General features: G+C 45.3%; 2 protein-coding genes across 2 annotated transcripts; both read left to right on the forward strand.

The window, feature by feature from the left end:
• The first annotated feature begins 20,149 nt into the window (after positions 1–20,149).
• Positions 20,150–20,977, forward strand: LOC134338955 (C3a anaphylatoxin chemotactic receptor-like). The gene has a single exon (XM_063035177.1). The coding sequence runs from the start codon at positions 20,150–20,152 to the stop codon at positions 20,975–20,977; it is 828 nt and encodes a 275-aa protein (XP_062891247.1).
• A 7,681-nt stretch (positions 20,978–28,658) lies between these two features.
• On the forward strand, positions 28,659–45,045 carry LOC134338957 (C3a anaphylatoxin chemotactic receptor-like). The gene is made up of 4 exons (XM_063035178.1): positions 28,659–28,746; positions 32,190–32,275; positions 42,682–42,754; positions 44,114–45,045. The coding sequence occupies exons 1-4, from the start codon at positions 28,659–28,661 to the stop codon at positions 45,043–45,045; spliced, it is 1,179 nt and encodes a 392-aa protein (XP_062891248.1).
• Positions 45,046–72,089: the final 27,044 nt, after the last annotated feature.

Below are 72,089 nucleotides of genomic sequence, written 5' to 3' on the forward strand. Positions count from 1 at the left end.
TATAAACCTGGACACCAGTAACCCTCTGAACGTTTAATTCATCATTAACCTTGTAGATTTGACCTTTCAAATTGAATAATTTCATAATTTTCCGGATCGAACTCCATCTGCCACTTTACAACCCAGCTCTGCATTATTTATTTCAACGGTTAAATTAGGAAAACCGTCAATTCTCCTTGGATGATGGAGTAGCGGCAGGAGAGAATAGAAACAAGTGGTAATACCGAGGTTAGTTTTAAAATATAAAGTAATACTTTTGCCTCCTGGTCTAATCATTTTGTGGAGAAGAGTTGTGGATTCATTTCTCGAATAAATCCCACGTCTCGATCATTCCTGGTGAACGCTCGAGCATTATTAGGCTGCGTAAATGCATCACCTCTTATGAACACTAATTAATTCCATATGCCACTAGGAATTTCGTTAATTCTTCTTTTCCCCGGTCCTCGGAATCGGCCTCAGTATGGTCATGCCAATTCGGTCTCATGAGACACTACCCGATTGCTGTGCCTTTTCACCATTATTTGCTGTGATACACATTTTGTTTCTCCTTGAGAAATATTTCAATAGCATGGTGTATCACTCGCAGAAGCATACAGGAATTAGGGGTACCGTCCGTGTTGACTAGTTTGTCATTGGAATTGGTGTCTTCCTGCGGGATATGACAGCACCTCGGGACACATCTTCTTTACAGACGAACACGTCCTAAACTTCAAGTTGCAGAAAGGCTTTATGAATGGTCAGGCCATACTACCAAGAAACACACTCTCTCTCTCTCTCTCTCTCTCTCTCTCTCTCTCTCTCTCTCTCTCTCTCTCTCTCTATTTTTCTTTCTCTCGACCACCCCTCACTCTCTGTCAAACACACACAGACCACAGACATCCTCCCCTCCCCCCCACATAGGATACAGATGGACCTTCGGACAATCGTTTGCACGTTATCCAACATCAGGATGTAGTAGATTGTACAGCATAGGTATAAGCCCTTCGGCCCCCAATATCGTGTCAGAACAATTAAATTTGTAATCACGACAAAACTTGTAACACAACTAGTCCTTTATGCCTAAATAATATCCATACCCTTCCAAATTTCTCATATTCATGTGCCAATACAAATAGAAACCATAGAAACTACAGCACAGAAACAGGCCTTTTGACTCTTCTTGGCTGTGCCGAAACATTTTCTGCCTAGTCCCACTGACCTGCACACGGACCATATCCCTCCATACACTTCCCATCTATGTATCTGTCCAATTTATTCTTAAATGTTAAAAAAGAACCCGCATTTATCACCTCGTCTGGCAGCTCATTCCATACTCGCACCACTCTCTGTGTGAAGAAGACCCCCTAATGTTCCCTTTAAACTTTTCCTCCCTCACCCTTAACCCATGTCCTCTGTTTTTTTTCTCCCCTTGCCTCAGTGGAAAAAGCCTGCTTGCATTCACTCTATCTATACCCATCAGAATTTTATATACCTCTATCAAATCTCCCCTCATTCTTCTATGCTCCAGGGAATAAAGTCCTAATCTATTCAACCTTTCTCTGTAACTGAGTTTCTCAGGTCCCGGCAACATCCTTGTAAACCTTCTCTGCACTCTTTCAACCTTATTTATATCCTTCCTGTAATTTGGTGAGCAAAACTGAACACAATACTCCAGATTCGGCCTCACCAATGCCTTATACAACCTCATCATAACATTCCAGTTCTTAAACTCAATACTTTGATTAATAAAGGCCAATGTACCAAAAGCTCTCTTTACGACCCTATCTACCTGTGACGACACTTTTAGGGAATTTTGTATCTGTATTCCCAGATCCCTCTGTTCTACCGCACTCCTCAGTGCCTTACCATTAACCCTGTATGTTCTACGTTGGTTTGTCCTTCCAACGTGCAATACCTCACACTTGTCAGTATTAAGCTCCATCTGCCATTTTTCAGCCCATTTTTCCAGCTGGTCCAAGTCCCTCTGCAGGCTCTGAAAACCTTCCTCACTGTCTACTACACTTCCAATCTTCGTATCATCAGCAAACTTGCTGATCCAATGTACCACATAATCATCCATATCATTGATATAGATGACAATTAACAATGCACCCAGCACTGATTCCTGTGGCACACCACTTGTCGCAGGCCTCCACTCAGAGAAGCAATTCTCTACCACCACTCTCTGGCTTCTTCCATTGAGCCAATGTCTAATCGAATTTGCCACCTCTCTATGTATACCTAGCGACTGAATTTCCCTAACTAACCTCCCATGCGGGACCTTGTCAAAGGCCTTACTGAAATCCATGTAGACAATATCCACTGCCTTCCCTTCATCCACTTTCCTGATAACCTCCTCGAAAAACTCCAGCAGATTGGTCAAACATGACCTACCACGCACAAAGCCATGTTGACTCTCCCTAATAAGCCCCTGTCTATCCGAATGCTTGTAGATTCTGTCTCTTTGTACTCTCTCCAATAACTTACCTACTACTGACGTTAAACTCACCGGCCTATAATTTCCCGGATTACTTTTCGATCCTTTGCTAAACAACGGAACAACATGAGCCACTCTCCAATCTTCCGGCACTTCACCCGTAGACAGCGACATTTTAAATATTTCTGCCAGGGCCCCCGCAATTTCAAAACTAGTCTCCTTCAAGGTCCGAGGGAACACTCTGTCAGGTCCCTGGGATTTATCCACTTTAATTTTCCTCAAGACAGCAAGCACCCCCTCCTTTTCAATCTGTACAGTTTTCATGGTCTCACGACTTGATTCCCTCAATTCCATAGATTTCATGCCAGCTTCCTTAGTAAATACAGACGCAAAAAAAACTATTTAAGATCTCCCCCATTTCCTTTGGTTCCGCATAAAGCCGACCACTCTGATCTTCAAGAGGACCAATTTTATCCCTTACAATCCTTTTGCTCTTAATATACTTGGAAAAGTTCTTTGGATTATCCTTCACTTTGACTGCCAAGGCAACCTCATGTCTTCTTTTAGCCCTCCTGATTTCTTTCTTAAGTATTTTCTTGCACTTCTTATACTCCTCAGCACCTGATTTACTCCCTGTTTCCTATACATTTCATACAACTCCCTCTTCTTCTTTATCAGAGTTGCAATATCCCTTGAGAACCAAGGTTCGTTATTCCTATTCAATTTGCCTTTAATCCTGACAGGAGCATACAAACTCTGCACTCTCAAAATTTCCCCTTTGAAGGCTTCCCACCTACCAATCACATCTTTGCCAGAGAGCAACCTGTCCCAATCCACGCCTTTTGATCCTTTCTCATTTCTTCAAATTTGGCCTTCTTCCAGTTCAGAACCTCAACCCTAGGACCAGATCTATCCTTGTCCATGATCAAATTGAAACTAATGGTGTTATGATCACTGGAACCAAAGTGCTCCCCTACACAGACTTCTGTCACTTGCCCTAATTCGTTTCCTAACAGGAGAGCCAATATTGCATCCCTTCAAGTTGGTCCCTCTATATATTGATTTAGAAAACTTTCCTGAACACATTTTACAAACTCTAAACCATCTAGACCCCTAACAGTATGGGAGTCCCAATCAATGTATGGAAAATAAAAATCCCCTACCACCACAACTTTATGTTTCCTGCAGTTGCCTGCTATCTCTCTGCAGATTTGCTCTTCCAAGTCTCGTTGACTATTGGGTGGTCTGTAATACAATCTCACTAATGTGGCCATACCTTTCCTGTTTCTCAGCTCCACCCATAAAGACTCAGTAGACAAGCCCTCTATTATGTCCTGCCTGAGCACTGCTGTAATATTTTCCCTAACAAGCAATGCTACTCCCCCAACTTTCATTCCTCTGCCTCGATCACATCTGAAACATCGGAACCCTGGAATATTAAGCTGCCAGTCCTGCCCCTCCTGTAGCCAAGTTTCACTAATTGCTATAACATCATAATTCCACGTGTCAATCCACGCCTTCAACTCATCCGCCTTCCCCGCAATACTCCTGGCAGACTGTGTAAAAGACTCAGTGACCCTACTCCAGTTCCTAGCTGCCCGAAGTCATAGCTGGCTAAATCCAAGCTGCAATTTTGTGAGCCACAAATGCAGTACCTCGGGTTTTAATTGACGGCTGGGACTCGCGAGATAGGACCGGACCGAATACAGGCCATTTTACGGATACGGCCGCCTAAATCGAAGAAAGATGTTCTTTCCTTCCTGGGGATAGTCGGCTATTGTCGACAATGGATACACGACTACAGCCTCCATGATGCAGTCCTCCGTGCCGCCACTGCAAATGAAACGCCTACGCAAGTACAGTGGAACTCGGAGAGAGTAAACGCTTTACGAGCCCTGAAGGCTTTTATAACCACAGCCCCAGCTTTTGGGGTCTGCAACTATGAGCGTCCTTTCCAGTTATATGTCTGTGAAAACGGACGGTTCGCTACTGGAGTCCTCACCCAGAAGCATGTGAGCGGATAGACCCCGGTCGCCTACTGCTCTACGGTTCTCCCCGCAATGGATGCCTGCATTTCTTCACACAGTGGCAGAAACAGCTGTTGTGGTTGAAAAGTCGTTGCCACTGGTCCTCGACCACTGCTGTGAAGTCCGAGTGACCCATGCTGTAATGTTGCCTTTAACCTCATCGGCAACACAAACTTTCACCGCCTCTGACGCACAGGATACGAGGTGATTTTGCTGTCACACCCCCATTATGAGTATCGCCGATCACCTGCAGTTAGTCCTGCTACCTTTGTTCCGGAGTCTTCCGAGGAAGACGAGCATGACTGCATCACTGTGGTACAGCACTTCACTTCCCCCAGGGTGGATCTGCGAGTAGACCCTTGCCGAATGCGGGCTTGATCCTTTTTTACTGATGGATCTTTTCACAAACCAAGGGATGACCCTTGCCGTGGTGGATCTACACCAGACAGTGGAGGACTATGTTATACCTCATAGCAAATCAGCCCAGGCTGCAGAACTTTTTCCCCTAACTCGAGCCTGTATACTAGCCAAGGGCCAAACAGCCAATATATATACGGACTCTCGCTATGCCTTTGGAGTTGTCCATGATTTCGGCCAAATATAGAAGAATAAGCGTTTCACTACATCAGCGGGAAAATCCATCAAACAGTCTCAGCTAGTGCTAAATTTGCTGGAGGCAACTTAGCTGCCCAGACAGGTAGCGATTATTAAGTGTGAAGCACATTCCAATGCGACAGACGAAATTTCCCAGGGAAATGCCCGCGCTGACCAGGCAGCCAAAAGGGTGACAGCTGCGAGGAAAACAGTCCTTCAAGCTCTCTGTGCCACGAATAACTCCCCCATCCATGTTTTAGGGCCCGCTGAATTACAGGAAGCACAGCGGAACTCTAGCCCACAGAAAAAGCGAACATGGGAGAAGGCACAATGCCGCTTTAAAAAAGGATTTTGGTTACACCCAGACCAGACCCAGGTGGTGAGACCGAGAAATTGTGTTTGCCCCTGTGTCGCCTAGTGCACGCACAGGCACACATGGGCAAAGGAGGGATGCAACATTCAATCGATCAGCAGTGGTCTGCTCCTGGCAGAACGAAAACTACAGTATACAGAAAATCACTCGCTCCTGCCTGGTTTGTCAGCAAAGTAACCAAGGACCGGTAGCAGTTAAGTATGATCACTTTCCGGTGCCTGAAATGCCCTTTGAAAATTTGGGAATTGATTTTGTACATATGCCCCGGACTCAGGATATAAGTACATGTTGGTAATTGTGGACATGGTTACCCGATGGGTGGACGCTTCTCCCACCCGGAAAGATGACGCTCGAACTGTGGTAAAGATGTTGTGGAAGGAAATGATACCTAGATATGGAATACCCATGGGGTTAAACAGTGACAGATGTGCTCATCTTACGGGCAGGATTGAGAAGGTTTTAGTGCAGGCCATGGGGTTTCAATGGAAGTTGCATATTCCTTTCCAGCCACAGTCTTCGGGGTTGTGGAAAGGGTGAATGGGGAATTGAAGAATGCCCTATCCAAAGTATGTCAGGGCAATAACTTGTCATGGCCAGAAGCTCTCCCCATAGTGTTGCGCGCTCTGCGAAATAGGAAGAATAGAGCTACAAGAGTGACACTTCATGAAGCCCTCAAGGGTCGCCGAATGACCACAGGGCCAGACATCCAGTGCGTGCCGAAAAATTGGCGCTAATGTGGAATGATCAGCAAACCCTAGCCTATGCACAGGCCATATGTAAAACAGCAACTGAACGGCATGAGAGGATCAGGCAGGCACAGGCCCCCGTGGAAGATGCCCCTGTACATGCTTTTCAACCAGGAAACCAGATGGACCTTAAAAATTAAAAAAAAAGACTCTCTCTCTCTCTCTCTCCCAGGTGGAAGGGGACCTACACTGTGTTAATAACAACCCGGACGGCTTTGAAAATCGACGGACAGGAAGACTGGATTCAGGCCGCGGGATGCAAAAAAAAACATCACCCACTGAATGCAGAATAGGACGGGGAATTCGGGTCGACGGTCAACTAACAACAGGAAGAGTCCAGCGGGACTCAGGATGTAGTGGTTGATTGGAGTGGTGTTCATAGGAGGGTTGATTCAGGTTGTGAAAGGGAGAAACACTAACACCTTATTGTTTCTCTGCCACACGTATGCTAAACAGGTAAAGCAGGGAGCATGCTGCGTATGTGCAGAAATTCCCCAGCAGGTAAAACCATGATCCCGATGTCGGTGGTCTCTCTTAACCTAAGTGAAGTAACATCAGTATTTTTGTTTAGTGGGGACAGGAATGGTTGCAGTGTCAATGGTGCTGAGAACGGGCCAGGATGGCCTTGTGTCTTTGAACGATGGTACTATCGGCCTCCTCCCCGGCACCCGTCCAAACTATGATCAGGAGTTAGTGTAACTCGACCGCAGCGGACCGGTCAAAAAACTTCTGTTACTGCACTAACAATTCGAGCTGCCCTTACCAAGTAAGGGATTTCTCCTGCTCAAAAAATAAGACTGCCACTGATAACACTCTACCCCGTCCCCTTAATGGCACTTACAAGGTTTGTGGTAATAGGGTTTATCCCTGGATGCCGGGGGAAATTACACTGTAACTGGTGGGGTGGTTACCCTTCGTCGTTCCAACAAGCCGAAAGATGAAGGATGGAGTGGGTGTTGTTATCTAGCGTATCTGGGGCCCCATTTCAGGTTTATGGATCATCCTCAGAAACGCCCCTTTTTGAAAAGGCAACTAAGGGGTATAACGGAATCCGAGAGATACTGGGTGAATGTCTTTCCCTGGTATGGGGTAACTAGAAATTCCAGGGAAGTCATTAATTTAGCAGCTGCTGTAGAAGAATTGGCCAATAATACAGCGGGAGCACTGAATAATACTCAGCTACAGGTAACTAAAATGGTTGCCATGCGACAGGCAGTTTTGCAAAATCGGATGGCCCTTGATTTTATATTAGCTGCAAAAGGGCGAACCTGTACTATAATAGGGAAAGAGTGTTGTACTTATACTCACGATGCTTCGGAGAATATAACTGACTCAGGTCGGCATATTATGGATAAGGTTAAGGAATTTAGAAAGGCGGGAGACAGCTCGGAAACTTTGATAGTGGAGGATCTTGGTGAGAAGGAATATGGGGATGGTTTTTTGGCTGGGGAAGCTGTATAACGCATGGAATAATTATAGTGGCAATGATATGTGTTTTAGGGTGTTGTGAATGTGGAGCCTTGCGATTGCGCTGTTATCAATTAATGAAAAGCGCCTCGTCTATCCCTGAAGGTGTCCCTGTGGTACACGAAATGATGGAAGACACAGCCAGCAAGGAGCACTGGTGAGGTGAAGAGGTGGACCCAGGGAAGAAAATACCCTTCCCCGATGCATATGAACTTCCTTATGAGGAGGAGGAGGAAATACCACAGCAAGGAGTGTTAATCTCGAAGATTAACAAGGAGGGAGCTATGGAAGAAAAATATCAGGGTTTTACATTGTAATGGGCGTTGAGGGAATAATGAATTGTTTTAAAATGTGAAATCGATGTCTTTTAGCATTTATCAGTAATTAATGCACTCTGTGTGACTGAAATGTGCCTGTAGCAGAGATATAAAAAAACTGTATCTGTAGTTCTTTGTTCTGACAATTTTTCTGAGTCTGCGGTTGAGCCAGCTTTCCTGATATATTTTTGAGAACTAACACTTCGGTAAAATGTGTAGCTGCTGAAGGAGTCTTTTTTTAACTTTTTTTTTTGCTACTTCGCTATTCGGTAGTGTTGCTGGAGTTCCAGTAGAGTGCTAAGAAACTGATTGCGAAGATTTGCCTTGAAGTCGTCATGCAGGATACAGTGGACTAATTATACGTTGTTCTCTGAAACGTTACACATTGTTTTCTGTAAATTTAAATGCTAGACAAAGGTTCAAATAAGGAACTATCTGGTCATAAATTGTCCTGAAGCACGTGACATTTACTTCTGTAAAAATCCACTTAAGTGTCTCTTGTCACATACCATTCATGCATAAGTATGACTGAGTTTTCTTGTTTGTCAGAGTCCCAAGACCCTGATTTTAGGAACTTGGGCTCTGCATGATATCATGTATCAATAAAGATTTTCCGAACCGGCTCCCTTCGGGTCCGTGTACTCTTTTTCCGCGACAGTCACCAATCACTCTCGCAGTCATCATGTCTACTGGCAATGTTGGAACACAAGTGTGGAGGAGATACAAACTCCCAATGTAGAGATGGTGACCAGAGTTTGTTTATAAAACTCCAACAGAGCATTCGTCGCTTGGTGGATTGCCACCGTGAGACGTAGCATTCCCAAAACTGGGATCCCGCGATCAGCTCTAATTGGGAGACTCCTAACATAAAAAAGTAACATGGAATCGCCGAGCCTATCAAAATAAAATGAACAAGTCTAAACAGAAAGCAGCAGGACCGCATCCCAAAGAGCGAAACAATCGAGAAAAAAAAAGCAGGAAGAAATGTCATTCATTGACATGCCTTGTTAAAGTTAACGAATTCGGGGGCTCTAATACTCTGAGAGCTCAACACGCTCCTGGACCCCGCAAAGTCAGCGACATTAGGACCCGAGTAGGCGGTCACTCCCGACGGATGTACTGTATATGTGGGGCTGCTCTCCTCTTACGCAGGTGAAAAGACGTTTTCCATCTCCTGAGATTAATGTGATTATTAGAGTGTATTTCGTATTGGTTTCCTTCAGGTTTTCGGTGTTTCTTTTTTGTGGCCGATTGCCGGGGGGCTGAGCTGTTAATTGTTGCATGTAAGAGGCGGTGTTGGGGAATTTGGTGTCACTGTCCCTGTTCCTTTCAGAAAGTAAGTGGTCGAAAACCTAATGTGTCGGGAGTCTTTGATTGTTATTATAGCCGATTTCTTTTTAAATGCCCGCGAGAGGGAATATTGGGGTCTGCGAGTTATGTTTCTATTTTTTTCATGCCAAATACACTGGGGGAATCGATGTGTTTTCTTTCATCAACATCCTACGGTCTTTCTGTATTTAATCGCTATCCGTAGTAAACAAATATCATCGTTTAATCACACATGCAGTGATAATAAGAGAGATGACAGTGATACGCTTAAATTATACTGAGTCAACACCCACAGCTATGTCAACAATTCACAATTTCACTCAGGGGGCGACCCTGCTGTTTGCCCTGGGGTTAAGAACGGGGAAGAAGGCGGGGCCCCGAACATCTGAAGACCCACCCACCCACCCGACGCAACTTTTTAAAGTACTTGTCTTCTTAATGCAATCTGTCCTTCTTTCCTCAATGACAGGACCCAACTGCACCACTCCGCTCATTGGTATCTCCCGTCACAGCGCTCTCCGACCCGCTCCGCTCCTACTCAGTGGTCGCGCCCGCGCGTATGACCAAAACATGCCGACGAGATAGAAGTCCATTGCCAATATAGACAACCGGCTTCCACTTGTATCCTTTGGTGGATACACATCGACCGGGTGCTTCAGCACAACTAAGGAGCTGAGAGGTCGGGTGGAGTAAATGCCGATTCACCGCTCGGAAAACAGACGACGAACGCGAACACCGCGGAGCCGCGGCGACTTTCCTGAACTGAAAATGCGCGGTGGGTGGAGGCTTCTGGAGAATGTACTCTAGATGTTATTGCTTACAGGGCATGCGCTGCGTTGCGGAGCATCCTGAGGAATATAGTAGATTCGGAACACTTCAACTGCGCATGCTCTATAGGTCATGAGCTCTTTGGGAGTCCTGCATCCTCCTGGGAGTTCTAGTTTCACAATATTATAAGGTCTCAATGATTTCTGCACGTTAGATTAGAAATTGCCAGTACAACTTCAAAAGTTACTTTCATTGATCTATGAGATCCAATAAGGAACGTATATATTCCCCATTCCCAACAGCCCTCCAGAAAGATGGGGGTGAACTGCGCCCTTGAATCGCCAAGTCTGTTCAAAGGGACTGCTGGGGCCGAGGATGCAGGGTTCAGAGCCGTTGATGGTGATGGATTTGATTTAACTTGCCCGTGATCGAATGGCAGAGCAGACTTTATCGGCCGGCTGGCCGCATTCTCATTCCTTAAGGTCTCATGAAGTTGGGATAGCGGATGGATCTTAGGTGGTCCCCCGCCCCCCGCGGGAAAAGTAGCAGGGTTGAGTGGGGGTGTTGCCGGAATTGTCCGGGCGAGAAAACAATCTGAAATGTGCGACATACCATACACTGTCCGCCGGTGTTTGAGATTGGGGTCTAACGTCAGGAGTGGCAGGTGAGGGTCTTCCTGTCACACGAGTCAAGTTTATTAGCCCTGAGCTGTACCGCAAGCCTGGAAGACGAGTCGATCACTCTTATTTTGGTGTCTATCCTTTGACTTGTTTGGCATGGGTGACCCTAACGAGAGCCAAAGCAGAAAGCTCTGACTCCAGCCGTCAAACCTCGCTGGGCTACTGAGGCACGCAAGCCCCCAAACCCAACAACGGTCTTCTTGTGGTCCTCTTGGCCGGAGGTGTGGTAAAGAGAAATGGCTCGGAGAGGGGGAAAGGACATATCCATTGGATCAGTGAATGTGAGGAGTCGACTAAGGTACTAAAAGGCACAAGAGGTGATGGGCACTGCAACAGTGACGCCCAAGATCAGACACAGAGTGAAGCTCGTTCTACATTCTCCCATCCTATATTTCCGGATCAGACACAGAATGAAGGGCTCTCCTAATCGTTCCATAACACACTCCCCGAGTCAGACACAGAGTGCAGCATCCTCCACACTGTCCCATTACACTCTCCCGGGGTCAAGCAGAGCGTGAAGTTCCCTCCACACCGTCCAATCGCGCACTCCATGGATCAGACACAAAGTGAAGCTCCCTTTACGCCGTCCCGTCACCCACTACCAGCGTCAGACACAATGAGTTCCAGTGAGGAAGAAATCACTGATAGTCTCCACGTACTGGTGATGAAACTCTTGTTCACATATGGTTGGGATTTCTGCAGCATTCATGGACTCAGGGTCTCAGACTATATTTATTGTCTGAGTGTATTTACTGATATCTTATATGCATGTGCTAACGTTTATATTGTTTTGTTATGTGTTGCTGTTGGTATTTTTTTTACCTTGGCCCCGGAGTAACGCTGTTGCGTTTGGCTATAATCATGTGTGCTTGATTAACAATTAAATTAAACTATGAAATGTGGATGCAAAGGCTCATGGCTTCGTAGTTAAACATAGGGGAATGTAATTCCAATGCACGGTCACACTGGAGTGAACATCTCAGAGAATCCCCTCGAGGGGCCTCGGCCGAGCGACATTGATGGGGACGGATATGGGCCTTTTTCACGAGAGTATCCTCCCCCTTTGCATCAGGGACCTAGAGCAGAGGCTATCGCACAGTGCGTTCAGAACACAAAATGTTGAACAATGAAACACGGGAACTGGTCCTCCAGCACACCATTTCTGTGATAAACCCGACACCAAACTACATTAATCACTTTAAACTTGGTGCATATCTCTTCATTCCATTCCATTTTAAACACCATAGGACCATTAGACATAGGAGCAGAATGAGGCCATTCACCCATCGAGTATAGTCCACCAATCCATCATGTTTGATTTATCATCGACCTCAGCAACATTCTGTCCATAAACTACAACACCTTTTCTTAATCAAGAGCTCGGCAACCTCCTGGGAATCGGGGTGGAGATACCTATCTACCCACAGAGGTGGAACACGCTCCTTCCCTCCGGTAGCCTGCATGTGACCATTACGCACGCTGTAACACCTGCTTTGATCTCCCGATCAGTGTCACGTGGAGCCCTGAGGGCAGGTGGTATGTGTAGCGGGTGTATATCACAGGTCCTGACTGAGCGACCTGTGATGCCAGGCAGACAATCTCAGAAGGACATTGATAATGGCTGGGTTAAACCATCTTGTAAAGATACTGGCCAGAAGAAGGCACACAAACACGGCGGTGACTTTCCGGAAGAGAAAATGCGCTTTTCGTGGAGGAACACACACAAAGTGCCGGGGGAACGCAGCAGGCCAGGCAGCATCTAGAGGAAGAAGTACAATCAACGTTTCGGACCGAGACCTTTCGTCAGGACTAACTGAAGAAGAGTGAGTAAGAGATTTGAAAGTGGTTGATCATGCTGAATGTAGTCTACAATGCTGTTGCTTACAGGGTGTGTGCTCCGTTGTGAAGGATCTTGGGAAATGTATTAAATGAGGAATAATTCAACCGCGCATGCTCTATAGCAAATGGGGTTAATTTCAGAAATTAAACACGTGGCCTCTTTATATACTTAACTTCTCAACAATAAACGGAAATGTTTTGTTATTCACTGCTCTCTGAGTAAAGTATTATCTCATGATGTCAACATCTCAACTTCCTCATATTGAGCTTCTTGGAACTTCAAATCCAGAGTGTCGCTACCGAGGTGACTAACTCATCTCTTCTGCTCATTCGGAATTGAGACCGCACTTTAGCTAAATCAGCATCCAATTTCCGCATAAGAAACAACTCCTCAATATCCCTCGAACACCCGAGGAATTCCACCGTCCGTCACTGTTTAGGTGCTGTGCAAGGTTACTCCCGTGCGCTCCAGCGAATTTAACTTCTGAGTGCGAGTATCCAAAACTGCTGAGGACCGGGACGCAGCTGGAGATTTCAGGGAAAGGTGAGATGAATTTCCACGGGATTTACATTAATTTGGAAATGTGACGTCTGATCTTCCTACTTTCAGGAGGTTTTTCAGGAGGTAACTCAGTTAGCCAGTGAAGGCAGGACAGTAGGATTGTCAACATGCAGTTCAATGAGGAGAACATCAGAGATTACAGAGTCTGGGCTTGTTTTCCATGCGGTCGAAGGCGTTGGCGGATGGCCTGACAAAAGAAATTCAGATAACAGATACAGAGATAGTGTAGACAGTCAGAATCGCATTCCCATGGTGGGAGCAACATTGAGAGGAAGGCTTATATTTATCATGAGGTCAAGAGGTCATGAGGACATGATTATTTTGGTATAGGAGATTGTAATGCCCTGGTTCATATTTTTACCGTTATTTTGTAAGTATTTGATTTTGGTCTTCAGCCTCCAAGTTCACGAAACCAAATCCTTAACAATCGACTCCAATATCTTCCCAACCACTGTGGTCAGACTAACTGGCCAATAATATCCTTTCTTCTTCCTCTCTCCATTTTTGAAGAGTGGAAAGACGTTTCGGACCTATTGCAAAAACCAGTGATCCTTGAAAGATCATTACGAATGCCTTTACAATCTCTTCAGCCACCCCTTCTCTGATTACTGGGGTGTACACCATCTGATCTATGTGACTCATCCACGTTCAGACCTATCAGTTTGTCAAGCATCTTTTCCCCAGTAATGTTAACTTCACTCACTTCATGATCCAGGATACGCGAATGGTATGTTGCTTCCGTGCTGCCAGGATAAAGGATGTCTCTGAATCGATCCAAGGACATTCCCAAAGACGAGAGGGGACAGCCATAAGTATTACTTCCTATTGGCACGAATAAAATAGGGAGACAAAGTGAGGAGGTCCTGAAGAGACATTTTAGGGAATTCGGTAGAAACTAAGAAACAAGACTTTCAGGGTCGATGACTTCGATGAATTGCTAACTGTGTCATGCGCCAGTCATTGTAAGAATAGGAAGAATTGGCAGATGATGGCGTAACTGATGAACTAGTGCAGGGGGCACGCAGGAACTTAGATTCATCGGTCATTGGGATCTCTTCTGTTGAAGGTATGACTTGTAAAAAAGGGACTGATTACACCTGAACCCGAGATGGTCCAATATCCTTTCGTGGCTGAAAGAGGATTATACAGTAGCTAGGAGCTTAATGTCCACGGATATACAATGTACCGCAAGGACAGGCAGGACGGCAGAGGGGGTGGCGTGGGTGTGATGCTGAAAAAAATGAATTGAAATCATTAGTAAGAGGTGATAATGGAAAGAATGTTATTGAATCGTTGGGGATTCACTATGAGAATTTGGAAACAATTTCGAAAATACTTTGGCTTGCTGAGATTTTTCTTTCGAGTATCATTTTTCCAATTATTTTTAAACCCTCTATGATTGATATGGTTTTTACAGAATAGGATGTATTAGGTATTAAATGCTTTCAGGACGTGTTTGTACAGGGAAGTGTCTTTTCGTTTGAACAACTGTCAACGAAACACAGTTTACCCAAAACTCATTTTTTTCTTCGATACCTACAAAGAAGAGATTCTTTACGGTCTCAAATAAGAGCATTTGCTAAAAGCACTGAGAAGAATCTACCAGATGCTGTAGAGAATGGGAGGTGTTCCTTCAGATACAATAAAAAAAACTTCGGGAGCAAGATTTACAGACTTCAATTTCTGAGTAAACTTGGAATCAGATTTATAAATTGGTTAACACTTCATCGTTATGTGCCCGCCATTCTCTCCTACAATTCACAGTGGTACATAGAGCCCATATGACCAAGGATAAGTTGTCTCGCTTTTATTTAGGTATATCTCCGTTTTGTGATCAATGTCATAAAGGAGAAGCTTCACTCATTTATATGTTTTGGACATGTCCGAGTCTTGAAAAATATTGGAAAGAGGTACTTCAAACCTTCTTGATACTTCTCAAAGTAAACTTTAAATCTAATCCTTTGACACTTTTATTTGGTATTGTTGGAGGAAACGATATCATTTTGGAGTCATCTGACTTGCATATTTGGCTTTTATTTATCCTATGGCCAGAAAGACCCTCTTGCTCAAATGGAAAGCTGCGGCCGCACCTATTTACGTTCAATCGTCTCGTGATGTCATGTCATGTTTAAATTTAGAGAACATTCGATGTTTAATCTCTGAATCCAGCAAAGACTTTCAAACATTGTAGGTAATTTCTTTGAACTATTTTCAAAACATTTGATTTGCTGTTAAATCACAGATGATGACTGAAACTTTTTTCATTTTTTTCTTTACTAATCATCTTCGGCCTTGGTAGTTGCTAAGATTTTTTTATATAATAAAATTACTATATTTCAATCTTGAAAATTAATTAATCTGTATGAATATAGGGTAAGGAGTCTTTATATGCGATATATTTTTCCTGTACTCTGTATTCTTATATGTAAAATTAATAATAAAAATATTGGAAAGGAATCGTTGTGGATAGGATCTTCCTGTTAGGTTGAATGGAAAGTTTAAGAGTTTGAGAGAGCCATGGTTTTCAAGGGATATTGGAAACTTGGTTCTGATAAAGAGAGGGATCTACAATAAATATATGCAGCTTGGAGTTAATGAGGTGATCGAGGAATATAAAGAATGTAAAAAAGAGTCTTAAGAAAGAAATTAGAAATGCTAAAATAAGATAGGAGGCTGCTTTGGCATAAAGGCAAGTAAATCCAAAGCGTTTCTACAGTTATACTAATAGCAAATGGATAGTGAGGGATAAAATTGGTCCTTCAGAGAACCAGAGTGGACGGCTATATGCTGAGCCAAAAGAATGGGGGAGATTTTGAACAATTTCTTTTCTTCGATATTCACTAAGGAGAAGGATTTTGAATTGTGTAAGGTAAATGAAACAAGACGGGTAGTTATGGAAAGTACGACGATTAAAGAAGTGGAAGTACTAGCGCTTTTAAGGAATCTAAAAGAGATAAGTCTCCGGGTCCGGACAAGATATTCACTAGGACCTTGAGGGAAGTTAGTGTGTAAATAGCAGGGGCTCTGACAGAAATATTTCAAATATCATTACAAACGAGGATCGATGTTGCCAGAGGATTGGCGTACTGCTCATGTTGTTCCATTGTTTAAAAAGGGTTTCATCTCCTAAGTTACAGATAAAGGTTTAACAAGTTAGGTCTTTATTCTTTGGAGCGTAGATTGTTGCGAAGGGACTTGATAGAGGTATTTAAAATTATGAGGTGGATAGATAGAGTTGACGTGGATAGGCTTTTTCCATTTGAGAGTGGGGGAGATTCAAACAAGAGGACATGAGTTGAGTGTTAAAGGGAAAAAGCTTAGGGGTAACATGAGGGGAACTTCTTTACTCAGAGAGTGGTAGCTGTGTGGAACGAGCTTCCAGCAGAAGTGGTTGAGGCAGGTTCGATGTTGTCGTGTAAAGTAAATTTGGACAGCTATATGGACAGGAAAGGAATCGGGGGTTATGGCTGAGTGCAGGTCGGTGGAGCAAGGTGAGAGTAAGAGTTCGGCACGGACTAGAAGGGCCTAGATGGCCTGTTTCCGTGCTGTAATTGCTATATGGTTATATGGATAGAGCTAAAAAAAAAAACTGCAAGTCTTAGTCGCTGAAGAACTGAGGAAAAAGTTTAAGGTAAAAGAACATTAAGGGGAAATGATCATATTATGATTGAATTTACCCTGAAAAAATTGCTCTGAACACATATGTATCAGGGGCGAATGCAGAATATAGGTAATTAGAGTGACCGCAGAATATAGGTAATTAGAGGCATCAGAGAGGCGTTGGCCAGAATTGATTGGAAAAGAACACTTTGGACGTTGGTAGAACCGCAATGGCTGGAATTTCCGGAAGCAGCTCGGAAGGCACAGCATATAAACATCCCAACAGAAGGAAGTATTCTAAAGGCACAATAAACAATCGTGGGCAAGAAAAGAAGTTAACGCCAATAGAGAGCCAAACAGTAACCAAAAATAAAGTGAGATTTACTAGGAATTCAGAGGATTAGGTAGCTTTGAAAAACCAACAGAAGGAAACTAAAAAGTAATTGAAGATGGAATACGAAGGTAAGCTGACCAATAAAATTAAAGAGGATACCAAATGTTTCCTAAGATAAGTAAAGTGTAAAAGAGAGGCAAGAATGGATATTGGGCCGCTGTAAATAAGTGCTGTTGAGTTAGTAATGGGGACACGGAATTGATAGATGATTTGAATAAGTATTTTGGATCTCTGCTCACTGTGGAAGACACGAGCATGATGGGCGTGAATTCACTATTCCTGGAGAGAAAGTTCTGGGATAAATCGAAGGTCTGGGATAGATCAGTCACCTGGAACAGATGGAGTAAATACAAAAAGAAACTCTGCACTGTCCCATCGCACAATGTCCGGCAGAAATAAACCCCATGGTCTCTAATAAAGGGAAAGTTTTGTTCTTCACTCCTCTCTGAGTAAAGTATTATCTCATGATGTGAACACCTGAAATTCTTCATATTGACCTTCTTGTAACTTCAAACCCAGGGAGTTTGGACGGCTGTAAAAAGATGCTGGAGAGGTACTAAAGGCGGACACGCAAATGGCGGACCACCTGAATAGATATTTTCCGTCAGTGTACACTGTGGAAGACACCAGCATGAAGTGTTTGAATTCACTATTCCTTGAGAGAAAGTTCTGGGGAATCAAAAGGTCTGAAGGTAGATAAATCACCTGACCTTATGGGGTCAAATTCAGAAATTTACCACGTGGCTGCTTTATCTACTTTACTTCTCAAAAATAGAAGGAAATATTTTTTCCCTCTGTGCTTTCTGAGTAAAGTGTTATCTCATGATTTCAACAAATCAACTTCCTTATATTGAGCTTCTTGGATCTCCAAACCCAGAGAGTCTCTACCGAGGTAGACGAACTCATCTCTTCGCTCATTCGGAACCAAGGCCCCATCTTTACTAAATCAGCATCCCAATTCAGCACAAGACACAACTCCTCGATCTACCTCGAGCACTCGGGGAATCCCACCGTCCGTCTCTGTGGAAGTCCTGTTCAAGCAACACACATAAAAGTTGCTGGTGAACGCAGCAGGCCAAGCAGCATCTATAGGAAGAGGCGCAGTCGACGTTTCAGGCCGAGACCCTTCGTCAGGACTAACTGAAGGAAGAGTGAGTAAAAGATTTGAAAGCTGGAGGGGGAAGGGGAGATGCAAAATGATAGGAGAAGACAGGAGGGGGAGGGATGGAGCCGAGAGCTGGACAGGTGATAGGCAAAAGTGGATACGAGAGGATCATGGGACAGGAGGTCCGGGAAGAAAGACGGGGGGGGGGGTGACCCAGAGGATGGGCAAGAGGTATATTCAGAGGGACAGAGGGAGAAAAAGGAGAGTGAGAGAAAGAATGTGTGCATAAAAATGAGTAACAGATGGTGTACGAGGGGGAGCTGGGGCCTTAGCGGAAGTTAGAGAAGTCCTGTTCAAGATTACTTTCGTGTGCTCAGGAGAACTTAACGTCTGAGTACAAGTATCCAAAACTGCTGAGAACCCTGACGGAGCCGAAGCTTCAAAGGAAAGGTGAGATGCATTTCCACGGGTTTCATATTAATTTGGAAATGTGGTGGCTGATCAGGAATCATCAGCGTGGCGGCGTTGTGGAAGGAACCCTGCCTTACTACTTTCGGGAGGTCTTTCAGGAGAGTATATTCTGTTAGGCAATGAAGGCAGGGCAGTGGGATTGTCATTATGCAGTTCAGTGAGGAGAACTTCAGAGGTTAGAAAGCCTGGGCTTGATTTCCATGAGGCCGAAAGCAGCTTACGGATGGCTTAACAAAGAAAATTAATATACTAGCTACAGGGATGGTGCAGACAGTTAGAATCGCTTTTCCCTTGTAGGAGCAACTTTCCGGGTAAGGTTTATATTTATCTTGAGCGGAGACTTAACCGAATATAAAGGCTAGACTATTTTAAAGTTTATTTTAAATTTTAGTTATATTTAGAGATAAAGTACCGTAATCAGCCCTTCCGACCCGACGAGACCGTGCCGCCCAATTACTGTCATGTGATCAATTAATCTACTGGCGTCTGGAGTTTCTGGGGTTGAAAGGTTTGTCATATGAGGAACTCACTTCTGCTCACTGAAATTCAGAAGAATTGGTGGGCGGGTGGTATGTCTTCATAGAAACCTGTCCAATGTTAAAAGGCCTCGAAAGAGTGGATGTGGAATAGATGATTCCTATGGTGACGCAGGGTAAGACTAGACGACACAGCCTCAGAATGCAGGGCCGTCCTTTTAACAGGGAGCTTATGAGCACTTTGGAAGCCATTCTACAGTACTCTGCAAATTGTCTGAGGCACATACTGTACTTAGAGACACACGTGGAGCAGCCCTTTCTGCAATCCAGCCCGCGCCGCCCAGCAACCAACCTATTTAATCGTAGCCTTATCACAGGATATGTTACAATGATCAAATAACCTCATAACGAGTACGTCTGTGGAACGTGGAGAAAAGGGAGTACCCGGAGCAAATTGACACGGTCTCGGGAAGTAGTATTAGTGGTTGTAGCAGCCTGATCACTCTAATCCAGTACAATATTTTCCTGGCTGCAGAGGCTGATACAGGATCCAAATAACGGCTGTGTTCGGGTGGATACCCTTCATAAGGAACGCCTCCGTGTCACATTGTTTCACGTGGGGAGGATAAAACACGGCGGCCACCACACAGTGTTTGACAGTTCTGGGCGGTCGGGGTCCAGTGGCAAGTAATGAAAGAAGATTTTAGTCTCTGCGCTGCAGCAGACTTACTCCGCCTTCACTGCCATATTACGTGTCCTGTTTCTGTTCCGTGTGTCTACCTTCCTTCTTCGTTCTCTCCTTCTCTCTTCAATACCTCTTCGCTCAATTATTCAACCCTCTAACTCCCACAATCTTTCCACCACCAGACCAGACATATCGCTCTCTGAAGGAGTGTCCAATTCGACGTTCACTGGGAATCTCTCCTTCGACAATCTCGCGGCCAGTAGATTCAGAATGGAGTGGAGAGCACCTTCCGTCATGACAATGGCCATCCTCATCGTTACCGTCCTACTGGGAGTCCCGGGCAACGGCGCAGTCATCTGGGTGACGGGCTTCAAGATGAAAAGTAACGTCCCGAATGTGTGCTTCCTGAACCTGGCTGTGGCTGACCTGATACATTGCTTGTGTCTCCCCTTACACATCGTCGTCATCTACCAGCTCTACTCTGGGTACTTTCCCAATTTCTTTTGGGTGTTTGTAATACCCATTATGTTCCCAAACGCTTTTGCCAGCATATATCTGTTATGCCTGATCAGCATCTACCGCTGCCTGGCTATTACTCGGCCCATCTGGTTCCGGCAACATCTAAACCTCGCATGGGTTCGTGCGACCTGCTTCATGGTCTGGGTCATAGCCATCGTCATCTTTATGCCTGTATTCCTCTCCCGGTTTTTTTCCAAGTTTGTGCTAATCTGGCTCGTCTTCATCTTCGGCCTCCCCCTTGTAATTATGATCATTTGCTACGCCCTCGTTGGCTGGAAGCTGCAAGGGGACAGGTTCGCTCATTCCAGGAAGCCCATACGCCTGATCGTGACCGCGGTCGCCGCCTTTATGATCTGCTGGCTACCCAGCACTCTCTACGCCCTCATATCAAACGACTCCATGTTGCGTCATTTTGACTGGTACATACTCACGGAGGCCCTGGCCTCATTCAGCAGCGCCCTCAACCCTCTTATCTACGTCTTCGTCGGCAGCGACTTCCGTCAGGTCTTCAGGCGCTCCATGTTTCCCTCGCTCCAGCTGACCTTCAGCGAGTATGAGCTAAAGGGTGAGACCCATAACCGCAATCCCACCTCAAATACGAATGTATGATAGAATACCTCGTCGGCCCTCAGCAGACCAATATCTCCTGACCATAGACACAACAGACGGTCGGCTGCAAATGTGGTCAGCACTGGAGGCTTTTCTGCACGCTTATTCCAGTCTCTTAGAACATAGAGTGTAGAACAGTACAGCTCAGGGTAAGCCATTCGGCCGACTAATGCCAGATCAGTTAAATCAGTAAATTAATGGCCAATTAATCTAATCACCTCTGAATACGCAATGTCGATATCCTTCCGTTTAGCTAATTTCGCCGATATAAACATCCCCTCAAAGTCTCTAAACTATCTGTCTTTACCACCATCTCAGGCCGCGCATACCAAGCACGCCCCACTCTCTGTGTAAACTACTTGCCCCTCGCATCTCCCTTGTAATTACGCCCTCTCCTCTTAAATGCATGCTCTTTGGTGTTAGACTATTCAACCTTGGGTAAAATATACTGTTCGTCTGTGCCTTTCATAACCTAACAAAACTCCATCAGGTATCCCCTCTCTTTTCGGTGTCCCAGTCTCCATTCCGATACAGCAATCCATGGCCTCCTCCACTGTAGAGATGAGGCCACACTCAGGTTGGAGGAACAATAACTTATATTCCATTTGGGTACCTCCAACTTGATGACATGTACATAGGTTTCTCAAAATTCAAGTCATACCCTTCCTCCTACATCGTTCCCCACCCCGTTTTCCTCTCTCACATTGCCTGCAAATCCTCTCCCTCTGTTGCTCCTTCCACCTTATCTTTCTTTCATGAGCTTCTATCCTCTCCCCTTCTGGAGCCCTGTATCTCTTTCACCAATCAACTTCCCAGCTCTTTACTTTATCCCTCGCCCCCCCCCCCCCCGTTTGACGTATTACCTTGCGTTTCACTCTCCCCTCTCCCCACTTTTTCATTCTTCTTCTCAATTTTTTCTCCCCGGTCCTGCCGAAGGAACTCAACCCGAATGGTCGAATGAACATTTCTCCATAAATCTTCAGAAATTTCTGTGTGTTCGCAGAATTTCACCATCTGCAGTTTTTCTATTTGTAATGTGGTACATCCATTCCACATCAACTCTGTCTAGGCCTTTCAATATTCCAAAGGTTTTAATGACATCACATTCATCCTTCTGAATTCCAGAGAGTACAGACCCGGAGCTATCAAAGGTTCTTTCTATGATGACCTTTTCCTCACCGGAATTATCTTTCTGAACCTCTCCTGAACCCGCTACAATGCCAGCACTTCTTTTCTTAGATGAGGAGCACAAACTGTTCAGAATACTCAAGCGAGGCCTCACCGGTGCTTTATAAAGCCTCAGCATCACATCCCTGTTCCTGTATTCCAGACTTCTTGAAATGAACACTACCATTACATTTGCCTTCTTCACCACCGATTCTACGTAGCAGACCATAAGGACATAAGAGAAAGGAGCAGAAGTCGGCTATTCGGCCCATCAAATCATCTCAGCCATTTTAACATGAGCTGATCCATTTTATCCTATTTAGTCCCACTCCCCCGCCTTCTCACCATAACCTTCGATGCCCTGGCTACTCAGATACCTATCAATCTCTGCCTTAAGTACACCTAATAACTTGACGTCCACTGCTGCCCGTGGCAACAAATTCCATAGATTCACCACCCTCTGGTTAAAAAAAATTCTTCTCATTTCTGTTCTGAATGGGCGCCCTTCAATCCTTTCGTCATGCCCTCTCGTACTAGACTCCCCCATCATGGGAAACAACTTTGCCACATCCACTCTGTCCATGCCTTTCAACTTTTGAAATGTTTCTATGAGGTCTCCCCTCATTCTTCTAAACTCGAAGGAATACTGTCCAAGAACGCACAAACCTTCCTCATATGTTAAACTTCTCATTTCCTGAATCATTCTAGGGAATCTTCTCTGTACCCTCTCCAAAATCAGCACATCCTTTATTAAATAAGGAGACCAAAACTGCCCAAGGTACTCCAAGTGAAGTCTCACCAGCGCTTTATATAGCCTCAACATTACATCCCTGCCTCTATACTCTACTCCTCTCGAAATGAATGCCAACATTGCATTCGCCTTCTTCACCACCGACTCAACCTGGAGGTTAACCATAAGGCTATCCTGTATGAGGACTCCCAAGTCCCGTTGCATCTCAGAACTTATAATTATTTCCCCATTTAAATAATAGTCTGCCCGTTTATTTTTTTTTCTGCCAAAGTGCATCACCACACACTTTCCAACGTTGTATTTCATTTGTCGCTTCTTTGCCCATTCTTCCAATTTATCCAAGTCTCTCTGTTTCCTCAGCACTATCGGCCCCTCCACCTACCTTCGTATCGTCAGCAAACTTAGCCACAAATCCATCTATTCCATAATCCAAATCGTTGATGTAAAATTAAAAAGAAGCGGCCCCAACACGGACCCCTGTGGAACACTACTGCTAACCAGCAGCCAACCAGAACAGGATCCCTTTATTCCCACTCTCTGTTTCCTGCCAATCAGCCAACGCTCTATCCACGTATGTAACTTTCCCGTAATTCCATGGGCTCTGATCTTGTTACGTAGCCTCATGTGTGGCACCATGTCAAAGGCTTTGTGAAAATCCAAATATACAACATCCACTGCATCTCCTTTGCCTAGCCTACCTGTAATTTCTTGAAAAAAATGTCATATGTTTGTCAGGCCGGATTTTCCTTTAAAGAATCCATGCTGAGTTCTGCTTATCTTGTCATATGTCTCCAGGTACTCTGTAACTTCATCCTTGACAACTCGTTTCTGCATACCACGACACGGTTTTATCCCACCCATCCCTGTTCAATCTCTTCCTACCTATGTTCGTGACACTTCTCACGCTCTTAAGCTTTTCGATGATTTTAAGTTCCCTGGCACCCACCGCTTTATTTTTACCATGGATGCCCAGTCCCTATATACTTCTATCCACCATCGGGAAGGTCGCAAAGCTCTCCGCTTCTTTTTGGATTCCACACCTAATCAGTTCCCCTCTACCACCACTCTGCTCCTTTTAGCGGAATTAGTCCTTAATCTTAATAATACTTCCTCCAAACTAAAGGTGCAGCTGTGGGCAACCGTATGGGTCCTGGCTATACCTGTCTTTTTGATGGTTTTGTGGAACAATCTAAGTTCCAAACCTATTCTGGTATCTGTCCCCGACTTTTCCTTCGCTACATCGACGACTGCATTGGCGCTGCTTCCTGCACGCATGCTGACCTCGTTGACTTCATTAACTTTGCCTCCAACCTTCACCCTGCCCTCAAGTTTACCTGATCCATATCCGACACCTCCCTCCTCTTTCCAGATCATTCTGTCTCTATCTATGGAGACAGCTTATCTACCGATATCTACTATAGGCCGACTGACTCTCACAGCTATCTGGACTATTCCTCTTCTCACCCTGTCTCTTGCAAAAAGGCCATGCCCTTTTCGCAATTCCTCCGTCTCCGCCGCATGCGCTCTCAGGATGAGGCTTCTCATTCCAGGACGAGGGAGATGTCCTCCTTTTTAAAGAAAGGGGCTTCCCTTCCTCCACCATCAACTCTGCTCTCAAACGCATCTCCCCTATTTAAAGCACATCTGCTCTCACTCCATCCTCCCGTCACCCCACCAGGAATAGGGTTACCCTGGACCTCACCTAGCACCCCACCAGCCTCTAGGTCCAACATATTATTCACCATAACTTCCGCCACATCCAACGGGATCCCACCACTAAGCAGAACTTTTCCTCCTCCCCCTCTCTGCTTTCCGCACGGATTGCTCCCTACGCGATTCCCTTGTCCATTCGTCCCTCCATCCCTCCCCACTGATCTCCGTCCTGGCACTTATCCGTGAAAGTGGAACATGTGCTACACAGGCCCTTACACTTCCTCCCTTACCACCATCAGGGCCCCAGACAGTCCTTCCAGGTGAGGCGACACTTCACCTGTGAGTCGGCTGGGGTGATACACTGCGTCCGGTGCTCCCGATGTAGCCTTCTATATATTGGCGAGACCCGATGCAGACTGGGAGATCGTTTTGCTGAACACCTACGCTCTGTCCGCCAGAGAAAGCAGGATCTCCCAGTGTCCACACATTTTAATTCCACATCGCATTCCCATTCTGTTATGTGTATCCACGGCCTCCTCTACTGTAAAGATGAAGCCACACTCCGGTTGGAGGAACAACACCTTATATTCATTCTGGGTAGCCTCCAATCTGATGGCATGAACATCGACTTCTCTAACTTCCGCTCATGCCCCACCTGCCCCTCGTACCCCATCCGCTATTTATTTATATACACACATTCTTTCTCTCTCTCTCTCCTTTTTCTTCTTCTGTCCCTCTGACTGTACCCCTTGCCCATCCTCTGTGTCTTTCCACCCTCCCCCTTTTCCTTCTGGCTGGGCCTCCTGTCCTATGATCCTCTCATATCACTTTTGCCAATCACCTGTCCAGCTCTTTGCTCCATCCCTCTCCCTCCTGTCTTCTATCATTTTGGATCTCCCCTTCCCCCTCCCACCTTCAAATCTATGACTAGCTCTTCCTTTAGTCCTGACGAAGTGTCTCGGTCAGAAACGTCGACTGTACCTCTTCCTAGAGATGCTACCTGGCCCGCTGCGTTCACCAGCAACTTTGATGTGTGTTGCTTGGGTACTTTCTCTGTCGTAATTGTGACTGCGCACACTTCACTTCCCTGCCACCCTTGAGTGTCCGGTATACTGCTGATGTCTTCCTCAGTGAAGAATGATGCAAAATACTCGTTCAGTTCCTCCGCCATCTCCTGATCTCCCATTGCAATGTCTCCAGCATCATTTTCAATCGGTCCTATATCTACCCTCACCTGTATTTTACTCTTTATATACTTGAAAAAGCTTTTAGTATCCTCTTTGGTATTATCTGCTAGCTTCCTTTCATACTTAATCTTTTCCCTCTTAATGACCTTCTTAGTTTCCTTTTGCAAGATTTAAAAAACTGCCCAATCCTCTGTCTTCCCACTAATTGTTACTTCATTGTATGCCCTCTCCATTGCTGTAACTTTGGCTTTGATTTCTCTAGTCAACCACGGTTGCACCTTCCCTCTCTTGACAGTGACCCAGTTTTCTGACCCCTATAGCCTAGGAATGACTAACTCCCTGTGGCTCCTGTCTATCACCTCTTCACTTTCCCTGATAAGTAGTTGGTCATCAAGCTGCAGCTCCAGATCCCTAACACGGTCTCTGAGGAGCTGCATCTCGGTGCACCTGGCGCATATGTGATCATCAGGGAGGCTGGAGGTCTCCCAAGATTCCCACATCTGACACTCCGAATAAAGCATTATCCCTGCAGGCATGCTATCTAATTCTGCAGGAATGAAACAGGAAAAATAAGTTGCTCACCGACTTACCTCGCCAAACAGACGAACTTTTTAAACCGTTAGCCCGTACCGGTAGCTGTGAGAGCCCCGCTATTCCTGTTTGTCCGCGCCGATTCGCGAAAGGGCGAGGTGGGGTGGGGGGGCGGGGAAGGAAAAAGTGAGATGAGCTTCGCTCTCGTCTTTTCGCGTTTACCGCCGAAGCCCTTGGAAACGAAAGCCCTACACTCTGCTACCTCTCACTCCGTTGTCCGCTCCCACAACTGCCCGGTGTATAGGGTGGTCTCCTTTTTGAACTCTCCGCGCTGTCCTGTTAAGTCACCCGCCTGCGCAGTCTCGTCCTTCTTGCGCACGAAGAAGTTTATTAATAAACTGCCTTCCTTCATAATTCAGCTCCCACGCCGCTCTGTCGTCCCGATGCCTGTAATTAACCTTTAACTGTTCCCTTTGCATCTCTGATTTTCGAATTTTCTGCCCATTTAGAAAATAGTCTGCACATTCTTTCTGCTACCCAAGTGCATGGTCATACATTGTCCAACATATTATTTCATTTGCCACTTTCATGCTCATTCCGCAAGTCTGTCTAAGTCCTTCGGCATCCTATCTGTTTCAACGCTGACTGCCGCTCCACCATTCTTCGTATCAACTTCAAACTTGGCAAAAAAAAGCCATCTATTCCGTCATCTAAATTACTGATACACAGCATTAAAAGAAGCGTCCCCGCACTGAACCCTGCAGAACACCGCTAGTTACTGGCAACCAGCCATAAGAGGATCCTTTCATTCCCACTCACAGCCTCCTACCAATCCACCAATGCACTAACCACGCCAGTGACTCTCCGGTAATGGTCAGCAACCTCAGTTGTGGCATCGTGTCAAAGGCCTTCAGAAAGTCGAAACATACAGCATCCTCTGCATCCACTTTTTAAATCTTATGTATCCTCAAAAATCTCCAACAGGTAGGATTTTCCCTTGGGAAAACCATGCTGACTTTGTCCTATCTGGTCCTGTGTCGCCAAATAACTTCCTTTACTCCATTGAAGTACTGCTACATCACCCTCCATTTTCTCCTTATCAAATTTCAATTTGAATTCAGCCATATTGTGATTACTGCCTCCGGTTTATTGCCTTACCCTGTCCAGTATAGCTGATCCCCAAGAAGGCTCAATGACAAACTGTTCTAAATAGCCATCTCCGAAGCATTCAACAAACTCACTCTCTTGAGATCCATTTCCAACCTGATTTTCCCAATCAACTTGCATGTTCAAATCACCCATGACAATCATAAAATTGCCCGTTTGACATGCCTTTTTTATCTCCTGTTGTAATCTGTGGTCTCACATCCCAGCTACCCTTGGGGCGCCTATGTATATCTGCCATCAGAGTCATTTTACCCTTGCAGTTGCTTAAATCAGCCCACAAGGATCCAAAATCTTCCGATCCTATGTCACATCTTTCTACTGATTTGATGCCATTCTTTACCAGCAGAGCCGCTCCACCCCATCCGCCTTCCTTCCTGTCCCTCTAATACAATGTGCAGCCTTGGATATTTAGCTCCCAACTGCAACCTTCCTTCAGCCACTGCTCATAATCAGCACAATATCTTACCTGATCATTTGTAACCGTGCAACAGGATCATCTGCCTTATTTCTTATATTCCGTGGTTTGAGATATAGCATATTGCGGACTGTATTTGCTCCGATTTTTTGATTCTGCATCTCTAACGCACCGATAATAACCCCGCTGGCTGCAATTATGTCCAATCATCTGCCTACCCTTCCTGACTGCACGCTATTTTTGTTTGGTTTTTATTTTTTGCCATCGTCCTATCCTGAGTTTTTAAAATCACCATGAATACAATACTTAAGGTATATCAATGCCATCTGCCCAGGATAGAAGTTATCTTTGCGAAACTTTCTGGAGGAAATCACTTCAGCAATGTGGACTAAACTGAGGTGTACCGACAGATGGAGATGAAAGAAGAGTCCAAAGTGTTTCTCACCATAATTACGAACAAACGGTGTTATCGCTGGAATGGGCTTATTTGGCAGTAACATCTGCGCCTGCTCTACGGCAGAAAACAATGGGCCAGGTACTGCAAGGCTCCCAGGCAGTTAGAGACATCATGGTTACCAGTAGATATGACAATGAACATCTCCAAAGTCAATGAAACCGTTGAAACGATTAAAAGATTTGGGGCTCTGAGCACGACACGTATTCTGTACACTTCTGCCAGCTACCTGTCATTTAGATCATTAATTTAAAATTCAAGCGTATATGAAGTCACTATGGAAGAGAAATATCAATGCTTTACATTGTAATGGGCATTGAGGGGCCTTGAAAGTAAGTAGGGAAACGGTGAAACGGATGAAAACTGTGAAGAAAGCTCGGCAGAAGGAAGGATATCCCCTGGTACCCCCGGAGTCACCAGCAGACACGGTAATTCGGGAAACTGGTAACGACCGATACGCTGTAACTTTTGCAACGATCTGTACGGCTGGTCGCAGGGAGACTGACCGTACGGAGGGAGTTTTAAAATTGATTTGCAACAGACCTGTTGGGACGAGGTAGTGAATGGAAATGGGATCCCGAAATGGGATTTTGAGAATATAATGGGATGTTTTGGGAAATAGATGGAGCTGGCAATGTGACACCAGCCCCTTAAACATAAGAGAAAGAAAGAAAAAGAGGAGGAGCCCCCTGTCACGAAGAGTCTCGATGAAAAGCAAGGCCCGGCAGCACCAACCGCTCGGCCACCCTACCCACCCAGCCCCCCCAACGATGCCGGCCCCCGTACCATTATACCCCCCGATACCCCAAATGGTATCTCTCGAAAGGAGACATTTTGGTCCTAATATTCAACCAAATGGACTGATAAACGAGGTAATAGAGATGGTAGCAGCCTGGGTCAGCAGAGTAACCGCACTCGGGAACAATCGGCACATCAGCTCCTGCTGAAAAAGCTGATGAACCCGCACAAGGGGCAGGCGGAGGGGAAGGCAGGGAGGTATAACTGGAGGCAGGGGTACAAACCAGACACATGTCTCAACCAATGGCCACTCACTCCTCCACCTCTCCGACAGTTCGGCCTCCAACAATAATGATAGGAGAAACAGCAATATCAAAGCCACGGACGCCTGCAGAGGTCTGAGCTTTTGTAGCTGAGCTCCCTAATCGAATAAAAAGACCAACAGCGTTCTTCAGTTGGTTGGAACAAATGTGCGAAATTTATAAGCCTCTCCCGGTAGATTTGCGGACTCCTTTTCAAACGTGCCTATGAATTTTCCTGGGCAGCTTTGAAAGATACATTCCCGGTTTCGCCCGGGAAGAATGCGGATTAGCGTAAAGAAGATGAGCAGACACCACAGGGTAAGGAATCTCTGTGTTCTTGGCTGTCCAATAGAGGGAAGGACGCCATAATGAGGGCAGCACAACGGCATAGGGACTTTGGAGAAGTGAGTAGATGCTTTCAGAAGAAGGTTGAAGGAGCCCCTGATTTTATAGCTCGGTTTAAGAATCCCTGAGAGGAGTTTGCCGGAGTTCCCATTTGAGGAGAATGGGCCGTTGGCCAACCAGACTCTGCAAAATTTAATGTTGCCCCAACAAGGCAGATTTTTAAAATGTGAGATTTGAACTGGCAGTCACTGCGAGAGACCTCTGTGTCAAGCTAAAAATGAATGCCGTATTACCATGTGTTCGGCAGTATCGAATAGCAGCTCGGGCAGAAGAAGGCATAGCCCCGGTCATAGACTGCCTGCTCCAACAGGGGGTTCTCAAGTCTACCGTCAGCCCCTGTACACACCAATACTGCCTATACCTAAAGTTGGACGGCATACTGAGCGGCGCGCTCTCTGCATGATGTAAGGGCTGTAAACAGCATTGCAATTCCCATAGCACCGGTGGTACCTGGCGTCAGTATGATTGTTTCATCCATTCCCTCTGATGCTACTATCTACACTGTGGTCGACCTGTGCTCCGCGTTTTTTTCTATTCCTCTCCATCCGGATAGCCAGTATTTGTTTGCCTTCACATACATAGGGCATCAGTATACCTGGACCCGATGCCCCAGGGGTATACCGAAATTCCGGCCGTGTACGCTGCTGCCGTTGAGCATGACTGAGACAAGTGCCATCTGGGAGAAAGTTCCATATTAATACAATACGCCGACGATCTGTTGGTGGCGTCAGCTACACTGGCAGACTGTGTAAAAGACTCAGTGACCCTGCTCCAGTTCCTAGCTGCCCGAAGTCAATGGTGGCTAAATCCAAGCTGCAATTTTGTCAGCCGCATGTGAAGTACCTCGGATTTTAATTGAAGGCTGGGACTCGAGAGATAGGACCGGACCGAATACAGGTCCTTTTACGGATACGGCCGCCTAAAACGAAGAAAGATGTTCTTTCCTTCCTGGGGATGGTCGGCTATTGTCGACAATGAATACACGACTACGGCCTGCATAATGCAGTTGCAAATGAAGCCCCTACGTAGGTAGAGTGGAACTCGGAGAGAGTAAACGCATTACGAGCCCTGAAGCCTGCTATAACCACAGCCCCAGCTTTAGGGGTCTCCAACTATGTGCGTCCTTTCCAGTTATACGTCTGTGAAAACGGAAGGTTCGCTACTGGAGTCCTCACCCAGAGGCATGGGAGCGGATAGAGCCCGGTCGCCTACTGCTGTACGGCGCTCCCCGCAATGGATGCCTGCAAGTCTTCGCAAAGTGGCAGAAACAGCTGTTGTGGTCGAATAGTCGTTGCCACTGGTCCTCGACCACCCCTGTGAAGTCCGGCTGCCCCATGCTGTAATGTTGCTTTTAAACTCATCCGCAACACAACAATTCACCGCCTCTGGACGCACAGGATACGAGGTGATTTAGCTGTTACACCCCAATTATACGTATCGCCGATCACCTGCAGTTAGTCCTGCTTCCTTTGTTCCAGAGCCTTCCGAAGAAGACGAGCATGACTGCATTACTGTACTACAACACTCCACTTCCGCCAGGGTGGATCTGCGAGTAGACCCTTGCAGAATGCGGACGTGATCCTTTTTACGGATGGGTGTTCTCACAAACCAAGGGATGACCCTTGCCGTGGTGGATCTACACCAGACAGTGGACACTATGCGTTACCTCATGGCATTTCAGCCCAGGCTGCAGAACTTTTTGCCCTAACCGAGCCTGTATACTAGCCAAGGGCCAGACAGCCAATATATATACGGACTCTCGCTATGCCTTTGGAGTTGTCCATGATTTCGGCCAAATATAGAAGTATAAGGGTTTCATTACATCAGCGGGAAAGTCCATCAAACCCTGCCAGCTAGTGTTAAATTTGCTGAGGGAACTTAGTTGCCCAGACAGGTAGCGATTATTAATTGTGAAGCGCATTCCAATGCGACAGACGAAATTTCCCAGGGAAATGCCCGCGCTGACCAGGCAGCCAAAAGGGTGACAGCTGCGAGGAGACCAGTCCTTCAAGCTCTCTGTGCCACGAATACCCCCCCCCTCCTCCCTGTTTTAGGGCCCGCTGAATTACAGGAAGCACAGCAGAACTCTAGCCCATAGGAAAAGCGAACGTGGGAGAAGGCACAATGCCGCTTTAAAAAGGGATTTTGCTTTCACCCAGAGTAGACCCAGCTGGTTTGCCCGAGAAACTGTGTTTGCCCCTGTGTCGCCTAGTGCACGCAGATGCACACATGGGCACAGGAGGGATGCAACATTCAATCGATCGTCAATGGTATGCACCTGGCAGACCGGAAACTACAGTATACAGAAAATCACTCGCTCCTGCCTGATTTGTCAGCAAATTAACCAGGGACCGGGAGCAGTTAAGTATGACAACCTTCCGATGCCTAAAATGTCCTTTGAAAAATTGGAAATTGATTTTGTTCATATGCCCCCTGCCTCAGGATATAAGTACATGTTGGTCATTGTGGATATGGTCACCCGATGGGTGGAGGCTTCTTCCACCCGGAAAAATGACGCACGAACTGTGGTAAAGATATTGTGCAAGGAAATAATACCTAGATATGGAATACCCATGGGGTTAAACAGTGACAGAGGTGCTCACTTTCCGGGCAGGATTGAAAAGGATTTAGTGCAGGCCATGGGGTTTGAATCGAAGTTGCATATTGCAGGAATGGTTGCAGTCTCAATGGTGCTGAGAACGGGCCAGGATGGCCTTGTGGCCTCGAAGGATGGTACTATCGGCCTTCTTCCCGCAACCCGTCCAACCTAAGGTCAGGAGTTAGTGTAACTCCACCGCAGCGGACCGGTAAAAAAAAATCTTCTGTTACTGCAATAACAATTCGAGCTACCCTTACCAAGTAGGCGATTTCTCCTGCTCAAAAAATAAGACTGCCTCTGCTGACACTCTACCCCGTCCCCTTAATGGCACTTACCCGAAATGATGGAAGACACAGCCAGCAAGGAGCACTGGTGAGGTGAAGCGGTGTACCCAGGTAAGAAAAGACCCTTCTCCGATGCATATGAACTCCCTTATGAGGAAGAGAAGGAAATACCACAGTAAGGAGTGTAAATCTCGAAGATTAACAAGGAGGGAACTATGGAAGAAATATTTCAAGGCATAACGTTGTAATGGGCATTGAGGGAATAATGAATTGTTTTTAAATGTGAAATCGATGTCTATAATCATTTACCTGTAACTAATGTACTCTGTGTGACTGAACTGTGCCTTGTAGCAGAGATATAAAAATCTCTATCTGTAGTTCTTTGTTTTGAGAGTTTTTAACCGTCTGCGTTTGAGTCAGCTTGCCTTATATATATTTGAGAAGAAACACTTATGTAAAATGTGTAGCTACTCAAGGAGTTGTTTTTTTTTGCTTCTTCGATATTCGGTAGCGTTGCTAGAGTTCCAGTAAAGTACTAAGAAACTGATTGCGAAGATTTGCATTGATGTCGTCATGCAGGATGCAGTGGACTAATTATACATTGTTCTCTAAAACGTTAGACATTGTTTTCTGTATATTTAAATGCTAGGCAAAGGTTTAAATAAGGAACTATCAGGTCATAAATTGTCCTGAAGCACGTGACATTTACTTCTGTAAAAATCCACTTAAGTGTCTCTTGTCACGTACCATTCATGCATAAGTATGGCTGAGTTTTCTTGTTTGACAGAGTCCCAAGACCCTGATTTTAGGAACTTGGGCCCTCCATGATATCATGTATCAATAAAGATTTTCCGAACCGGCTCCCTTTGGGTCCGTGTACTCTTTTTCAGCAACAGTCACGATTCACTCTCGCAGTCATCATGTCTACTGGCAATGTTGGAACACAAGTGTGGAGGAGATACAGACTCCCAATGTAGAGATGGTGACCAGAGTTTGTTTATAAAATTCCAACAGAACATTCGTCGCTTGGTGGATTGCCACCGTGAGACGTAGCATTCCCAAAACTGGGATCCCGCGTTCAGCTCTAATTCGGAGACTGCTAGCATAAAAAAGTAACATAGAATCGCCGAGCATATCAAAATAAAATGAGCAAGGCTAAACAGAAAGCACCGGGACCGCATCCTAAAGAGCGAGTCACTCGAGAGAAAAAAAAAAGCAGGAAGAAATGACATTCATTGACATGTCTCGTTAAAGTTAACGAATTCGGATGCTCCAATACTCTCAGATCTCAACACGCTCCTGGACCCCGCAAAGTCAGCGGCATTACGACCCGAGTAGGCGGTCACTCCCGACGGATGTACTGTATACGTGCGGCTGCTCTCCTCTTACGCAGATGAAAAGACGTTTTCCATCTTCTGAAATTAATGTGATTATTGGAGTGTATTTTGTATTGGTTTCCTTCAGGTTTTCGGTGTTTCTTTCTTGTGGCCGATGGCCGGGGGGCTGAGCTGTTAATTGTTGCATGTAAGAGGCGGTGTTGGGGAAATTGGTGTCACTGTCTCTGTTCCTTTCAGAAAGTAAGTGGTCGAAAACCTAATGTGTAGGGAGTCTTTGATTGTTATAGTGGCCGATTTTTTTTTAATGCCCGCGAGGGGGAATATTGGGGTCTGCGAGCTATGTTTCCATTTTTCCCGTGCCGAATAGACTGGTGTAGTCGATGTGTTTTCTTTCCTCAACATCTACGGTCGTTCTGTATTTAATCGCTATCCGTAATAAATAAATATCATCGTTTAATCACACATGCAGCGATAATAAGAGAGATAACAGTGATATGCTTAAATTATACTGAGTCAACACCCACCGCTATGTCAACAATTCACAATTTCACCCAGGGGGTGACCCTGCTGTTTGTCTTGGGGTTAAGAACTGGGGAAGAAGGCGGGGCCACGAACATCTGAAGCCCCACCCACCCACCCGACGCAACTTTTAAAGTAGTTGGCTTCTTAATGCAGTTTGTCCCTCTCTCCTCAGTGACAGGACCCAACTGCACCACTCCGCTCATTGGTATCTCCCGTCACAGCGCTCTCCTACCCGCTCCGCTCCTAGTCAGTGGTCGCGCCCGCGCGATTGACCAAAACATGCCGACGAGATAGAAGTCCATTGCCAATATAGACAACTGGCTTCCACTTGTATCCTTTGGTGGATACACATCGACCGGGTGCTTCAGCACAACGGACGAGCTTAGCGGTCGGGTGGAGTAAATGCCGAATCACCGCTCGGAAAACAGACGACAGACACGAACACTGCGGGGCCGCGGCGACTTTCCTGAACTGAAAATGCGCGGTGGGTGGAGGCTTCTGGAGAATGTACTCTAGATGTTATTGCTTACAGGGCATGCGCTGCGTTGCGGAGCATCCTGAGGAATATAGCAGATTCGGAATACTTCAACTGCGCATGCTCTATAGCTCATGAGCTCTTTAGGAATCCTGCATCCTCCTGGAAGTTCTAGTTTCACAATATTATAAGGTCTCAATGATTTCTGCACGTTAGACTGGAAATGGCCAGTACAACTTGAAAAGTTACTTTCATTTATCTATGAGATCCAATAAGGCCGGTATATATTCCCCATTCCCAACAGCCCACCAGAAAGATGGGGGTGAACTGCGCCCTTGAATCGCCACAGTCTGTTGAAAGGGACTGCTGGGGCCGAGGATGCAGGGTTCAGAGCCGTTGACGGTGATGGATTTGATTTAACTTGCCCGTGATCGAATGGCAGAGCAGACTTGATCGGCCGGCTGGCCTCATTCTCTTGCCTTAAGTTCTTATGAAGTTGGGTTAGCGGATGGCTCTTAGGTGGTTGGTATTGTTCGCTGCCGCCCCGCCCCCCGCGGGAAATGCAGCAGGGTTGAGTGGGGGTGTTACCGGAATTGTCCGGGCGAGCAAACGATCTGAATTGTGCGGACATACACTGTCCGCCAGTGTTGGAGATTGGTGTCTAACGTCAGGAGTGGCAGTTGTGGGTCTTCTTGTCAGACGAGTCAAGGTTGTTAGCCCTGGATCAGTGAATGTGAGGAGTCGACTAAGGTACTAAAAGTCACAAAGGGACGGCCCGGTGATGGGCACTGCAACAACGACTCCCAAGATCAGACACAGAGTGAAGCCCGTTCTACATTCTCCCATCCTATACTTCCGGAGTCAGACACAGAATGAAGGGCTCTCCTAATCGTTCCATAACACACTCCCCGAGTCAGACACAGAGTGCAGCATCCTCCACACTGTCCCATTACACTCTCCCGGGGTCAAGCAGAGCGTGAAGTTCCCTCCACACCGTCCAATCGCACACTCCATGGATCAGACACAAAGTGAAGCTCCCTTTACGCCGTCCCGTCACCCACTACCAGCGTCAGACACAATGAGTTCCAGTGAGGAAGAAATCACTGATAGTCTCCACGTACTGGTGATGAAACTCTTGTTCACATATGGTTGGGATTTCTGCAGCATTCATGGACTCAGGGTCTCAGACTATATTTATTGTCTGAGTGTATTTACTGATATCTTATATGCACGTGCTAACGTTTATGTTGTTTTGTTATGTGTTGCTGTTGGTATTTTTTTTTACCTTGGCCCCGAATAAAGCTGTTGCGTTTGGCTATAATCATGTGTGCTTGATTAACAATTAAATTAAACTATGAAATGTGGATGCAAAGGCTCATGGCGTCGTAGTTAAACATTGGGGACGTAATTCCAAAGCATGGTCACACTGGGGACAACATTTCAGAGATTCCCTTCGAGGGTCTTCGGCCGAGCGACAGTGGTGGAGACAGATATGGACCTTTTTCAACGAGAGTATCTTCCCCCTTTGCATCAGGGACCTAGAGCGGAGGCTATCGCTCAGTGCGTTCAGAACACAACATGTTGAACAATGAAACACGGGAACTGGTCCTACAGCACACCATTTCTGTGATAAACCATACCCCAAACTATATTAATCGCTTCAAACTTGGTGCATATCTCTTCATTCCATTCAATTATAAACACCATAGGACAATTAGATATAGAAGCAGAATAAGACCATTCAGCCCATCGAGTCTGATTTATTATCCACCTCAGCGACATTCTCTGGTCTTCTATCCATACACTAGGGCACGTTTTCTCAATCGAGAGCTCGGCAACCTCCAGGGTAGAGGGGTGGAGATAAATATCTACCAAAAGAGGTGGAAGACGCTCATTCCCTCCGGTAGCCTGCAGGTCACCATTAGGCACGCTGCAACACCTGCTTTGATCTCCCGATCAGTGTCACATGGAGCCGTGAGGGCAGGTGGTATGTGTAGTTGCTGTATATCACAGATCCTGACTATGCGACCTGTGATGCCAGGCAGACAATCTCAGAAGGACATTGATAATGGCTGGGTTAAACTATCTTGTAAAGATACTGGCCAGAAGAAGGCACACGAACACGGCGGCGACTTTCCGGAAGAGAAAATGCGCTTTTGGTGGAAGTACACACACAAAATGCCGGTGAAACGCAGCAGGCCAGGCAGCATCCAGAGGAAGAAGTACAATCAACGTTTCGGGCCCAGACCTTTCGTCAGGACTAACTGAAAGAAGAGTGAGTAAGAAATTTGAAAGAGGTTGATCCTGCTGAATGTAGTCTACAATGCTCTTGTTTACAGGGTGTGCGCTCCGTTGTGAAGTATCTAGGGAAATGTATTAAATGAGGAATAATTCAACCGCGCATGCTCTATAGCAAATGGGGTTAATTTCAGAAATTAACCACGTGGCCTCCTTATAACTTAACTTCTCAAAAATAAAAGGAAATGTTTTGTTATTCACTGCTCTCTGAGTAAACTATTATCTCATGATGTCAACACCTCAACTTCCTCATATTGAGCTTCCTGTAACGACATACCCAGAGTGTCTCTACTGATGTGGAGTAACACATCTCTGCTGCTCATTCGGAATTTAGACCGCACCTTTGCTAAATCAGCATCCAAATACCGCACAAGAAACAACTCCTCAAAATACCTCGAGCACCCAATGAATTCGACCGTCCATCACCCTTCAGGTCCTGTGCAATGTTACTCCCATGCGCACAAGGGTATTTAACGACTGAGTGCAAGTATCCAAACCGGCGGAGGACCGGGACGGAGCCGGAGATTTCAGGCAAAGGTGCGATGAATTTCCACGGGATGCAGATAACAGATAGAGAGATAGTGTAGACAGTCAGAATCGCTTTCCCATTGTGGGAGCAACATTGACAGGAAGGTTTATATTTATCATGAGGTCATGAGGACATGATTATTTTGGTATCAGAGAGTGTAATGCCCTGGTTCATATTTTTACCGTTATTTTGTAAGTATTTCATTTTAGTCTTCAGCCTCCAAGTTCACGAAACCAAATCCTTAACTATCGACTCCAATATCTTCCTAACCACTGCGGTCAGAGTAACTGGCCTACAATATCCTTTCTTCTTCCTCTCTCCATTTTTGAAGAGTGGAATGACGTTTGCAATTTTACAGTCTTCGGACCTATTCCAAAAACCAGTGATCCTTGAAAGATCATTACGAATGCCTTTACAATCCCTTCAGCCACCTCTTTCTGAACACTGGGGTGTACACCATCTGGTCTGTGTGACTCATCCACGTTCAGACCTATCAGTTTGCCAAGGATCTTTTCCCCAGAAACGTTAACTTCACACACTTCATGATCCACGATACACGAATGGTATTATACAGTAACTAGGAGCTTAATGACCAAGGATATACATTGTACCGCAAGGGCAGGCAGGACTGCAGAAGGTGTGGCGTGGGTGTGATTGTGAAAAAAATGAATTGAAATCATAAGTAAGAGGTGTCAATGGAAAGAAGGTTATTGAATCTTTGTGGATTCACTATGAGAATTCAGATACAATTCCGAAAATACTTTGGCTTGCTGAGATTTTTCTATCGAGTATCATTTTTCTAATTATTTTTAAACCCTCTATGATTGATATGGCTTTTAAAGAATAAGAAGTATTAGGTATTAAATGCTTTCAGGACTTGTTTGTAGAGGGAAGTATCTTTTCGTTTGAACAACTCTCAACGAAATACAGTTTTCCTAAAACTCATTTTTTTCTTCGATACCTACAAATAAGAGATTTTTTACGGTCTCAAATAAGAACATTTCTTAAAAGCCATGAGAAGAACCTACTAGATGTATTTTTTAATTAGAAACCTTTTTATAATGGATCTATATCTACCGTCTAAAATATGCTGTTGAGAATGAGAAGTGTTCCTTCAGATACCATAAAAAAAACTTTGGGAACAATATTTACAGACTTCAATTTCTGAGTAAACTTGGAATCAAATTTATAAATTGGTTAACACTTCATCGTTATGTGCCCGCCACTCTCTCCTACAATTTGAAGTGGTACATAGGGCCCATATGACCAAGGATAAATTGTCTCGCTTTTATTTAGGTATATCTCCGTTTTGTGATCAATATAATAATGGAGAAGCTTCACTCATTTCTATGTTTTGGACATGTCCGAGTCTTGAATAATATTGGAAAGAAGTACTTCAAACCTTCTTGATACTTTTCAAAGTAAACTTTAAACCTAATCCTTTGACACTTTTATTTGGTATTGTTGGAGGAAACGATATCATTTTCGAGTCATCTGACTTGCATATTTGGCTTTTATTTATCCTATGGCCAGAAGGACAATCTTGCTCAAATGGAAAGCTGCGGCCCCACCCATTCACGCTCAATCGTCTCGTGATGTCATGTCATGTATAAATTCAGAGAACATTCGATGTTTAATCTCTGAATCCAGCAAAGACTTTCAAACATTGTAGGTAACGTGTTTGAATTATTTTCAAAACATTTGATTTGCTGTTAAAGCACAGATGATGACTGAAACTTTTCTTCTTTTTTTTCTTTACTAATCATCTTCGGTCTCGGTAGTGAGTAAGATTTTTTTATATAATAAAATTACTATATTTCAATCTTACGAATTAATTAATCAGTAATGATATAGCGTAAGGAGTCTTTATATGCGATATATTTTTTTCTGTACTCTCTGTTTTTATATGCAAAATTAATAATAAAAATATTAGAAAGGAATCGTTGTGGATAGGATCTTCCTGTTAGGTTGCAAGGAAGGTTTAAAAGTTTGAGAGAGCCATGGTTTTCAAGGGATATTGGAAACTTGGTTCGGAAAAAGAGAGGGATCTACAATAAATATATGCATCTTGGAGTTAATGAGGTGCTCGAGGAATATAAAGAATGTAATAAAGAATCTTAAGAAAGAAATTAGAAGTGCTAAAATAAGATAGGAGGTTATTTAGGTAAGTAGGTGAAAATGAATCGAAAGGGTTTCTACAGTTATACTAATAGCAAATGGATAGTGAGGGATAAAATTGGTCACTCAGAGAATCAGAGAAGACGGCTATAGGCGGAGCCAAAAGAAATGGGGGATATTTTGAACAATTTCTTTTCTTCGGTATTCACTAAGGAGAAGGATTTTGAATTGTGTAAGTTAAGGAAACAAGACGGGTATTTATGGAAAGTACGACGATTAAAGAAAAGGAAGTACTGGCGCTGTTGAGGAATCTAAAAGTGGATAAGTCTCTTGGACCGGACAAGATATTCACTAAGACCTTGAGGGAAGTTAGTGTGGAAATCGCAGGGGCTCTGACAGAAATATTTCAAGTATCATTAGAAACGGGGATGGATGTTGCCAGAGGATTGGCATATTGCTCATGTTTAATGCTGAAAAATGTGAGGTGCTACATTTTGTTGGGACTAATCAAAATAGGACATACATGGTAAATGGTAGGGCATTGAAGAATGCAGTAGAACAGAGGTATCTAGGAATAATGGTGCATAGTTCCCTGAAGGTGGAATCTCATGTGGATAGGGTGGTGAAGAAAGCTTTTGGTATACTAGCCTTTAATAATCAGAGTATTGAGTACAGTAGTTCGGATGTAATGTTGAAATAGTATAAGGTATTGGTGCGGCCAGATTTGGAGTATTGTGTACAGTTCTGGTCACCGAATTATCGGAAAGATGTCAATAAAATTGGGAGAGTACAGAGGAGATTATTAAAACGTTACCTGCGTTTCATCTCCTAAGTTACAGATAAAGGTTTAACAAGTTAGGTCTTTATTCTTTGGAGCGTAGAATGTTGCGAAGGGACTTGATAGAGGTATTTAAAATTATGAGGGGGATAGATAGAATTGACGTGGATAGGCTTTTTCCATTTGAGAGTGGGGGGATTCAAATAAGAGGACATGAGTTGAGAGCTGAAGGGAAAAAGTTTAGGGCGTAACATGAGGGGGAACTTCTTTACTCAGAGAGTGGTAGCTGTGTGGAACGAGCATCCAGCAGAAGTGGTTGAGGCAGGGTCGATGTTGTCGTGTAAAGTAAATTTTGAAAGCTATATGGACAGGAAAGGAATCGGGGGTTATGGCTGAGAGCAGGTCGGTGGAGCAAGGTGAGAGTAAGAGTTCGCCACAGACCAGAAGGGCCTAGATGGCCTGTTTCCGTGCTGTAATTGCTATATGGTTATATGGATAGAGCCAAAAAAAAAAGTGCAAGAGTAAGAAGTCCCTGTCTTAGTCGCTGAAGAACTGAGGGAAAAGTTTGAGGTAAAAGAACACTAAGGGAAAAGTGATCATTTTATGATTGAATTTATCCTGAAGAAATTGCTCTGAACACATATGTATCAGGTACGACTGCAGAATATAGGTAATTAGAGTGACCGCAGGATATAGGTAATTAGAGACTTGAGAGAGGCGTTGGCCAGAATTGATTGGAAAAGAACACTTTGGACTTTGGTAGAACCGCAATGGCTGGAATTTCCGGAAGCAGCTCGGAAGGCACAGCTTATAAACATCCGAACAGAAGGAAGTATTCTAAAGGCACAATGAAACAATCGTGGGGAAGAAAAGAAGTTAACGCCAAAAGAAAGCCAAACGGTAACTAAAAATACAGCGAGATTTACTAGGAATTCAAAGGATTAGGTAGCTTTGAAAAACCAACAGAAGGAAACTAAAAAGTAATTGAAGATGGAATACGAAGGTAAACTGACCAATAAAGTTAAAGAGGATACCAAATGTTTCCTAAGATAAGTAAAGTGTAAAAGAGAGGCAAGAATGGATATTGGGCCTCTGTAAATAAGTGCTGTTGAGTTAGTAATGGGGGACACGGAATTGGTAGATGATCTGAATACGTATTTTGTATCTCTGCTGACTGTGGAAGACACGATCATGATGGGTGTGAATTCACTATTCCTGGAGAGAAAGTTCTGGGGTAAATCGTAGGGCTGGGATAGATCAGTCACCTGGAACACATGAAGTAATCACAAAAAGAACCTCTGCACTGTCCCATCGCACATTGTCCGGCAGAAATAAATCCCGTGGCCTCTAATAAATGAAATGTTTTATTCCTCACTCCTCTCTGAGTGAAGTATTATCTCATGATGTCAACACCTGAAATTCTTTATATTGAGCTTCTTGTAACTTCAAACCCAGAGAGATTGGACGGCTGTAAAAAGATGCTGGAGATGTACTAAAGGCGGACACGCAAACGGCGGAACACTTGAATAGGTATTTTCCATCAGTGTTCACTGTGGAAGACACGAGCATGAAGTGTCTGAATTCACTCTTCCTTGAGAGAAAGTTCTGGGGAATCAAAAGGTCTGAAGGTAGATAAATCACCTGACCTTATGGGGTTAATTTCAGAAATTTACCACGTGATCGCTTTATCTACTTTACTTCTGAAAAACAAACGGAAATGTTTTTTTCCTTGTGCTTTCTGAGTAAAGTGTTATCTCATGATTTCAACAACTCAACTTCCTTATATTGAGCTTCTTGGATCTTCAAACCCACAGAGTCTCTACCGAGGTGGACGAACTCATCTCTTCGCTCATTCGGAACCAAGGCCCCATCTTTACTAAATCAGCATCCAAATTCAGCACAAGACACAACTCCTCGATCTACCTCGAGCACTTAGGGAATCCCACCGTCCGTCTCTGTGCAAGTTCTGTTCAAGATTACTTTCGTGCGCTCAGGAGAACTTAATGTCTGAGTACAAGTATCCAAAACTGCTGAGGACCGGGACGGAGCCGGAGGTTCCAGGGAAAGGTGAGATGCATTTCCACGGGTTTTATATTAATTTGGAAATGTGATGGCTGATCAGGGATCATCAGCGTGGTGGCGGCGTTGTGGAAGGAACCCTGCCTTACTACTTTCGGGAGGTTTTTCAGGAGAGTATATTCTGTTAGGCAATGAAGGCAGGGCAGTGGGATTGTCAATATGCAGTTCAGTGACGAGAACTTCAGAGGTTAGGAAGCCTGGGCTTGTTTTCCATGCGGCCGAAAGCAGCTTACGGATAGCCTAATAAAAAAAATTAAAATACTAGCTATAGAGATGGTGCAGACAGGTAGAATGGCTTTTCCATTGTAGGAGCAACATTGAGGGTAAGGCTTATATTTATCCTGAGCGGAGACTTAAACGAATATAAAGGCTAGGCTATTTTAAAGTTTATTTTAATGTTTAGTTAGATTTAGAGATAAAGTACGGTAATCAGCCCTTCCGACCCGACGAGACCGTGCCGCCCAATTACTGTCATGTGATCAATTAACCTCCTGGCGTCTCGAGTTTCTGGGGTTGAAAGGTTTGTCATATGAGGAACTCACTTCTACTCACTGAAATTCAGAAGAATTGGTGGGCGGTGGGGATGTCTTCATAGAAAGCTGCCCAATGTTAAAAGGCCTCGAAAGAGTGGATGTGGAATAGATGTTTCCTATGGTGAAGTAGGCTAAGACTAGACGACACAGCGTCAGAATGCAGGGCCGTCCTTTTAACAGGGAGCTTATGAGCACTTTGGAAAGCCATTCTACAGTACTCTGCAAATTGTCTGAGGCACAAACTGTATTTAGAGACACACGTGGAGCAGCCCTTTCTGCCATCTGGTCCGCGCCGCCCAGCAACCAACCTATTTAATGGTAGCCTTATCACAGGATATGTTACAATGATCAAATAACCTCATAACTAGCACGTCTGTGGAACATGGGAGTACCCGGAGCCAACTCACACGGTCTCGGGAACTACTATTAGTGGTTGTAGCTACCTGATCACTCTAATCCAGTACAATATTCTCCTGGCTTCAGAGGCTGATACAGATCCAAATAACGGCTGTGTTCGGGTGGATACCCTTCATAGGGAACGCCTCCGTGTCACTTTGTTTCACGTGGGGAGGATAAAACACGGCGGAAAGCACACGGTGTTTGACAGATCTGGGCGGTCGGGGTCCAGCGGCAAGTAATGTAAGAAGATTGTGGTCTCTGCGCTGCAGCAGACTTACTCTGCCTTCACTGCCATATTACGTGTGCTGTTTCTGTTCCGTGTGGCTATCTTCGCTCTTCGTTCTCTCTTTCCCTCCTCAATACCTCTTCGCTCAATTATTCAACCCTCTAACTTCCACAATTTTTCGACCACCAGACCAGACAATGTCGCTCTCTGAAGGAGTGTGCAATTTGACGTTCACTGGGAATCCCTGCCCCAACAATTTCGCGGCCGGTGGATTCAGAATGGAGTGGAGAGCTCCTTCCGTCATGACAATAGTCATCCTCATCGTTACCGTCCTACTGGGCGTCCCGGGCAACGGCGCAGTCATCTGGGTGACGGGCTTCAAGATGAAAAGTAACGTCTGGAATGTGTGCTTCCTGAACCTGGCTGTGGCTGACCTGATTTATTGCCTGTGTCTCCCCTTATACATCATTCTCCAGCTTGAATGCGTTTATTTCTGGCTGCTTGTATTACCCACTATGTTCCTCGTCGCTTTTGCCAGCCTATATCTGTTATGCCTGATCAGCATCTACCGCTGCCTGGCTATTACACGGCCCATCTGGTTCCAGCAACACCTGAGCATCCCATGGGTTCGTGTGACCTGCTTCGTGGTCTGGGTTATAGCCATCGTCATCTTTATGCTTGTAATCCTCTCTCGGTGTTTTTTCAAGTGTGCGCTAATTTGGGTTACCTTCACCTTCGCCCTCCCGCCCCTTGTAATTATGATCATTTTCTATGCCCTCGTTGGCTGGAGGCTGCAAGGGGCCAGGTTCGCTGAGTCCAGGAAGCCCATACGCCTGATCGTTACCGCGATAGCCGCCTTTATGATCTGCTGGCTTCCTAGCGTTCTCTACGCCCTCATATCACACGACTGCATGTTACAACCTTCTGACTGGTACATTCTCACTGAGGCCCTGGCCTCATTCAACAGCGCCCTCAACCCTTTTATCTACGTCTTCGCCAGCAGCGACTTCCGTCAGGTCTTCAGGCGCTCCCTGTTTGCCTCGCTCCAGCTGGCCTTCACCGAGCATGAGCCAAAGCGTGAGACCGAGAACCGCAATCCCACCTCAAATACGAATGTCTGATAGAATACCTCGTGTGCCCTCAGCCGACCAATATCTCCTGACCACAGACACAGTGGACAGTCGGCTGCAGATATGGTCAGCATTGGAGGCTTTCCTGCACACTTATTCCAATCTCTCAGAACATGGAGCGTCGAACAATACAGCTCAGGGACAGGCCATTCTGTCTACTATTGTCGGATCAATTAAATTAGTAAATTAATGGCCAATTAATCTAATCCCCTCTGAATACCCAATGTCGATATCCTTCCAATTAGCTCATTTCACCGACATAAACATCCCTTAAAAGTCTCTAAGCTATCTATCTTTACCATCATCCCAGTCAGCGCATACCAAGCATGCACCGCTCTCTGTGTAAACTACTTGCCCCTCGCATCTCCCTTGTAATTACGCCGTCTCCTCTTAAATACATGGCCTTTGGTGTTAGACATTTCAACCTTGGGTAATATATACTGTTGTTCTGTGCCTTTCATAACCTACCAAAATTCCATCAGGTCTCCCCTGTCTTTTCGCTATGACATGTACATAGATTTCTCAAAATTCCAGTCATGCCCTCCCTCCTACACCACTCCCCATCCCCTTTTTCCTCTCTCACATTGCCTGCACATCCCCTCCCTCTGTTGCTCCTTCCACCTTATCTTTCTTTCATGAGCTTCTATCCTCTCCCCTTCTCGAGCCCTGTATCTCTTTCACCAATCAACTTCCCAGTTCTTTACGTTATCCATTGCCCCCCGCCCCACCCCGCGTCCCCGGTTTGACGTATTACGTTGCGTTTCACTCTCCCCTCACCCCATCTTTTCATTCTGGTCCTCATCTTTTTCCCCCCGGTCCTGCCGAAGGAACGCAACCCGAAAGGTCGAATGTCCATTTCTCCATAAATCTTCAGAATTTTCTGTGTGTTTCTCAGAATTCCACCATCTGCAGTTTCTCCATTTGTAATGGGGTACATCTATTCCACATCAACTCTGTCCAGGCCTTTCAATATTCCGAAGGATTTAATGACATCACATTCATCCTTCTGAATTCCAGAGAGTACAGACCCGGAGCTATCGAAGCTTCTTTCCATGATGACCTTTTCATTACCGGAATTATCTTTCTGAACCTCTCCTGAACCCGCTACAATGCCAGCACTTATTTTCTTAGATGAGAAGCGCAAACTGTTCAGAATACTCAAGCGAGACCTCACCGGTGCTTTATAAAGCCTCAGCATCACATCCCTGCTCCTGTATTCCAGACCTCTTGCAATGAACACTACCATTACATTTGCCTTCTTCACCACCGATTCTACGTATCAGACCATAAGGACATAAGATAAAGGAGTATAAGTCGGCCATTCGGCCCATCGAGTCTGCTCAGCCATTTTATCATCAGCTGATCCATTTTATCCTATTTAGTCCCACTCCCCCGCCTTCTCACCATAATCTTCGATGCCCTGGCTACTCAGATACCTATCAATCTCTGCCTTAAGTACACCTAATAACTTGACGTCCACTGCTGCCCGTGGCAACAAATTCCATAGATTCACCACCCTCTGGATAAAAAATGTCTTCTCATTTCTATTCTGAATGGGCGTCCTTCAATCGTTTCGTCATGCCCTCTCGTACTAGACTCCCCCATCATGGGAAACAACTTTGCCACATCCACTCTGTCCATGCCTTTCAACTTTCGAAATGTTTCTATGAGGTCTCCCCTCATTCTTCTAAACTCCAAGGAATATAGTCCAAGAGCACACAAACGTTCCTCATATGTTAACCCACTCATTTCCTGAATCATTCTAGGGAATCTTCTCTGTACCCTCTCCAAAGTCAGCACATCCTTTATTAAATAAGGAGACCAAAACTGCCCACAGTACTCCAAGTGAAGTCTCACCAGCGCTTTATAGAGCCTCAACATCACATCCCTGCTCCTATACTCTATTCCTCTCGAAATGAATGCCAACATTGCATTCGCCTTCTTCACCACCGACTCAACCTGGAGGTTAACCATAAGGCTATCCTGTATGAGGACTCCCAAGTCCCGTTGCATCTCAGAACTTATAATTATTTCCCCATTTAAATAATAGTCTGCCCGTTTATTTCTTTTTCCTGCCAAAGTGCATGACCACACACTTTCCAACATTGTATTTCATTTGTCACTTCTTTGCCCATTCTTCCAATCTATCCAAGTCTCTCTGTTTCCTCAGCACTACCGGCCCCTCCACCTACCTTCGTATCGTCAGCAAACTTAGCCACAAATCCATCTATTCCATAATCCAAATCGTTGATGTACAAATTAAACAGAAGCGGCCCCAACACGGACCCCTGTGGAACACTACTGCTAACCAGCAGCCAACCAGAACAGGATCCCTTTATTCCCACTCTCTGTTTCCTGCCAATCAGCCAACGCTTATCCACGTATGTAACTTTCCCGTAATTCCATAGGCTCTGATCTTGTACGTAGCCTCATGTGTGGCACCATGTGAAAGGCCTTCTGAAAATCCAAATATACAACATCCACTGCATCTCCTTTGCCTAGCCTACCTGTAATTTCTTGAAAAAAATGTCATATGTTTGTCAGGCCGGATTTTCCTTTAAGGAATCCATGCTGAGTTCTGCTTATCTTGTCATATGTCTCCAGGTACTCTGTAACTTCATCCTTGACAACTCGTTTCTGCATACCACGACACGGTTTTATCCTACCCATCCCTGTTCAATCTCTTCCAACCTATGTTCGTGACACTTCTCACGCTCTTATGCTTTTTGATGATTTTAAGTTCCCTGGCCCCCACCGCTTTATTTTTACCATGGATGTCCAGTCCCTATGTACTTCTATCCACCATCAAGCAGGTCGCAAAGGTCTCCATTTCTTTTTGGATTCCACACCTAATCAGTTCCCCTCTACCACCACTCTGCTCCTTTTAGCGGAATTAGTCCTTACTCTTAATAATACTTCCTCCTAACTGAAGATGTAGCTATGAGCACCCGTATGGGTCCTAGCTATACCTGTCTTTTTGATGGTTTTGTGGAACAATCTGTGTTCCAAACCTATTCTGGTATCTGTCCCCGACTTTTCCTTCGCTACATCGACGACTGCATTGGCGCTGCTTCCTGCACGCATGCTGACCTCGTTGACTTCATTAACTTTGCCTCCAACCTTCACCCTGCCCTCAAGTTTACTTGATCCATATCCGACACCTCCCTCCTCTTTCCAGATCATTCTGTCTCTATCTATGGAGACAGCTTATCTACCGATATCTACTATAGGCCGACTGACTCTCACAGCTATCTGGATTATTCCTCTTCTCACCCTGTCTCTTGCAAAAAGGCCATGCCCTTTTCGCAATTCCTCCGTCTCCGCCGCATGTGCTCTCAGGATGAGGCTTTTCATTCCAGGACGAGGGACATGTCCTCCTTTCTAAAGAAAGGGCTTCCCTTCCTCCACCATCAACTCTGCTCTCAAGCTCATCTCCCCCATTTCAAGCACATCTGCTCTCACTCCATCCTCCCGTCGCCCCACTAGGAATAGGGTTACCCTGGACCTCACCTACCACCCCACCAGCATCCAGTTCCAACATATTATTCTCCATAACTTCCGCCACCTCCAACGGGATCCCACCACTAAGCAGAACATTTCCCTCTCCCCCTCTCTGCTTTCCGCATGGATCGCTCCCTACGCGACTCCCTTGTCCATCCGTCCCTCCATCCTTCCCCACTGATCTCCGTCCTGGCACTTATCCTTGAAAGCGGAACATGTGCTACACAGGCTCTTACACTTCCTCCTTTACCACCATTTAGGGCCCCGGACAGTACTTCCAGGTGAGGCGACACTTCACCTGTTAGTCGGCTGGGGTGATATACTGCGTCCGGTGCTCCCGATGTGGCCTTTTATATATTGGCGAGACCCGATGCAGTCTGGGAGATCATTTTGCTGAACACCTACGCTCTGTCCGCCAGAGAAAGCAGGATCTCCCAGTGGCCACGCATTTTAATTCCACATCGCATTCCCATTCTGTTATGTGTATCCACGGCCTCTTCTACTGTAAAGATGAAGCCACACTCAGGTTGGAGGAACAACACCTTATATTCATTCTGGGCAGCCTCCTACCTGATGGCATGAACATCGACTTCTCTAACTTTCGCTCATGCCGCACCTGCCCCTCGTACCCCATCCGTTATTTATTTATATACACACATTCTTTCTCTCTCTCTCTCGCCTTTTTCTCCTTCTGTCCCTCTGACTATACCCCTTGCCCATCCTCTGTGTCTTTCCACCATCCCCCTTTTCCTTCTGGCTGGGCCTCCTGTCCCATAATCCTCTTATATCACTTTTGCCAATCACCTGTCCAGCTCTTGGCTGCATCCCTCTCCCTCCTGTCTTCTATCATTTTGGATCTCCCCTTCCCCCTCCCACCTTCAAATCTATGACTAGCTCTTCCTTCAGTTAGTCCTGACGAAGTGTCTCGGCCAGAAACGTCGACTGTACCTCTTCCTAGAGATGTTACCTGGTCTGCTGCGTTCACCAGCAATTTTGATGTGTTTTGCTTGAGTACTTTCTCTGTCGTAATTGTGACTGCGCACACTTCACTTCCCTGCCACCCTTGAGTGTCCGGTATACTGCTGATGTCTTCCTCAGTGAAGACTGATGCAAAATACTCGTTCAGTTCCTCCTCTATCTCCTTATCTCCCATTGCAATGTCTCCAGCATCATTTTCTATCGGTCCTATATCTACCCTCACCTGTATTTTACTCTTTATATACTTGAAAAAGCTTTTAGTATCCTCTTTGGTATTATCTGCTAGCTTCCTTTCATAGTTAATCTTTTCCCTCTTAATGACCTTCTTAGTTTCCTTTTGCAAGATTTAAAAAACTTCCCAATCCTCTGTCTTCCCACTAATTTTTACTTCCTTCTATGCCCTCTCCATTGCTGTAACTTTGGCTTTGACTTCTCTAGTCAACCAGGGTTGCATCGTTTTTCCATTCAAAAATTTCTTCTTTATTGGAATATACCTGTCTTGCACCTTCGTCACATCTCGCATAAACTCCAACCACTGCTGCTCTTCCGTCCTTCCTGCCAGTATCCCTTTCTAGTCACATTTGGCCAGTTCCTCTCTCATGCCACTGTAATTTCCTTTACTCCATTGAAATACCGACACATCGGATTTCGGCTTTCCTTTTTCAAATTTCACAATGAACTCAATCATGTTATGATCAATGTCTCCTAAGGGTTCCTTCACCTCAATCTCTCTAATCACCTCGGGTTCTTTACACAATACCCAATCCAGAACAGCCGATCCCCTAGTGGGCTCAACAACAAGCTGTTCTAAAACGCCATCTCGCAGATATTCTACAAATTCTCTTTCTTGAGATCCAGTGCCGATCTGATTTTCCCAATCCCATGACAAATCTCCCATGACAATCATAAAATTGCCCGTTTGACATGCCTTTTTTATTTCCTGTTGTAATCTGTGGTCTCACATCCCAGCTACCCTTGGGGCGCCTATGTATATCAGCCTTGGATATTTAGCTCCCAACTGCAATCTTCCTTCAGCCACGGCTCGTAATGAGCACAATATCGTACCTGATCATTTGTAACCGTGCAACAGGATCATCATATCATAACAGGACCATATTTGGCAGTAACATCTGCACCTGCTCTCCGGCAGAAAACTATGGGCCAGGTACTGCAAGGCTCCCAGGGAGTTAGAGACATCATGGTTACCAGTAGATATGACAATGAACATCTCCAAAGTCAATGAAACCGTTGATACGATTAAAAGATTTGGGGCTCTGAGCACGACACGTATTCTGTACACTTCTGCCAGCTACCTGTCATTTAGATCATTAATTTAGAATTCAAACGTATATGAAGTCACTATGGAAGAGAAATATCAATGCTTTACATTGTAATGGGCATTGAGGGGCTAATGATTTGCTTTAAAATGAGAAATCGAAATCTATAAGCATTCATCTGCAATTAACGTACTCTGTGTGACTGAAATACGCCCTGCAGCCGAGATACAAAAATAAGTGTATCTGTACTTCTTTGTTCTGAGAATTTTTATGTTTTTGCGTTTGAGCCAGCTTGCCTGATATATCTTCGAGAATTAACACTTCGGTAAAATGTGCAGCTGCTCAACGACATTTTATTTGCTACTTCGCTATTCGGTAGCGTTGCTGGAGTGCCGCTAAAAATACTGAGAAACTGATTGCTGAGCTTTGACTTGAAGTCGTCATGCAGAATGCAGTGGACTACTTATACATGGTTGTCCAAAATGTTAGACATTGTTCTCTGTAAATGCTAGACAAAGGTTTAAATAAAGAATTATCTGGTCAAACAATGTCCCGAGGCACGTGACCATAGTGTTGTAAAAATCCACCTCAGTGTCTCTTGTCATGTACCATTCATGTATAAATATGACCGAGATTTCTTGTATGACAGAGTCCCAAGACCCCGCTTTCAGGGGTTCGGGCCCGCTTTGATCTTATGTATCAATAAAGGTTATCGGAAGCAGCTTCCTTCGGGTCCGAGTATTCTATTTCCGTGACAAATTGGCGATGAGGATGTGATCATCTTTAGTATCCAAACACCTTCCAAGCCAGGAGGGAATTGTTGGACGGGTACTATTTTAGAAGGATCTCTGAAAAAAGAACCCGAACGGAAAGAGGGGACCTTCCAAGTTAAGATGATCTGGCGCCCAAGCTGAAACAGGGGTGGCCGTGGGGAATTTTCAATTGCGGGCGACCCAGCTGAAAGTGCTGGGAGGGCGACTAGTTCCGGCGTCTTGTCTGAAAGAGGGACGGCCGTCGGGTCCTAGTTGAAAAGGGGACTGAAATTGTAAAAGGAAGGATACTGTTAAGATGATAAATGAACGGAGGAGTTGCTGAGGAAACTCTAAACCGGTGAGCGCTGCAGAGAAGCTTTCGGGGAAATAAGAGGGCGCGCGGCGTAACTGTTCTTTTTCAGACAATGGGAACTGTCTGCAGTCGGGCGGCTGCTGCTGCTCCTGCAGACCCGCCCCGACGAGCAAGATCGCGTGGGGCCTTGAAAGTAAGTAGGGAAACGGTGAAACGGATGAAAACTGTGAAGAAAGCTCGGTAGAAGGGAGGATATCCTCTGGTACCGCCGGAGTCACCAGCAGACACGGTAATTCGGGAAACTGGTAACGACCGATACGCTGTAACTTTTGCAACGATCTGTACGGCTGGTCGCAGGGAGACTGACCGTACGGAGGGAGTTTTAAAATTGATTTGCAACAGACCTATTGGGACGAGGTAGTGAATGGAAATGGGATCCCGAAGTGGGATTTGAGGTATATGATGGGATGTTTTTCAAATCGATAGAGGCGGCAATGAGACATCAGCCCCTTAAACAAAAGAGAAACAAAGCTAAAGAGGAGGAGCCCCCTGTCACGAAGAGTCTCGATGAAAAGCAAGGCCCGGCAGCACCAACCGCTCGGCCACCCTACCCACCCAGCCCCTCCCCCCCCCCAACGATGCCGGCCCCCGTACCATTATACCCCTCGATACCCCAAATGGTATCTCTCGAAAGGAGAGATTCTGGTCCTAATATTCTACCAAATGGACTGATAAACGAGGTAATAGAGATGGTAGCAGCCTGGGTCAGAAGAGTAACCGCACTCGGGAACAATCGGCCATCAGCTCCTGCTGAAAAAGCTGATGAACCCGCACAAGGGGCAGGCGGAGGGGAAGGCAGGGAGGTATAACTGGAGGCAGGGGTACAAACCAGACACATGTCTCAACGAATGGCCACTCACTCCTCCACCTCTCCGACAGTTCGGCCTCCAACAATAATGATAGGAGAAACAGCAATATCAAAGCCACGGACGCCTGCAGAGGCCTGAGCTTTTGTAGCTGAGCTCCCTAATCGAATAAAACGACCAACAGCGTTCTTCAGTTGGTTGGAACAAATGTGCGAAATTTATAACCCTCTCCCGGTAGACTACCGGAGTCAGACACAGAATGAAGGGCTCTCCTAATCGTTCCTTAACACATTCCCGGAGTCAGGCACAGAGTGCAGCATCCTCCACACTGTCCCATCACACTCTCCCGGGGTCTGGCAGAGCGTGTAGTTCCCTCCACACCGTCCAATCGCACACTCCATGGATCAGACACAAAGTGAAACTCCCTTTACGCCGTCCCGTCACCCACTACCAGCGTCAGACACAGTGAGTTCCAGTGAGGAAGAAATCACTGATAGTCTCCATGTATTGGTTATGAAACTCTTGTTCAAATTTGGTTCGGATTTCTGCAGCATTCATGGACTCAGGGTCTCAGACTATATTTATTGTCTGAGTGTATTTACTGATATCTTATATGCACGTGCTAACGTTTATATTGTTTTGTTATGTGTTGCGGTTGGTATTTTTTTTTACCTTGGCCCCGGAGTAACGCTGTTGCGTTTGGCTATAATCATGTGTGCTTGATTAACAATTAAATTAAACTATGAAATGTGGATGCAAAGGCTCATGGCGTCGTAGTTAAACATTGGGGGACGTAATTCCAAAGCATGGTCACACTGGAGACAACATCTCAGAGACTCCCTTCGAGGGCCTTCGGCCGAGCGACAGTGGTGGGGACAGATATGGACCTTTATCAACGAGAGTATCTTCCCCCTTTGCATCAGGGACCTAGAGCGGCGGCTATCGCTCAGTGCGTTCAGAACACAACATGTTGAACAATGAAACACGGGAACTGGTCCTACAGCGCACCATTTCTGTGATAAACCCTACCCCAAACTACATTAATCTCTTCAAACTTGGTGCATATCTCTTCATTCCATTCAATTTTAAACACCATAGGACTATTAGATATAGAAGCAGAATAAGGCCATTCAGCCCATCGAGTCTGATTTATTATCCACCTCAGCGACATTCTCTGGTCTTCTATCCATATACTAGGACACGTTTTCTCAATCGAGAACTCGGCAACCTTCAGGGTAGCGGGGTGGAGATAAATATCTACCAAACGAGGTGGAAGACGCTCCTTACCGCCGGTAGCATGCAGATCACCATTAGACACGCTGTAACACCTGCTTTGATCTATCCATCAGTGTCACATGGAGCCGTGAGGGCAGGAGGTATGTGTAGCGGGTGTATATTACAGATCCTGACTAAGCGACCTGTGATGCCAGGTAGACAATCTCAGAAGGACATTGATAATGGCTGGGTTAAACCATTTTGTAAAGATACTGGCCAGAAGAAGGCACACAAACACGGCGGCGACTTTCCGGAGCAGAAAATGCGCTTTTGGTGGAGGAACACACACAAAATGCCGGTGGAACGCAGCAGGCCAGGCAGCATCTAGAGGAAGAAGTACAATCAACGTTTCGGGCCGAGACCTTTCGTCAGGACTAACTGAAAGAAGAGTGAATAAGAAATTTGAAAGTGGTTGATCCTGCTGAATGTAGTCTACAATGCTGTTGCTTACAGGGTGTGCTCTCCGTTGTGAAGGATCTCGGGAAATGTATTAAATGAGGAATAATTCAACCGCGCATGCTCTATAGCAAATGGGGTTAACTTCAGAAATTAACCACGTGGCCTCCTTATAACTTAACTTCTCAAAAATAAAAGGAAATGTTTTGTTATTCACTGCTCTCTGGGTAAATTATTATCTCATGATGTCAACACCTCAGCTTCCTCATATTGAGCTTCCTGGAACTACAAACCCAGAGTGTCTCTACCGATGTGAAGTAACTCATCTCTTCTGCTCATTCGGAATTAAGACCGCACCTTTGCTAAATCAGCATCCAAATTCCGCACAAGAAACAACTCCTCAAAATACCTCGAGCACCCAATGAATTCGACCGTCCATCACTGTTCAGGTCCTGTGCAAGGTTACTCCCATGCGCCCAAGGGAATTTAACGTCTGAGTGCAAGTATCCAAACCTGCGGAGGACCGTGACGGTGCCAGAGACTTCAGGCAAAGGTGAGATGAATTTCCACGGGATTCAGATAACAGATACAGAGATAGTGTAGACAGTCAGAATCGCTTTCCCATTGTGGGAGCAACATTGTCAAGAAGGCTTATATTTATCATGAGGTCATGAGGACATGATTATGTTGGTATCGGAGAGTGTAATGCCCTGGTTCATATTTTTACCGTTATTTTGTAAGTATTTCATTTTAGACTTCAGCCTCCAAGTTCACGAAACAAATCCTTCACTATCGTCTCCAATATCTTCCCAAGCACTGCGGTCAGACTAACTGGCCAACAGTATCCTTTCTTCTTCCTCTCTCCATTTTTGAAGAGTGGAATGACGTTCGCAATTTTACAGTCTTCGGACCTATTCCAAAAACCAGTGATCCTTGAAAGATCATTACGGATGCCTTTGCAATCCCTTCAGCCACCTCTTTCTGAGCACAGGGGTGTACACCATCTGGTCTATGTGATTCATCCACGTTCAGACCTATCAGTTTGCCAAGGATCTTTACCCCAGTAATTTTAACCTCACACACTTCATGATCCACGATACACGAATGGTATGTTGCTTCCGTGCTGCCAGGATAAAGGATGTCTCTGAACCGATCCAAGGACATTCCCAAAGACGACAGGGGACAGCCATAAGTATTACTTCCTATTTTCACGAATAGAATAGGGAGACAAAGTGAGGAGGTCCTGAAGAGACATTTTAAGGAATTCGGTAGAAACTAAGAAACAAGACTTTCAGGGTGCTAATCGCTGAATTGCTAACTGTGTCATGCGCCAGTCATTGTAAGAATACGAAAAATTGGCAGATGATGGCGTAACTGATGAACTAGTGCAGGGGGCACGCAGGAACTTAGTTTCATCGGTCATTGGTATCTCTTCTGGCGAAGGTATGACTTGTACAAAAGGGACTGATTACACCTGAACCCGAGATGGTCCAATATCCTTTCGTGGCTGAAAGAGGATTATACAGTAGCTAGGAGCTTAATGCCCAAGGTTTTACAGTGTAGCGCAAGGACAGACAGGACGGCAGAAGATGTGGTGTTGGTGTGATGCTGAAAAAAATGAATTGAAATCATTAGTAAGAGGTGTCAATGGAAAGAAGGTTATTGAATCTTTGTGGATTCACTATGAGAATTTGGATACAATTCCGAAAATAATTTGGCTTACTGACATTTTTCTATCGAGTATCATTTTTCTAATTATTTTTAAACCATCTATGATTGATATGGCTTTTAAAGAATAGGATGTATTAGGTATTAAATGCTTTCAGGACTTGTTTGTAGAGGGAAGTATCTTTTCGTTTGAACCACTCTCAACGAAATACAGTTTACCTAAAACTCATTTTTTTCTTCGATACCTACAGATAAGAGATTTTTTACGGTCTCAAATAAGAACATTTACTAAAAGCCCTGAGAAGAACCTACTAGGCGTATTTTTTAATTTGAAACCTTTTTATAATGGATCTATATCTACTGTCTAAAATATGCTGTAGAGAATGAGAAGTGTTCCTTCAGATACAATAAAAAAAACTTTGGGAACAAGATATACAGTCTTCAATTTCTGAGTAAACATGGAATCAAATTTATAAATTGGTTAACACTTCATCATTATGTGCCCGCCACTCTCTCCTACAATTTAAAGTGGTACATAGGGCCCATATGACCAATGATAAATTATCTGGCTTTTATTTCGGTATATCTCCGTTTTGTGATCAATGTAATAATGGAGAAGCTTCACTGATTTATATGTTTTGGACATGTCAGAGTCTTGAAAAATATTGGAAAGAAGAACTTCAAACCTTCTTGATACTTTTCAAAGTAAACTTTAAACCTAATCCTTTGACACTTTTATTTGGCAGCGACTTCCGTCAGGTCTTCAGGCGATCCATGCTTGCCTCGCTCCAGCTGGCCTTCACCGAGCATGAGCCAAAGCGTGAGACCGAGAACCGTAATCCCACCTCAAATACGAATGTCTGATAGAATACCTCGTGGGCCCTCAGCCGACCAATATCTCCTGACCAAAGACACAGTGGACTGTCGGCTGCAGATATGGTCAGCACTGGAGGCTTTCCTGCACACTTATTCCAATCTCTTAGAACATGGAGCGTAGAACAGTACAGCTCAGGGACTGGCCATTCGGCCTACTATTGTCGGATCAATTAAATTAGTAAATTAATGGCCAATTAATCTAATCCCCTCTGAATACCCAACATCGATATCCTTCGAATTAGCTCATTTCCCGACATAAACATCCCTTAAAAGTCTCTAAGCTATCTATCTTTACCACCATCCCAGTCAGCGCATACCAAGCATGCACCACTCTCTGTGTAAACTACTTGCCCCTTGCATCTCCCTTGTAATTACGCCGTCTCCTCTTAAATACATGGCCTTTGGTGTTAGACATTTCAACCTTGGGTAATATATACTGTTGGTCTGTGCATTTCATAACCTACCAAAATTCCATCAGGTCTCCCCTCTCTTTTCGCTGGGCCAGTCTTCATTCAGCAATCCATGGCCTCCTCCACTGTAGAGATGAGGCCACACTCAGGTTGGAGGAACAATAACTTATATTCCATTTGAGTACCTCCAAATTGCTGACATGGACATAGATTTCTCAAAGTTCCAGTCATGCCCTCCCTCCTACACCACTCCCCATCCCCTTTTTCCTCTGTCACATTGCCTGCACATCCCCTCCCTCTGTTGCTCCTTCCACCTTATCTTTCTTTCATAAGCTTCTATCCTCTCCCCTTCTCGAGCCCTGTATCTCTTTCACCAATCAACTTCTCAGCTCTTTACTTTATCCCTTGCCCCCACCCCCCCCGGTTTGACGTATTACCTTGCGTTTCACTCTCCCCTCACCCCATCTTTTCATTCTGCTCCTCATTTTTTCCCCTGGTCTTGCCGAAGGAACTCAACCCGAAAGGTCGAATGTCCATTTCTCCATAAATCTTCAGAAATTTCTGTGTGTTTCTCAGAATTCCACCATCTGCAGTTTCTCTGTTTTTAATGGGGTACATCTATTCCACATCAACTCTGTCCAGGCCTTTCAATATTCCAAAGGATTTAATGACATCACATTCATCCTTCTGAATTCCAGAGAGTACAGACCCGGAGCTATCGAAGCTTCTTTCTATGATGACCTTTTCCTCACCGGAACTATCTTTCTGAACCTCTCCTGAACCCGCTCCAATGCCAGCACTTCTTTTCTTAGATGAGGAGCGCAAACTGTTCACAACACACAAGCGAGGCCTCACCGGTGCTTTATAAAGCCTCAGCATCACATCCCTGCTCCTGTATTCCAGACCTCTTGAAATGAACACGACCATTACATTTGCCTTCTTCACCACCGATTCTACGTATCAGACCATAAGGCCATAAGATAAAGGAGCAGAAGTCGGCCATTCGGCCCATCGAGTCTGCTCAGCCATTTTATCATGAGCTGATCCATTCTCCCATTTAGTACCACTCCCCCGCCTTTCACCATAATCTTTGATGCCCTGGCTACTCAGATCCCAATTATCCAAGAATCTGAAACCCTGTCCCCTGCACCACTCTCTCAGCCACGCATTCATCTGCCTGATCCTACTATTCTTGCCCTCACTGGCACGTGGCACAGGAAGCAATCAGGAGATTACTACCCTGCAGTTCCTGCTTCTCAGCCTCCTTCCTAACTCCCAGAAATCTCTCTTCACGGCCTCCTCCCTTGTCCTATCTATGTCATTGGTACCAACGTGTACCAAGACAACTGGTAGCTCGCCCTCCCCCTTCAGAATATTCTGGACCCGATCTGAAACATCCCGTACCCTGGCACCTGGGAGGCAACACATAATGCAGGATCTCTATCAGGGTCAGAGAATCTCCTGTCCGTTCCCCTGACTATGGAATGCCTTATGACTACCGCATTCCTCTTCTCCCTCTTTCCCTCCTGCACAACTGCGCCAGCTCAGTGCCAGAGACCTGGTCACCGTGGACGTCCCCTGTCAGGTCATCCCCCTCAACGGCATCTAGAACAAGATATTTGTTGCTGAGGGGGGCAGCCACAGGTCTGCTCTCCACTATCATGGCATTTTCCTTCCCTCTCTGACAGTGACCCAGTTTTCTGACCCCTATAGCCTAGGAATGACTACCTCCCTGTTGCTCCTGTCTATCACCTCTTCACTTTCCCTGATAAGTAGTAGGTTATCAAGCTGCAGCTCCAGATCCGTAACACGGTCTCTGAGGAGCTGCATCTCGGTGCACCTGGCGCATATGTGATCATCAGGGAGGCTGGAGGTCTCCCAGGATTCCCACATCTGATACCCTGAACAAAGCACTAACCCTGCAGGCATGCTATCTAATTCTACAGGAATGAAACAGGAAAAATAAGTCTACTCACCGACTTACCTCGCCAAACAGACGAACTTTTTAAACCGTTAGCCCGTACCGTCAGCTGTGAGAGCCCCGCTGTTCCTGTTTATCCGCGCCGATTCGCGAAAGGGCGAGGTGGGGGGGGGGGCGGGAAGGAAAACAATATGACTTGGAGCTTCCCTCTCGTCTCTTCCCGTTTACCGCCGAAGCCCTTTGAAGCGAAAGCCCTACACTCTGCTACCTCTCACTCCGCTGCCCGCTCCCACAACTGCCCGGTGTATAGGGTGGTCTCCTTTTTAAACTCTCCGCGCTGTCCTGTTAAGTCACACGCCTGCGCAGTCTCGTCCTTCTTGCGCACGAAGAAGTTTATTAATAAACTGCCTTCCTTCAGAATTCAGCTCCCACGCCGCTCTGTAGTCCCGATACTTGTAATTAACCTTTAACTGTTCCCTTTGCATCTCTGATTTTCTGATTTTCTCCCCATTTAGTAAATAGTCTGCACACTCTTTCTGCTACCCAAGTGCGTGATCATACATTGTCCAACATAATATTTCATTTGCCACTTTCATGCTCATTCCGCAAATCTTTCTCAGTCCTTCAGCATCCTATCTGATTCAACACTGACTGCCGCTCCACTTTCTTCGTATCAACTTCAAACTTGGCAAAAAAGCCATCTATTCCGTCATCTAAATTATTGATACACAGCATTAAAAGAAGCGTCCCCGGCACCGAACCCTGCAGAACACCGGTAATTACTGGCAACCAGCCATAAGAGGATCCTTTCATTCCCACTCGCACCCTCCGACCAATCCACCGATGCTCCAACCAGGCCAGTGACTCTCCTGTAATGCCATGCCTCTTAATTTGGTAAGCAGCCTCAGTTGTGGCATCGTGTCAAAGGCCTTCAGAAAGTCGAAACATACAGCATCCTCTGCATCCACTTTATATATCTTACGTATCCTCAAGAATCTCCAACAACATGACTTTGTCCTAACAACATGAATTCTGCAGATGCTGGAAATTCAAGCAACACACATCAAAGTTGTTGGTGAACGCAGCAGGCCAGGCAGCATCTCTAGGAAGAGGTACAGTCGACGTTTTAGGTCGAGACCTTTCGTCAGGACTAACTGAAGGAAGAGTTCATAAGCGATGTACTTACTAATCTCTTACTAACTCTTCCTTCAGTTAGTCCTGACGAACGGTCTCGGCCCCCGAAACGTCGACTGTACATCTTCCTTGAGATGCTGTCCCGCCTGCTGCGTTCACCAGCAACTTTGATGTGCGTTGCCTGACTTTGTCCTATCTGGTCCTGTGTCGTCAAGTAAATTCCTTTACTCCACTGAAGTATTGCTATATCCCCTCCACTTTCTCCCTATCAAATTTCAATTTGAACTCAGCCATATTGTGATTACTGCTCCGGTTTATTACATAACCCAGTCCAGTATAGCTGATCCCCAAGTCGGCTCAATGAAAAACTGTTCTAAAGAGCCATCTCCCAGGCATTCAACAAACTCACACTCTTGAGATCCATTTCCAACCTAATTTTCCCAATCGACCTGCATGTTCAAATTTCCCATGGCAATCATAAAATTGCCCTTTTGACATGCCTTTTTTTATTTACTGTTGTAATCTGTGGTCTCACATCCCAGCTACTCTTGGGGCGTCTATGTATAGCTGCCATCAGAGTCATTTTACCCTTGCAGTTGCTTAACTCAGCCCACAAGGATTCAAAATCTTCCGATCCTATGTCACATCTTTCTACTGATTTGATGCCATTCTTTACCAGCAGAGCCGCGTCACCCCCTCCACCTTCCTTCCTATCGCTCTAATACAATGTACAGCCTTGGTTATTTAGCTCCCAACTGCAATCTTCCTTCAGCCACGGCTCGTAATGAGCACAATATCGTACCTGATCATTTGTAACCGTGCAACAGGATCATCTACCTTATTTCCTATACTCCGTGGTTTGAGATATAACATATTGCGGACTGTATTTGCTCCCATTTTTTTTTATTCTGCATCCCTAATGCACCGATAATCACCCCGCTGACTGCAATTATGTCCAATCACCTGCCCGCCCTTCCTGACTGCACGCTTTTTTGTTTGGTTTTTATGTTTTGCCATCGCCCTATCCTGCATCAATCCAATACTTTAGGTATATCAATGCCATTTGCCCAGGATAGAGGTTATATTTGCGAAACTTTCTGGAGGAAATCACTTCAGCAAAGTGGACTTAGCTGAGGTCTACCGACAGATGGAGATGGAAGAAATGTCCAAAGTATTTCTCACTATAAATACTAACAAACGGCCTTATTGCTGTAATAGGCTTATTTTGGAGTAACAACTGCACCTGCTGTATGGCAGAAAGCTATGGGCCAGGCACTGCAAGGCGCCCAAGCAGTTAGAGACATCATGGTTACCAATAGATATGACAATGCATATCTCCAAAGTCCATGACACCGTTGAAAAGATTAAAAGATTTGGGGCTCTGAGCTCAACTGTTCACCTCTGCCAACTACCTGTCATTTAGACAATTGATTTAGAATTCAAGGGGATATGATGTCACTGTCGAAGAAAAATATCAAGGCTTTACATTCTAATGGGATTGAAGGGCTAATATTTTGCTTTAAAATGTGAAATCAAAGTCCATAAGCATTTATCTGTAATTTTTGCTGTTTCGCTATTCGGTAGCGTTGCTGGAGTTCCACTAAAATACTATGAAACTAATTACTAAGCTTTGCCTTGAAGTCGTTATGCAGGATGCAGTGGACTAATTATACATTGTTTTCAAAAGTGTTAGACATTGTTTTCTGTAAATACTACAAAGGTTCAGATAAGGAACTGTCTGATCATACAATGTCCTAAGGCACGTGACTTTGCTGTACTGCTGTAAAGATCCACCTCAGTGTCTCTTTACATGTATCATTCTTGTATAAATATGACGCAGTATTCTTGTTTGACAGAGTCCCAAGATCCCGCTTTTGGGAGCCTGGGCTCTCCATGATATCATGTATCAATAAAGATTTTCCGAAGCATCTCCCTTCGGGTCCGAGCACCCTTTTTCCGCGTCAGCCACCAATCACTATAGCAGTCATCATGTCTACTGGCAATGTTGCAACACAAGCGTGGAGGAGATACAGACTCCCAATGCAGAGATGGTGACCAGAGTTTATTCATAAAAATTCCAACAGAACATCAGTCGCTTGGCCGAATGCTACTGTGAGACGTTGCATTCCCAAAACTGGGACCCCGGGATTAGCTATAACTGGGAGTCCACTAACATAAAAAAGTAACATGGAATTCCCGAGCCTGTCAAAATAAACTGAACAAGTCCAAACAGAAAGCACTGGATACCGCATCCCAAAGAGCGAGTCACTCGAGAAAAAAAAGCACGAAGGAATGTCACTCATTGACCTGCCTTGTTAAAGTCAACAAATTCGGGTGATCCGATACTCTCAGAGCTCAACACGCTCCTGGACCCCGCACAGTCAGCGGCATTAGGACCCGAGTAGGCGGTCACTCCCGACGGATGTGCTGTATACGTGCGGCTGCTCTCCTCTTACGCAGATGAAAAGGTGTTTTCCATCTTCTGAGATTAACGTGATTATAGAACTGTATTTTATATTGGTTTCCTTCAGTTTTTCGTTGTGTCTTTCTTGTGGCCAATTGGTGGGGGCTGAACTGTTAACTGTTGCGTGTAAGAGGCAGTATTGGGGAATTTGGTGCCACTGTCCCTGTTCCTTTCTGAAATTAAAGGGGTCGAAATCCTGATGTGTAGGAGTCTTTAATTGTTGTTGTCGCCGCTTTTTTTTGCGGGCGAGGGGAAATATTGGGGTCTGCGAGTTTTGATTCTTTTCTTCATAGTGCCAGATAGACTGTGGGAGTAGATATGTTTTCTTTCATCAACACCCATGGTCTTTCTGTATTTAATGGCTATCCGGAGTAAAGAAATATCAGCGTTTAATCATACATGCAGCGATAATAAGACAGAGGACAGAGATACGTTTCACTTATACTGACTCAACACCCACCACTGTGTCAACATTCGCAATTTCACGCAGGGAACGACCCCTGCTGTTTGCCCTGGGATTTAGCCCTGGGGATGAAGGCGGGGCCACGAACATCTGAAGCCCCACCCACCCACCCGACGCCACTTTTTAAAGTACTTGGTGTCTTAATGCAGTCTGTCCTTCTCTCCTCAGTGACAGGTCCCAACAGCACCACTCCGCTCATTGGTATCTCCCGTCACCGCGCTCCCCCACCCCCTCCGCTCCTACTCAGTGGTCGTGCCCGCGCGTCCAACGAGATTGCAGTCCGTTGCCAATATAGACAATCGACTTCCACTTGTATCCTTTGGTGGATACACATCGACCGGGTGCTTCGGCACAACGGAGGAGTTGAGGGGTCAGGCGGTGTAAATGCCGATTCACCCGCTGGGGAAACAGACGGCAGACACGAACACCGCGGGAGCCGCGGAGTCTTTCCTGAAGTGAAATTGCGCGGTGGGTGGAGGCTTCTGGGGAATGTACTCGAAATGCTGTTTCTTACAGGGCATGCGCTGCATTGCGGAGGATCTTGGAGAATATAGTAGATTCGGAGTACTTCAACCGCGCATGCTCTATAGCTCATGAGCTCTTTCGGAGTGCTGCATCCTCCTGGAAGTTCTCGTTTCACAATATTATAAGGTCTCAATGATTTCTGCACGTTAGACTAGAAATGGCCAGTACAACTTCAAAAGTTACTTTCATTTCTCTATGAGTTCCAATACGGCCGGTATATATTCCCCATTTCCAACAGCCCTCCAGAAAGATGGGAGTGAACTGCGCCCTTCAATAGCCATAGTCTGTTGAAAGGGGCTGCTGGGGCCGAGGCTGCAGGGTACAGCGCCGTTGACGGAGATAGATTTGATTTAACTTACCGGTGATCGAATGCCAGAGCAGACTTGATCGGCGACTGGCCTAATTCTCTTGCCTTCAGGTCTTATGAAGTTGGTATAGCGGACGGATCGGAGGTGGTTGGTACTGTTCGCTGCCGCCCCCGGCCCCCCGCGGGAATTGCAGCAGGGTTGAGTGGGGGTGTTACCGGAATTGTCCCGGTGAGAAAACAATGTGAATTGTGCGGACATACACTGTCCGCCAGTGCTGGAGAGTGGTGTCTAACGTCAGAAGTTGTAGGTGAGAATTTTACTGTCATACGAATCAAGGTCGTTAGCCCTGAGCTGTACCTCAAACCGAGAGGACTAGTCGGTCACTCTTGGTTTTGGGTTTACCCTTTGACTTGTTTGGCATGGGTGACCCTAACGAGAGCCAAAGCATAAAGCTCTGACTCCAGCCGTCATAGCTCGCTGGGCCACTGAGGCAAGCAAGTCCCCAAACCCAACAACAGTCTTCTTGTGGTCCTCTTGGCCGGAGGTGTGCTACAGAGAAATGGCTCGGGGAGGGGACAAGACACATCCATTGGCTCAGTGAATGTGAGGAGTCGACTAAGGTACTCAAAGGCACGGAGAGACGACCCGGTGATGGGCACTGCAACAGCGACTCCCAAGATCAGACACAGAGTGAAGCCCGTGCTACATTCTCCCATCCTATACTCCCGGGGTCAGACACAGAATGAAGGGCCCTCTTAATCGTTCCATCACACATTCCCGAGTCAGACACACATTGCAGCACTCTCCATACTTTCCCTTCATACATCCTGGGATCAGGCAGAGCGTGAAGTTCCCTCCACACCATCCCATCGTGCACTCCATGGGTGAAACACAAAGTGAAGCTCCCTTTACGCTGTCCTATCACCACTACCAGCGTCAGACACAGTGAGTTCCAGTGAGGAAGAAATCACTGATAGTCTCCATGTACTGGTTATGAGACTCTTGTTCACATACTGATTCGGATTTCTGCAACATTCATGGACTCAGGGTCTCAGACTATATTTTTTGTCTGACTGCATTTACTGATATCTTATATGCACCTGCTAACCCATATATTGTTTTGCTATGTGTTGCTGTTAGTATTGTATTTTGTACGTTGGCCCCGGAGTAACGCTGTTCCGTTTGGCTATATTCATGTATGATTGATTGACAGTTAAATTAAACTATGAATTGTTGATGCAAAGGCTCATGGCGTCGGAGTTAAACATTGGGGAACGTAATTCCAAAGCACCGTCACACTGGGGACAACATCTCAGGGATTCTCCTCGCGGACCCTCGACCAAATTGGTGCAGGTCCCTTGGTGCCGGTCCATTCCATTTCAAACACCATAGGACCATTAGACATAGAAGCAGATTAAGGCCATTCAGTCCATCGAGTATATTCCACCAACCTATCATGTCTGATTTATCATCCACCTCAACAACATTCCCTGATCCTCTGTCCATACTCTACCACACGTTTTCTTAATCGAAAGCTCAGCAACCTCCTGGGTAGCAGGGTGGAGATACATATCTACCAAAAGAGGTGGAAGACGTTCATTCCCTCCGGTAGCCTGCAGGTCATCCTTACACGCGGTGTATCACCTGCTTAGATCTCCGGATCAATGTCACATGAAGTCTGAGAGAAGGTGGTATGTGCAGTGGGTGTGTGCAATCCAATTAGAATGGTCCAATTTAGGAGAGGCATCTCTGGTGAGCGACACTAAGTTGAGCTTGGGGCTTTTCTTCCAGACGAGATGAAGAAGGAAGACACCAGAGAGAAGAGGTAGTAGAGTTCGACGCGGAGCAGGACCGTGATTCGAGGAAGCCCGGGGTGGGATTGATTGAGCATCGCTGATTTGGAGAAACTCTGAGCTGCAACTTGTGCATATTAGCCTGTTTAATTAAAATGAGTAAAATGACCTATTGTAGCTGGAGGTCTGTGATTAGTGGATTCTGCACGAACTCTACTGGTATATTTGTGGTGTTCATAAATGAGCCGGAGGGTCCTTTCCTTCTTTTTTTGTTCTTTTCTTTATGAACCCTTTTGTCAAATTAAGAATGATAAAGATAATATTTTATCATATGCGGAGTACCGTCTCTTATTTTGTTCACTAATTTATATCAGGGGTTTGGGGTGGAAGCGCGCTTCAATCTCACGAGTTTAGCGGGACCGGAAGTTCTCTTCCCTAGACGTACGTAACCCTGGAAACCATGGTAGGTCATAGACTATCCACACAACCACAAATCTTGATATCACCTGCATATGTAGTAGCCTACCCATTCGCGTTTCACTCCGGTTCATTTATGAACACCACAAATATACCAGTAGAGTTCCTGCGGAATCCACTAATCACAGACCTCCAGCTACAATAGGTCACGTTGACTACTACCGTCTGTCCGCTCCAGGGAAGCCAATTCTAAATCCAAACAGCAAACCCACCATCGATGCCATGCCTCTTCAATTTTCTGAACAAGCTTACAATGAGAACCCTTCTCAAACACTTTATTAAAATCCATGTAGATAACATCCACAACTCTACTTTCATCGATTGCTGTTGGCAACTCAACGAAAAGCTTACTCAATTTAGTAAGACAAGTCTTGCCCCATACACAAACATGCTGGCTCTCCATAATTTAGCCATTGGTTTCCAAATGCTTATAAATCCCAACCCTAAGAATTCCTTGGAACAGCTGCCATAACACTGACGTGAGACTCACTGCTCTATAGTTTCCAGGGTATTCCTGATTCCTTTCTTTAAGAATGGAACACATTAGCTAGTTGCCAGGCCCCCGAGACCTCGCCTGTGTCCAGAGAGGACACGAAGATATTGGTCAAGATTCTAGTAATCTCTTATCGTACATCTCTCTATAACTTTGGTCCATCCCATCAAGCCCTGTGGACTTATCCACCGTGATGCTCTTTAAAATACCCAAGAATACGCCCACCTTTGTCCAGCAATTTCCTACGGCATCAATACGCAGACCCTATCATATCAATCCATCACGTCCTTCTCCTTGGTAAATACTAAGGAAAAGTACAATTAAGGACATCATCCACATCCACAGCATTCAAGCAAAGGGATCCTCCACCTTTATCCTTGTGGTGCTATCCTTTTCCTAGTTCTACTCTTGGTCTTGATGAATGCATAGGATACCTTGGGATTCTCATTAATGCTACCTCCCAAAGCTTTTTCGTGATCCTTCCAGGCTTTCTGGGTACCCTTCTTGAGTTCTTTTCTGTCTCCTATAAAATCCTCCAGGTTTCTGTTGTATTCTGGCTACCTTAGGTTTACACGCGTTCCCTTCGTCCTCTTGACGACATTCAACACCTTTGTCGAAATCCAAGGTTCTCTTACCATGCCATCTTTGTCCTTCCTTCTAACTAGGACATATCTGTCCTGTACTTTCTGCCGCTGGTCCTTAAACACCCTCCACATGTCGGATTGGACCTGCCCAAAAGCAGCGGGTTCCAAGTAACCGTCCCTGGTTCCTGCTTAATACTCTTCTATTTTACACCGCTCCAGTGTAAATCTCTCACGGAAGGTCATAGTTATTCATTAAACTTAAGGAGTTATGTCACTGTTCACTCACTGTTCACACTGAAAGGTAGATCACGTCACCATACTCATTACCCAACTAATGGTCCCGGAAAGACCCTCCTCATGTTGGATAAAGGGAGAGGATCCCTTTGCCTCGACTCGCTGGATGTAGGTGTGGACCTTAATGAGTCTACACATTGATTTTAAAATATACCTCTGAATACTCCTAACAAATTCAGTCCTATCTAAACCTCTTACACATGAATGTTTCATTTATATAAAGGAAAATAAAGATTGCCGGTGGCAACAATCCTATTGTTTTTACACGTTTCCTTAATTTACCTCCGTATCTATTCCTCAATGTCTCAGAAACTGGTGATGTCCTGGGATATTCAGACACAACAGTCTCCAGAGTTTACAGCGTTCTGTGGGACAAAACTCCTTTTTAATGCGGGAGGTCAGATTGGATAGAGGTGACGGAATGAGGCAAAAACTCATGTAACTATCCGTTACAACAGTGGCGTGCTGAAGAGAATATTTGAACTCACAACTCATCGAACCTCGAAGTGATGGGCTACTGTAGAATACTGGGCTCTATGTCTACCAAATAAAGTGGCTTCTAAGTGTGTGTTCTATCTTTGAATCACTGTGTTGTAACTCGTTATCCTTATCCTTAATGTCGGTGGCCCCAGACTGAGTCAGCGTAGTAAACACAAATGGTCGACTCCTGCGGTCCGTCTCTACAATCATCGTCCGCCCGACTGTGAACCTGTGGCACGACCCACCCCACCCCGCCCCCCTACACTATCCGGCATTCTGCCAACTGCGGACAGGGACGCCCCGCTTTCTGTCTGCGGGGAGGTGTCCCACCTGCAAGAGAATCTGCTCACCCTATCACGAAGTTTACAGACCACGCAGATGATTATGACGGGATTCAAGACCGCATAGGAGAAGGAGTCATACAGGTAAGTGAAGTCAAACAATCCCTCCCGCATTACGGAGCAGAGCAAAGTCTGAGAAATAACGCAAAAGAGAAAGATTATTCTTGCAAGAAGAATAAAAGGAAATGATTGATAAAGCCAAAACACTATAGCTGTTATGCGCATGTAGTGACTCTCTTGATGAGTAAGTTTTAAAGACGAACGCCTGTTTCTCCGGAGTGCTGCTGAAACAGCACTGTGGCAAACACAGGACGTGGACATCCAGACTGTGGGGACAGCGGTTCCGAAGGTTAGATTCATGTACATATCTACTTCTTCGATTGCCTTGCGATTTCCTATCTGGGAGAGGTTCGTTGAGTCAATATCATCGGAGCCGTTCTGATATTGGCAGGTTAAGGCGACATTGGTGAGGTAGCAGTCTAGAGGGCCAAGGGCGCAGCTGAGCAAAGCCGTCGCGGTTACCCAAAGGCTAACCTTCCTGCTGATGACATGGGCTAGTTTATTGGCGAAGGGTCGATGGACACTGACCACCTTCAGACAGTAGAAGAAGCAGAGCAAGGCACTAACCCAGAAACTGAGGGATTGACAGAGTGTCAGGAACTACTCGGCGACCTTTTTATGGAGATCGCAGAAGATGTGAACGAAATCCATAGCCATCCAGACCACCGCAGCTGAGATGGTGACGATGTTGGCGAGGGCCAGACCACATACGATAATTTTGGCAGCAGGCGCACCGTCTGGCCCGGCCCTGGGAGCAGAGCGAGAAGGATGAAGACGTTGGCCATTAATCCGAACACCCCGAAGAATCAGACGGCTAGGGCCTCGATCAACCTTTCCATTCTGATGTCGGCGGGTGTGAGAGAGAATAAAATGGGTTAGACTCAGGTTTACCATGATTGGCAGTTCCGCGATAACAATACTTTGATATACATAATAAGAAACATATTATAAATTATAATGAGAAATACATTTCAAAATCTTAACTTAAATAAGTAGTGTTAAAAGATGACAAACATATAGGTGGAAACCATAAGACATAGCAGCAGAAATAGGCCAGTCAGCCCATCCAGACTGCTCCGTCATTCAATCATGGCTGATCGCGGATCCCACTCAACCCCGTAGACGTGCCTTCTCGCCTTATCCTTTGATGCCCTGAAAATTCAGGAAACTATCAACTTCCGCCTTAAATATACCCACGGCTTTGGCCTCCACTGCAGTGTGTGCTAGAGCATTCCATGGATTAAATACTTTTAGGCTAAAACAAATCCTGCTTACCTTTATTCTGAAAGGTCGCCACTCAATTTTGAGGCTGTGCCTTGGAGTTCTGGAGACTCCCACTGGAGGAAACATGAGAACCATGAGAATACAAGTTCAATCTATGCAAAAATCTGATAACCGAGTCGACGAGATCGTGTCGAAACTGTTGCGTGTGTGTCTTCATTCTGTTCTACCTCCTCCCTGATGGTAGGAAATAGGAGAGGGCATATCCTGGGTGATGGGTCATTTTAAATGATGTTTGCCGCCATTATCTTCGCACGATGTCTCTTTAAAGTGCCGACACGTGGTAGAAGGGTTGCCTCAGTTATTGGGGTCTACATCACAATAACATGCGTTGGCGCAACTGGACTCTGCCGACTAAGATGCCTATCCAAACTATCCCCATCGGTCCGCGGTTAACCCATATTCTCCCCAACCTTTCTAAAGCTGGGTTCACAGTGTTATATTCTCAGACTCCCTGTAAACGCTTCAGGCAAAATCTGTCCAAAAATGTACGCTGTTTGGATGTTCAAAATAATATAATTTTTCAGGACATCACCCATCTTCCTCGAAACGTCTGTGATGTATACATCTGTGCACATTTTCTTAAATGTATCTCATATATCAGAATCAGAACCAAAATCAATTTTATTATCACCGGCATGTGACGTGAGATTTTTTTTAACATAGCAGCGGCAGTTCAATGCAATACATAATCTAGCAGAGAGAAAATAACAACAACAATAATAATAATAATAATAATAATAAATATTAGAGATCTTGACCCCCAGGAACTTGAAGCTGCTCTCTCTATCCACTTCTCATCCGTCTTTGCGGATACTGCGTTAGATACTTCGTATAATAGATAGTTCCATCTATCTACCGCCGTTGTGTCGAAAAAGTTGCCGTTCTGCTCCTATTAAAAATTTTGCCTCAAGTATGAAAACATTAGCCCCGAGATTTCGATTCCCCGACGCTAAAAGCGACGCTCTCCCTCTATGCTGTATGCCTCTGGTGGTCAATGTAGTTCGATGCAGCTCTTTAGACGCCCCTCCTACGCTCGGATTTTATACCTTGAGGAGGAAGACGGACTTAGAGAAAGGTTTAAAACTATAAGAGGCATGGATAAGGTAGATAGTAACAATCTTTTTTTCTCAGAAAGGGTGCCCATCCCTGGGACGATCAGAGTGTCAGATCGATTGCAAGAATTTGCCAAATCCGCATGTGACCGATTGACAGCGCGTTGGGTCTGTTGGGACTCCTGCGCGCGGTGAACTTTGTTTTATTGCCTTTCTTTTACTGTTTTCCCATCGATGCGATTCTCTATATTATTTCGTGTTTCCTCTCTCCACCTCATGACAGTTAATTTCTTTACTCATTTTCTTTCTCCACCACTGCGTCTTAAACTGTATCTCTGACTGTGTAATAAACACAGAATGCTGGGGAAACTCAGCAGGTAAGGCAGCATCTATAGAGAAGAATATAGAGTCAACATTAGGGCCGAGAGCAAACGTCGGGACTGGAAGGAAAGAGGGAAGAAACCAAATGAGAAGGTGGGTAGAGAGGAAAGAAAGCAAGCTGGCATGTGACAGGTGAGTCCAGGTGACGGAGAAGGAAGGTGGGTGGGCGAGGGGGATGAAGTGAGAACCTGGAAGGTGGTAGGTGTGAAAGGTAAAGGGCTGAAGAAGAAGGAATTTGAAAGGCGACCAGAGTGGACCGAGGGAAAATGGAAAGGGGAAAGATGATGAGCAGTGGAGGAGAAGAGAAGGGGTGATTGCGAGCCAGAATGAGGAGTAGGTAAAAAGAAAACCGGGAGAGGGAAGAATTTATGGAAAGTTAGAGAAATCGTTGGTCATACCGTCAGGTAGGTGGCTTCTTACTCCACTGCATGCCACTCCTTTCTCTGCACCTCATTTCAACACTCACCTGCCATATTGTACCCCTTTCCCTCCCCCACCTTTCTATTCTGACATCTTCCCCTTCCTCTACAGTCTTGATTAAGCGCCCCGCAACGTCGACCCGTTATTTCTTTCCATAAAGGCTCCATGACCTGCTGAATGCCTCCATTATTTTATGCGCATTACTTTGCATTTCAATCGTCTGTAGAACTTCTTCTGCTATGGATATGT

This window comes from Mobula hypostoma, chromosome 28, assembly GCF_963921235.1.
Source record: "Mobula hypostoma chromosome 28, sMobHyp1.1, whole genome shotgun sequence".
Classification (NCBI taxonomy): Eukaryota; Metazoa; Chordata; class Chondrichthyes; order Myliobatiformes; family Myliobatidae; genus Mobula; species Mobula hypostoma.

Bases quoted from the DNA above. Each gene is read 5' to 3' on its own strand.
- LOC134338955 (XM_063035177.1), top strand. From the start codon at position 20,150: ATGGCCATCCTCATCGTTACCGTCCTACTGGGAGTCCCGGGCAACGGC.
- LOC134338957 (XM_063035178.1), top strand. From the start codon at position 28,659: ATGAAAACTGTGAAGAAAGCTCGGCAGAAGGAAGGATATCCCCTGGTA. The intron at 28,747-32,189 runs GTAACGACCGAT...CCCCTGCCTCAG, and splicing joins CACGGTAATTCGGGAAACTG to GATATAAGTACATGTTGGTC. The intron at 42,755-44,113 runs GTGAGATGCATT...TTCGACCACCAG, and splicing joins GCCGGAGGTTCCAGGGAAAG to ACCAGACAATGTCGCTCTCT.